We start from the raw sequence: 67,442 nt of genomic DNA, 5'->3' as shown, positions 1-67,442 counted from the left end.
TATATGTTCACCAGCACCTCAGCCATTCCCTCCAGCTCCCCACTAACCATAATAAATCTACCCCCCAGGTCTGCCTCTATCTTCCCCACCTCGAATGCCATCTTTTTCTTGACCAGAATTGTCACCCCCGCTTTTTAAAGTCCAATCCCGATGGAATACCTGGCCGACCCATCCCTTCCTCAGTCTAACCTGGTCTCCCAACTTCAAGTGCGTCTCCTGCAACATGGCCATGTCCGCCTTCAGTTGCTTCAAGTGTGCGAACACACTGGCTCTTTTGACCGGCCCATTCAGTCCACGAACGTTCCACGTGACCAACGTGGTCCGGGGGCACCCTACCCCCCTCCCTTGTCGATCAGCCATAGCCTCTCCGAGGCCAGCCCTTGGCCCATGCCCTGAGTCCGCCCTCCGGCTGCTACCGTCATTAACTCTTCTTCTCCACCACCTTAAAAATCCTGCCCCCCCCGCCCCCTCCCCCCTCCCACCTCCCTCTCCCCTCTCCCTTACGTTGGTCTTCAGCTCACCCCTCACTTTGTTTCCGTGAACTAGCCCTCCCAGCTAGCCTGGCAAGCCCTGCCCCTGGCGCCTAGCATCCTACCCACCACTGGTTCCCTTCCCCCTGCTCTTAATGCAAACTCTCAAAACAATGGCAAGCAGCAAGAACAAACAAACGATCCCTCCCAAGGTCCGAGCACAAAGGCCTACCTCTCCTCCCTTAACAAAGTATTATCTATTCAGCGAACCCCACACAGAACCGAATGAAAAACGGAAAAAGAAAATATATATACAAAGCCTCAAACGTCATTCCAAACATCACAAATTGAACGTTGAAAGTTTAAAGTTTTACAAAACGTAGCTCATAGCTCAGTTCCCCACAGTCAAAGCTCCAGGTCTTCATTCTCCCATCAACTTATTGTCTTTCATAAAGACTACCACATCCTCCGGCGAGCCAAAGTACAATTCCCGACCCTCATAGGCCACCAATAGACGGGCTGGGTAAAGCAGTATAAACTTTATTCATTTTGCATACTGGACTGACTTAAACTTGTTGAAACTCACCCTCCTCTTTGCAAGTTCTGCTCCCAAGTCCTGGTACACCCGGATCTCAGCATCTTCCCACATACACCACCCCATCTGCCTGGCTCATCTCATAATACATTCCTTGTCAAGGAACCGATGCAGCCAGACCACCATCGCCCTACGGGGCTAATGCCCCTGGGGCTTACGCATAAGTGCCCTGAAGGTCATGTCCACCTCCAACGGCTTGGCAAACGAACCTTTCCCCATCAGCTTCTCCAGCATCTTCCCCACATACGCACCAGCATCCGATCCTTCTTTCCCCTCCGGCAGACCCACGGTCTGGATGTTCTGCTTCCGAGAACGGTTCTCTACGTCCTCCACTTTCTCCAACAATCGGTTCTGCTGGCCCTGCAGCATCCCGATCTCCGCTGCCATCGAGGTGGACTGCTCCTCATGCACCCCCGTCTGCTCCTCCAACCTCTGGATCACCTGTCCCTGGGTCGTCAGTCTAGCCTCTATGCAGTCAACCACCCGCTAATTGAGTCCACCGCCCGGGCCAGGTCCTCCGCACACTCATTACGTTGTTGGCAGAACTTCTCATTCAAGAAGCTCACCAACTGGTCCATCGACCACTGAGCTGGCGGGGCCAAACCCTGCGCATCCGCCATTGCCACACTCGAATCTGGTCCACACTCGTCACCAACTTCTGATTCCTCCTTTTCCAATTTTTCCTGGGGTGCAGCTCCATAAACTAGGGGTCCCCTCCTTCTGTTCCTGCTTCTACACCCTTACTTCACAAAATTTCTACAACAATCCGGCGTAAAAGCCACAAAAAGACCACCATGAGGGGGAGATGCCAAATGTGCGACCTTTCACTCCATGGCCGCCACCAGAAGTCGGTTCCAGACTTTCTGACGCACTTCCGCAAGTTAGCCGAACATAAGAACTAGGAGCAGGAGTAGGCCATCTGGCCCTTCGAGCTTGCTCTGCCATTCAATGAGATCATGGCTAATCTTTTGTGGATTTAGCTCCACTTTCCCGCCCGAACACCATCACCCTTTATTCCTTTATTCTTCAAAAAACTATCTATCTTTACCTTGAAAACATTGAATGAAGAAGCCTCAACTGCTTCACTCGGCAGGGAATTCCTTTGGGTGAAGAAGTTCCTCCTAAACTCAGTCCAAATCTACTTCCCCTTATTTTGAAGCTATCCCCCCTAGTTCTGCTTTCACCCGCAAGTGGAAACAACCTGCCCACATCTATCCTATCTATTCCATTCATAATTTTATGTTTCTATAAGATACCCCTGCATCCTTCTAAATTCCAACGAGTACAGTCCCAGTCTACTCAACCTCTCCTCATAATCCAACCCCTCAACTCTGGGATTAACCTAGTGAATCTCCTCTGCACACCCTCCAGCGTAAGTACGTCCTTTCTCAGGTGTGGAGACCAATACTCCAGGTGTGGCCTCACTAACACCTTATACAGTTGCAGCATAACCTCCATAGTCTTAAACTCCATCCCTCTAGCAATGAAGGACAAAACTCCATTTGCCTTCTTTTAAAAAAAATAAATTGAGAGTACCCAATTCATTTTTTCCAATTAAGGGGCAATTTAGCGTGGCCAATCTACCTAGCCTGCACATCTTTGGGTTGTGGGGGCGAGAGAATTTGCAAACTCCACACGGACAGTGACCCAGAGCCGGGATCGAACCTGGGACCTCGGCGCCGTGAGGCAGCAGGGCTAATCCACTGCGCCACCGTGCTGCCCGTCCATTTGCCTTCTTAATCACCTAATCACCTGTTGCACCTGTAAACCAACATTTGCGACTCATGCACTAGAACACCCAGGTCCCTCTGCAAAGCAGCATGTTTTAATATTTTATCATTTAAATAATAATCCCTTTTGCTGTTATTCCTACCAAAATAGATAACCTCACATTTGTCACCATTGTATCCATCTGCCAGAGCCTAGCCTATTCCCTCAAACTATCCAAATCCCTCTGCAGACTTCCAGTATCTTCTACACTTTTTGCTTTACCACTCATCTTAATGTCGTCTGCAAACTTGGACACATTGCATTTGGAGCCCAACTCCAAATCATCTGTGTAAATTGTGAACAATTGTGGGCCCAACACTGATCCCTGAGGGACACCACTGATTGCCAGCCAGAGAAGCACCATTAATCCCCACTCTTTCTATTAATTAACCAATCCTCTATCCATGCTACTACTTTACCCTTAACGCCATGCATCTTTATCTTTTGCAACAACCTTTTGTGTCGTACCTTGTCAAAGGTTTTCTGGAAATCCAGATATACCACATCCATTGGCTCCCCATTGTCTACCACACTGGTAATGTCCTTAAAAAATTCCACAAAATTAGTTAGACACGACCTGCCCTTTATGAATCCATGCTGCGTCTGTCCAATGGGACAAGTTCCATCCAGATGCCTCGCTATTTCTTCCTTGATGATAGATTCCAGCATCTTCCCTACTATCGAAGTTAAGCTAACTGGCCTATAATTACCTGCTTTCTGCCTACCTGGTGTCATGTTTGCTAATTTCCAATCCGCCGGGACCACCCCAGAGTCTAGTGAATTTTGGTAAATTATCACTAGTGCATTTGCAATTTCCCTAGCCATCTCTTTTAGCACTCTGGGATGCATTTCATCAGGGCCAGGAGACTTGTCTACCTTTAGCCCCATGAGCTTGCCCATCACTACCTCCTTAGTGATAACAATCGTTTCAAGGGCCTCACCTGTCATAGCCTCATTTCCATCAGTCTTTCACTGTGATGACCGACCCAAAAAACCTGTTCAGTTCCTCAGCTACTTCCTCATCTTCCGTTATCTCCCTTCTCATCCTCTAAAGGACCAATATTTACCTTGGCCACTCTTTTTTCTTTTTCACGTTTTCTTCCACATTGACACCCATCAACAACAAGATATGTCAATCCCCATAATAACAACAATCTCATCCGCCCACCAACCCCCAAACCTCAACCCGCCTGTTTACATAAACAAATGACAAAAAGGAATCAGGGATTACCCGGAATCACCGTTAATCTACACGGCTCTCCACCCCCCCACCCCAACCAATGTCATCCAGCCTCTAAGAGAGTACCGCACATGATACCCCAAAGTTGTTACCCCCCCCCCCCCACCAAGTCTCCAGCTCCTCCCGTCCAATGCCTCTTGTAAAACTCCTCCTCCCAACCTCGGTTCCCTCCCCCCAACTTTCCACCCCGGCGAGACCACTCGGACCCTGTTCTGTCAGGCTCCGATGGCTGCAGCGCCTCCCCCCACCTCACTCCCGTTCACTGGCCGGCTTAAATCAGCCAGCGTGGAGGCCCCCGCCCAGGTCCCTTTCCCCCTTGCCCGGCCCTAGGAAAGCCCAAAGATCCCCTTTTAGCACACAAACCCCGCATATCCACCTACACCCCAAAGAGTGAAAGTCCCGTCCCTTCCCTTGTCCAAATATATGCAACATTGGCTCCTTTAGCCTCTACACCCGCGCGCAGTGATACAAAAAAAAGAAGAAAATACAGTCATTAGGTTACATCGGCACATGACCATTCCTCAATTAGAGAGTTCTGGCACAGTCCTTCTGCCTTAGCAAACTCCTCCGCTGCTTCCACCGTTCCAAAATAAAAGCCCCTGAGCCTGTAAGTCACCCTCAGCTTCGCTGGCTATACAATGCCGCACTGCACCTTGCTAATGTACAGTGCTCTCTTCACCCGGTTGAAGGCAGCCCGCCTCCTCGCCAGCTCCACCGTAAAGTCCTGGTATACAAGTATACCAGCTCCAGCCCACTGCACCAACCGCTTCTGCTTGGCCCAGCTCAGGACCTTCTTCGTCACACTGTACCTACGGAAGCACAGAGTCACTGCCCTTGGCGGCTCACTCACCTTTGGTACAGGCCTCCACGACTGATGAGCCCGATCCAGTTCATATCGGGAGGGGTCCTCCCCCTCCCCCAGTAGTTTTGCCAGCATCGCGGCAAAATACTCAGTCGGCTTCGGTCCTTCAACTCCTTCGGGCAGCCCCACGACCCTCAAATTCTGTCGCCTGGATCGTTTTTCAGATCTTCCATTTTTCCTCGCAGATTCTTGTTCGTGTCCATCACCTTCCGCATCTCCTTCCCCATCGAGGCAAGTTGATCACCGTGCTGCAATACCGTCTCCTCCACTTCCTCAGCGCCTCCCCTTGCTCTCGCACCTCCGCCACTCGCCACCGCCGTCTTCACCGGGGAAACCGCCTCCTCCACCAGCACATTCAAAACCTCCCTCATCTCCTTCCTCACCATCTCCATACATTTCTCAATCTGCGCCAACTGCTTTTGGAATTCCGCAGCCATCACCTTAGTTAGTTCTTCAGCCTCCATTTTCTTTGTTGACCCTGCGGTGACCTTTCCCCTCTCCAACGGACTTTCAGCCGCTTTTTTCCAGGCCGTTTTTTTGGTGATTTTCGACATCCTTCTTCTCCTTGCGCTATCTCCCGACTTTTACTGCCGTCGCTGGCCCTAGGACCGGGCGTTACTCCCCGAAAATGCCGTTCCCGAACGGGAGCCCTCCAATGTGCGGCTGCCTCCGCCCGCCGTCACCGGAAGTCCTTGGCCACTCTTTTTTGTAGTAACTTTTACTATGTTTTTATATTCCGAGCAAGTTTACTCTCATAATCCATCTTACTCTTCTTTATAGCTTTTTTAGTAGCTTTCTGTTGCCCTCTAAAGATTTCCCAATCCTCTAGTCTCCCATTAATCTTTGCCACTTTGTATGCTTTTTCCTTCAATTTGATACTCTCCCTTATTTCCTTACATATCCAAGGTTGAATTTCTGTCTTTCTACCGTCCTTCCTTTTTGTTGGTATAAACTTTTGCTGAGCCATGTGAAAAATCGCTTGGACCTTCTCCACTGTTTCACCATAAAGTCTTTACTCCCAGTCTACCTTGGCCAGCTCTTCTCTCATCCCATTGTAATCTCCTTTGTTGAAGCATAAAACACGAGTGCTTCACTTTACCTTCTCACCCTCCATCTGTATTTTAAATTCCACCATATTGTGATCACTCCTTCCGAGAGGATCCCTGACGATGAGATCATTAATCAATCCTGTACACAGTACCAGATTCAGGATCACTTGTTCCCTCGTAGATTCCATTACAGACTGTTTTGGGAAACTATCGCGGATACATTCTATAAACTCCACCTCAAGGCTGCCTTGACCGACCTGGTAAAACCAATCGGCATGAAGATTAAAATCCCCCATGATAACTGCTGTATCATTTCTACATGCATCAGTTATTTCTTTATTGCCCGCCCCACCGTAATGTTACTATTTGGTGGCCTGTAGACTGCTCCTATCAGTGACTTTTTTGCTTTACTATTCCTGATTTCCACCCAAATGGATTCAACCTTATCCTCCATAGCACCGATGTCATCCCTCACTACTGCCCGGATGTCATCCTTAAATAACAGAGCTACACCACCTCCCTTACCATTCTGACTTTGGCCCATCCCACCCTGAGATGTTCAGAGATCATTTGGTGGGTGGCATTCACAATATGTCAACTGAAAAGAAGATGTTAGTGGAGCTGGCCTTAGACCTAAAAAGGGCCATAGAGCTGTGACTCTCCTGTGAGAATATGTAAAAGGGGTCGAGGAGCTTCAGATTTCCACGGGTTATGGCGTACATAGCATTGTCTGGCCCCCATTTCGAAGGGCGGTGCCCCACAAGGATAGGGGTTACGTAACCTAATGACCACTGAAACAGCACCATGAGTAGATCCGATGGCTAAGGGCCACCACGATCTGATTTGATGGGATATCGCCTCGTCGGACGATGAGGAGCACCCACAACAGCGCTGCACTGGCAGGAACTGTGGTAGTTGAGGCTATCAGAATTGACAGCAAACGTGTTGCTCCGGCCAGGTGCGCTGAGCTAGGGATTTGCACGCTGCCCCACCCGAGAAAGAAGACCTAATACAGTTAAACGATATTGCGGCTCCCAAAGTAACCCCAATTAGAATACGGCTTAAAGTCAACCGTCACCCCTTGGACATGGAAAGCGATACGGGGCTATCATACAACAAACTTTCCATAGGTTCCGCCTGGGAATTCTGCACCTGGTCTTGAGGGATACCAAGGCACAACTGGCAACATAGACCAGGGAAAAATTGACTATCATCGGTACCATGGTGACCCCGGTTACCCATGGGCAAATAGGTTAGGAACTGCTAGTGGTGGTGCAAGGCCCCAGCGCAGCCTCTTAGGCTGTGATTGATTACAAATACTCTATCTGGACTGGCAACATAGTTTCTGGATGGATATTGTTTGTCTGTATGAAATCCTTGAAAAATATCTGGAGGTTTTCCAGGAGGGCCTGGGAAAAATAAAGGGGGCCAAAGCAAGATTTACGTTGACCCAGAGGTCAGGCCAATCCCAAACGCCCTGCTTGTGGAAGTGGTGATGAATTGAGCTGACTAGATAGTTTGGGAATCATCGCCCGGTCCAGTTTGCAGATTCTGGTGCTGAAGCGGGACAGGTCCGTTCGCCTGTGTAGCAATTATATGATGACAATAAACAGGATTTCAATCAGTACCCAATGCCACGAGTAGAATATTTGTAGGCAAAGTTGGCCGGTTTGGGGGGGGGGGTGGGGGGTCACACATTCACGAAACTTGACATAGCCATGCGTACCTCCAGTTGGAGTTAGACGCAAGGCACAGAAATATGTCAACATCAACACCCACAGAGGGTTGTATGAGGGCATCCGATTTCCATTCGGGGTGTCGTCAGAGTCTGTGATTTTTCAGGGTAATGGAAAACATTCTCCAAGGTTTTTGCAAGGTGGATGTCTATCTGGACCATGTGCTCATTACAGGAGAAGGAACACCTGGGGAACCAGGAAGAGGTCCTCTGACAGTTCTCTGATATGGGTGCTTGCCTGAAGAAGTGGAAGTGCATCTTTCAGACGAAAGAGGTCACATACCTTGACACAAGGCTGATAAGGATGGGTTGAACTCAGTGGAGGAAAAAGTCCAGGTTATCAAGGGAGCCCCGATACCTGATAATGCAACAGAGCTGAAGTTGTTTTTTGGCTTGTCAATAATTACAGGAAGTTCATCCCGAACCTCGCTACTTTGTTGACGCCCCTGCATGCACTGTTAAAGCAGAACCAGAATGGGCATGTAAAGCCCAGCAGGTGGAAGCATTCGCCAGAGTGAAGTGGCAATTGTTACCATCCAAACTATTGACGCACTATGATCCGTTTAAGCCACTTGTCATCCCATGACACCTCTTCAAATGGCATTGGGGCACTGGTGAGATGATGGGACAAAATGGCCATAGCTTACACGTCCAGAACCCTGGCTGACACAGAGCATCACGATTCAAAAATTGAGAAGGAAGGACTGTCCGTGATATTTGCAGTATAGGAATTCCACCAGGACATCTACGGGCATAATTTCCATGATAATCACGGACCACAAGCCCTTCCCTTGGCCATTTTAAGTAAGACATGATGATACCACCAGAATCGCCCAGAATCCAACGATGCGCTGTTGGCGACGCATGAGTAGACCTTTGAATATCATCCAGGAGCACAGATCTCCCATGCGGATGTCCCCATGCCTGTAAGCCCCCTGACCCCACCAGTGGCAGACAAAGTCATATTGACATTGAATTTTGTCCAAGATGGTCGCACAAATCTGCATGTGGACCCAAAGGGACCCTCCATTTGCAAAATTGGGCCACATCCTCCTACATGGCAGGTTACAAGGATAACCCCCAGAGGAACTGCATGCCTATCTTTCAAAATAGCAGGACCTCTGTGTGGAGGATGGCATTCTCCTGTGGGGAGCCTGTGTCATCATCCCACGCCAGGTCAGCGCATGGTCTTGCAAGATTTGCGTAGCAGACACCCGAGTGTTTCCAAGATGAAGATACTTAAAAGGAGTTACTTGTGGTCCCCAGGACTCAACAGCGACATTGCAAATGGTGCAGTAATATTCAGCTTGCTAAGAATGCCAGAAGCTCCCTCCGTCAGCGTATCTCCACCCCTGGGAGTGGCTGGGGTGCCCCCTGGATGCGCTTGCAGGCTGACTTCGCTGGGGTTAATATTAATGTTTCTGCTCCTTTAGATGCCCACTCCAAGTGGATGGTTGTGCACCGAATGTTTTCCACCACCTCATGAATCACCATAGAGAAGTTGCGCCAATCCTTCAGCACCGATGGGACCCCAGAAGTACTTGTCACAGACAATGGTACTCCCTTTTCCAGCAAGGAATTCCAGACATTTATGCATGCCAATGTGGTGAAACAAGTCCGAACCACCCCATACCAAACATTCTCCAACGGTCAGGCTGAGCGGGCAGTCCTAATGTTTAAAGAGGGCATGAGGAAACAGACTGCAGGTTCCATTGAAACAAAGCTGGTACGGGTTTTATTCAATTACCGAATGACACTGCACATCATAACCAGGGCAGCACCGACAGAATTAGTGATGGGCTGACACCTTTGGCCACTCTGTCTGCCTTCCTTTAGCCAGGAAGCACTTCCCACCAGTGACTGATGCCCAGGCCAGCAGAATGCGGATGACACCGCATTAGATATGGACATAGAATCCTCAGATATCTCGAAGGACGTTGCAATCAGCGACAGGTCCCGACAGGACCCCTTCGACCTTCTCCGTGAAAAAGGTGCTACTCGACATGATACATACCCCCGACCCGGCCCCTGAGCTGTTACAAGCACAGCCACAGGTGAACCAGTGAAGCACACCCTGTTGCAATCTGGTGCAGGGGAACATATGGACTTTGCGGGGGGGGGGGGGGGGGGTGATGTAATGCCCCTCATGAGACTCACGGGGCCACCTTAACTGATCCAACTGTGGAACTTCTGGAATACAAGCTCCTTCACTGGTGGACGGAGGCTCGTAAATCTGCCTTCTAAATCTGCCTAGACTGGGACTAGCGTGATCAGCAGTCCCGGTTAGGACCTATGGACTGTGAGCGTTGTGTCGGTTTACTAAATAGTGTTTAACTTACCTTCCCGGGCCTCCTGATCTTTTATAGGCACCTCATCCATTACTTCAAACATTCTCTCCTCCACCAGCCGCAGAGTGGCTGCAGCATGTACCATCTAAATGATACATTGTAATCACATTCTCAGACTTCACCAGCAACTCCTAAACCCGTGACCTATATCGCTGTTCCTCCATTGTCAGTGGGTCAAAATCCTGGAACTCCCAACCGAACAGCACTGTGGGAATTCCTACACAGAGACTGCAGCGGTTCAGGAAGGCAGCTTACCACTTTTATCAAGAGCAATTCGGGATGAGCAATAAATGCTGGCCTTGTCAGTGATGCCCAGAATGAAAAAGAACAAAAGTGCTCTAAATTATTCAGGAACTAGCAGTCTATGTGCGACTTACATCCCTACCAGGCAGAGGCTTCCAGAGATGGTATAAAGACATAAATAATTCCAATAATCCAAAAACAATCTGCTAAATATGGCCAGGAGCCAAGAGGGTTCCACAAAGGCTGAGCTCAGCCATGTGACAAGTGAATATGTGACACACCTGCTGAGAGAACTGGTAATGGAGAGGGATAGGTACGTGCAACAGGGCAAGGTTTACAATTGGGGGAAGGGTAAATACGATGTTGTCAGACAAGAATTGAAGTGCATAAGTTGGGAACATAGGCTGGCAGGGAAGGACACAAGTGAAATGTGGAACTTGTTCAAGGAACAGGTGCTACGTGTCCTTGATATGTATGTCCCTGTCAGGCAGGGAAGAGATGGTCGAGTGAGGGAACCATGGTTGACAAGAGAGGTTGAATGTCTTGTTAAGAGGAAAAAGGTGACTTATGTAAGGCTGAGGAAACAAGGTTCAGACAGGGCATTGGAGGGATACAAGATAGCCAGGAGGGAACTGAAGAAAGGGATTAGGAGAGCTAAGAGAGGGCATGAACAATCTTTGGCGGGTAGGATCAAGGAAAACCCCAAGGCCTTTTACACATATGTGAGAAATATGAGAATGACTAGAGCGAGGGTAGGTCCGATCAAGGACAGTAGCGGGAGATTGTGTATTGAGTCTGAAGAGATAGGCGAGGTCTTGAATGAGTACTTTTCTTCTGTATTTACAAATGAGAGGGGCGATATTGTTGGAGAGGACAGTGTGAAACAGATTGGTAAGCTCGAGGAAATACTTGTTAGGAAGGAAGATGTGTTGGGCATTTTGAAAAACTTGAGGATAGACAAGTCCCCCGGGCCTGACGGGTTATATCCAAGGATTCTATGGGAAGCAAGAGATGAAATTGCAGAGCCGTTGGCAATTATCTTTTCGTCCTCACTGTCAACAGGGGTGGTACCAGGGGATTGGAGAGTGGCGAATGTCGTGCCCCTGTTCAAAAAAGGAACTAGGGATAACCCTGGGAATTACAGGCCAGTTAGTCTTACTTCGGTGGTAGGCAAAGTAATGGAAAGGGTACTGAAGGATAGGATTTCTGAGCATCTGGAAAGACACTGCTTGATTAGGGATAGTCAGCACGGATTTGTGAGGGGTAGGTCTTGCCTTACAAATCTTATTGAATTCTTTGAGGAGGTGACCAAGCATGTGGATGAAGGTAAAGCAGTGGATGTAGTGTACATGGATTTTAGTAAGGCATTTGATAAAGTTCCCCATGGTAGGCTTCTGCACAAAGTAAGGAGGCATGGGATAGTGGGAAATTTGGCCAGTTGGATAACGAACTGGCTAACCGATAGAAGTCAGAGAGTGGTGGTGGATGGCAAATATTCAGCCTGGATCCCAGTTACCAGTGGTGTACCGCAGGGATCAGTTCTGGGTCCTCTGCTGTTTGTGATTTTCATTAATGACTTGGATGAGGGAGTTGAAGGGTGGGTCAGTAAATTTGCAGACGATACGAAGATTGGTGGAGTTGTGGATAGTAAGGAGGGCTGTTGTCGGCTGCAAAGAGACATAGATAGGATGCAGAGCTGGGCTGAGAAGTGACAGATGGAGTTTAACCCTGAAAAGTGTGAGGTTGTCCATTTTGGAAGGACAAATATGAATGCGGAATACAGGGTTAACGGTAGAGTTCTTGGCATTGTGGAGGAGCAGAGAGACCTTGGGGTCTATGTTCATACATCTTTGAAAGTTGCCACTCAAGTGGATAGAGCTGTGAAGAAGGCCTATGGTGTGCTCGCGTTCATTAACAGAGGGATTGAATTTAAGAGCAGTGAGGTGATGATGCAGCTGTACAAAACTTTGGTAAGGCCACATTTGGAGTACTGTGTACAGTTCTGGTCGCCTCATTTTAGGAAGGATGTGGAAGCTTTGGAAAAGGTGCAAAGAAGATTTACCAGGATGTTGCCTGGAATGGAGAGTAGGTCTTACGAGGAAAGGTTGAGGGTGCTAGGCCTTTTCTCATTAGAGCGGAGAAGGATGAGGGGCGACTTGATAGAGGTTTATAAGATGATCAGGGGAATAGATAGAGTAGACAGTCAGAGACTTTTTCCCCAGGTGGAACACACCATTACAAGGGGACATAAATTTAAGGTGAAAGGTGGAAGATATAGGAGGGATATCAGAGGTAGGTTCTTTACCCAGAGAGTAGTGGGGGCATGGAATGCACTGCCTGTGGAAGTAGTTGAGTCGGAAACATTAGTGACCTTCAAGCAGCTGTTGGATAGGTACATGGATTACGGGAAAATTATATAGTGTAGATTTATTTGTTCTTAAGGGCAGCACGGTAGCATTGTGGATAGCACAATTGCTTCACAGATCCATGGTCCCAGGTTCGATTTCGGCTTGGGTCATTGTCTGTGCGGAGTCTGCACGTCCTCCCCGTGTCTGCGTGGGTTTCCTCCGGGTGCTCCGGTTTCCTCCCACAGTCCAAAGATGTGCGGGTTAGGTGAATTGGCCAATGATAAATTGCCCTTAATGTCCAAATTGCCCTTGGTGTTGGGTGGAGGTGTTGAGTTTGGGTAGGGTGCTCTTTCCAAGAGCTGGTGCAGACTCAGGGGGCCGAATGGCCTCCTTCTGCACTGTAGATTCAATGATAATCTATGATTAATCTAGGACAAAGGTTCGGCACAACATCGTGGGCCGAAGGGCCTGTTCTGTGCTGTATTTTCTATGTTCTATGTTCTATAACTTGTTGGGTGAATCAGCATTCCTCTGTGAAGGTGGGTCCTGTCAAACCTGTTTAAAGTGGCTAATAACTTCCAGTAAAACAGTTCAAAACAACTCGTTGATCAGACCAAAAAGAAATGCAAGCAGAGCAAGGCCCAAGCAAACTTGTATCAAAGGTGAACTCAGGTGCCTTCATGGTAAGTTTTTTTCAAAGTTAAAGCAATTTATTTGTACTTTTACTTCAAGCAGTCAGCACTGAGAAAATGTTCAGATGAACATTTGCGATCAGGAGCAATAACAATGCAGTGCCGAATCACTGAAACATACATCAATATAGATCCCATTTTTCAACAAAAAGAAATTTGCTCAAAAAAAGACTTGGAAAGACTTGGGCTTGTCTATGATGCCTATTGTGGTTGAATTCTCTACCTATATTCACCAGAAGGACAATTGATGAACAATTGTCATTGTGTCTCGGGAGCCAACTCCGAGTATACATTAGCAAGTTCAGTAGAAAGAGGGCAACTGAATTGCAGATCCTCGAGGCCTGTTTGACTTCATATATACTTTGTCCCTCAAATGTCTAATGTTGCAGAATCATTATTTGTGACAGAAAATGGGTTAGATTAATGTTATAAACCCCACGAGCACCACAGGGAAACTATTATTGGTCTCCTAGGACTTGTAGAGTACAAGATACTCAGATAGGGGATGGAGGCCACTGTCAAGTGAGAGTACCTTTAGGAAATGGGTGTTTAAGAAATGTACCTTTAAGAAATGGGTGTTTATCAGTGATGTCAGAGTGTGGGTGGAGCTGGGCTGTCTGTCAGCTTTTTTACTTTTGTTTTAGGCTGTTTGTTGCACGGTGTGTTTTTGGTTTCGTTTTCAGTGTTGGAGCTGAAGCCAGACAGAGCAGGTGTACTGTGGATCTCTTTGCCATGAAAAGACTATCTCTTGATCATTTGGTGAATTCAGAATTATAAATGTTCTCAGTAGTGAATGTAAACCTAATGTGCTTCTGTTAAAAGGTTTTTCTTCTGTCTTGTGGATGTTGTTTGGGAAGTTATTAAGGATTACTTCGTGTTATATTCTTTGGGGGTTGTATTTGAATTAATGGTTGCTAAGATGTTCATTGTATGTTTTAAAAAAGGTTAACTTGAGTTCATAGAATAAACATTGTTTTGCTTTAAAAAATACTTTTCCATTTCTGCTGTATTACACCTGTAGAGTGGGCCGTGTCCTCCCCATACCACAATCTATTAAAAGTTGTGGGTCAGGTGAACTCCATGATACACTTTGGGGTTCTCTAAACTCTGGCCCATAACACCACCCAGCTGGAGTTTGTACATGAAAGCTGGCCCAAAGCAGGGCCTGGTGTAGTTAGTTCTCCCAGCAAGGACTGGAGTGGGAGCAAGTTACTGCCTTGAGCAGAATATTGTATATAGTTACATACATCTCTGTTCTACTATCACTGGCTTCCTCAAATTACTAAACCGACACAAAGACAAAAGGAAACTCTGGACTCGCTTGTGGAACCACCTAGCCGCCCGGTCGATTACTATCCCGGAACATGGGGACATACCAGTTCAGGGTGCCACTATCTGGGAAACTGAAAGCCTTTGATGCAAGCCTGGAAGACTGGAGCCTGTATTCTGAGTGCATGAGGTAGTTGTTTCAGGCTAATGGGATTTTGGGGGAAAACTGTCAATCGCAGGGGGGTGGAGGGAGGAGAGGAGGGGAAGGGTGAAAAGGGGGAAAAATCAGTACAGACTGTATAGTTGATTGTTGGGAAGCATGTTTCCCGGGGTGTTTATTTGCTTTGATGCATGTTTGCAATAAAATACATTGAAAAAAAAAGAAAGTCATCCTCCTGAATGCCTACAGGGCCCTGACTTTTGGGATCATAAAAAGTCTAACCTGGCTGCACTGGACTCCAAATCGTTTGATGAGCTGGTTGCTTTGGTTGCTAAACATTATGGCCCTAAGCCTTCTGTGATCATGCAGCAATACAGGTTTAATATATGGAAGTAGATGATGTCACTGATTTTACGACCTACCTAAGGTGTCTAGCTGAGCATTGCGAGTTCAGACCTTTTAGTCTTCTTTCTCTGAAATGTTGAGGGTAGGCTCTTTAACTTTCCAAATATGGGGGACTTTAACTTTCCAAATATTGACTGGAAACGCTATAGTTCGAGTACTTTAGATGGGTCCGTTTTTGTCCAATGTGTGCAGGGGGGTTTCCTGACACAGTATGTAGATAGGCCAACGAGAGGCGAGGTGGTAGTGGATTTGGTACTGGGTAATGAACCAGGACAGGTGTTAGATTTGGAGGTAGGTGAGCACTTTGGTGATAGTGACCACAATTCGATTATGTTTACTTTAGTGATGGAAAGGGATAGGTATATACCGCAGGGCAAGAGTTATATCTGGGGGAAAGGCCAATAAACTGGGGCTGTTTAGCACAGGGCTAAATCGCTGGCTTTGAAAGCAGACCGAGGCAGGCCAGCAGCACGGTTCGATTCCCGTAACAGCCTCCCCGAACAGGCGCCGGAATGTGGCGACTAGGGGCTTTTCACAGTAACTTCATTTGAAGCCTACTTGTGACAATAAGCAATTTTCATTCATTCATTTCATTCAATTATGATGCGATAAGGCAAGACTTAGGATGCATCGGATGGAGAGGAAAACTGCAGGGGATGGGCACAATGGAAATGTGGAGCTTGTTCAAGGAACAGCTACTGCGTGTCCTTGATAAGTATGTGCCTGTCAGGCAGGGAGGAAGTGGTCGAGCAAGGGAACCGTGGTTTACTAAGGCAGTCGAAACACTTGTCAAGAGGAAGAAGGAGGCTTATGTAAAGATGAGACATGAAGGATCAGAAAGGGAGCTCGAGAGTTACAAGTTAGCTAGGAAGGACCTAAAGAGAGATCTAAGAAGAGCCAGGATAGGACATGAGAAGTCTTTGGCAGGTAGGATCAAGGATAACCCTAAACTTTCTATAGATATGTCAGGAATAAAAGAATGACTAGGGTAAGAGTAGGGCCAGTCAAGGACAGTAGCGGGAAGTTGTGCTTGGAGTCCGAGGAGATAGGAGAGGTGCTAAATGAATATTTTTCGTCAGTATTCACACAGGAAAAAGACAATGTTGTCAAGGAGAATACTGAGATTCAGGCTACTAGACTAGAAGGGCTTGAGGTTCATAAGAAGGAGGTGTTAACAATTCTGGAAAGGGTAAAAATAGATAAGTCCCCTGGGCCGGATGGGATTTATCCTAGGATTCTTTGGGAAGCTAGGGAGGAGATTGCTGAGCCTTTGGCTTTAATCTTTCAGTCATCTTTGTCAACAGGAATAGTGTCAGAAGACTGGAGGATAGCAAATGTTGTCCCCTTGTTCAAGAAGGGGAATAGAGACAACCCTGGTAACTATAGACCAGTGAGCCTTACTTCTGTTGTGGGCAAAATCTTGGAAATGTTTATAAGAGATAGGATGTATAATCATCTGGAAAGGAATAATTTGATTAGACATAGTCAACACGGTTTCGTGAAGGGTAGGTTGTCCCTCACAAACCTTATTGAGTTCTTTGAGAAGGTGACCAAACAGGTGGATGAGGGTAAAGCAGTTGATGTGGTGTATGTGGATTTTAGTGAAGCGTTTGATAAGGTTCCCCACTGTCGGCTACTGCAGAAAATATGGAAGCATGGGATTCAGGGAGATTTAGAAGTTTGGATCAGAAATTGGCTAGCTGGAAGAAGACAAAGGGTGGTGGTTGATGGGAAGTGTTCAGACTGGAGTCCAGTTACTAGTGGTGTACCACAAGGATCTGTTTTGGGGCCACTGCTGTTTGTCATTTTTATAAATGACCTGGAGGAGGGCGTAGAAGGATGGGTGAGTAAATTTGCAGATGACACTGAAGTCAGTGGAGTTGTGGACAGTGCGGAAGGATGTTACAAGTTACAGAGGGACATAGATAAGCTGCAGCGCTGGGCTGAGAGGTGACAAATGGAGTTTAATGCAGAAAAGTGTGAGGTGATTTATTTTGGAAGGAATAACAGGAAGACAGAGTACTGGGCTAATGGTAAGATTCTTGGCAGTGTGGATGAGCAGAGAGATCATGGTGTCCATGTACATAGATCCCTGAAAGTTGCCACTCGGGTTGAGAGGGTTGTTAAGAAGGCATACGGTGTGATAGCTTTTATTGGTAGAGGGATTGAGTTTCGGAGCCATGAGGTCATGTTGCAGCTCTACAAAACTCTGGTGCGGCCGCATTTGGAGTATTGCGTGCAATTCTGGTCACCGCATTATAGGAAGGATGTGGAAGCATTGGAAAGGGTGGAGAGGAGATTTACCAGAATGTTGCCTGGTATGGAGGGAAGATCTTGTGAGGAAAGGCTGAGGGACTTGAGGTTGTTTTTGTTAGAGAGAAGAAGGTTAAGAGGTGACTTAATTGAGGCATACAAGATGATCAGAGGATTGGATAGGGTGGACAGTGAGAGCCTTTTTCCTCGGATGGTGATGTCTAGCACGAGGGGACATAGCTTTAAATTGAGGGGGGATAGATATAAGACAGACGTCAGAGAGTAGTACTCAGAGAGTAGTAAGGGTGTGGAATGCCCTGCCTGCAACAGGTGTTGTTCTATGTACTAGTGTGCGACAGCCACTCAGAGGAAACTGTTGCGAGAGCCCTCCTTGGATTTGAAATGGACCATCAAGCTTTCCTGGGGGCACACAGAGAAAGGAGTGCAGGAGCTGCAGAGTTCCATGGACGTCCACGTTTCTAATTCCCACTGCTTCAAAAGGCAATGCCGGTCTGGTCAGATCACCTCTGAAAGGGCAGCCTCAGAGGCAATTCTGCAGCCGGGTCAGGCTCTCGGGAGCTACCGCTGACTTGCGGGATAACTCTCCTGAGGATGATGGGGATAGCCGACCACATTGCCAAATATGTGGTCAGAGGACTCGTCATGGCCAGAACTGCCGATTTTGGCGCAGAGAATGCCAACCACAGCTGCTAACGAGATCATCACAAACCAGAGCCTTGCACTTGGGCCTCCGGATGAGGAGGACTGTTTGATGCAACAGTAGTGGACTCGCCAACACTAAGGGTATTTTAATGGTCATTGGATAGACATATGGCCGATAAGGGAATAGTGTAAATGGGCTTTCGAGTGGTTTCACAGGTCGGCGCAACATCGAGGGCTGAAGGGCCTGTACTACGCTGTAATGTTCTATGTTCTAGTGTACGACAGCCACTCAGAGGAAACTGTTGCGAGAGCCCTCCTTGGATTTGAAATGGACCATCAAGCTTTCCCGGGGGCACACAGAGAAAGGAGTGCAGGAGCTGCAGGGTTCCATGGACTTCCACGTTTCTAATTCCCACTGCTTCAAAAGGTAATGCCGGTCTGGCCAGATCACCTCTGAAAGGGCAGCCTCAGAGGCAATTCTGCAGCCGGGTCAGGCTCTCGGGAGCTACCGCTGACTTGCGGGATAACTCTCCTGAGGATGATGGGGATAGCCGACCACATTGCCAAATATGTGGTCAGAGGACTCATCATGGCCAGAACTGCCGATTTTGGCGCAGAGAATGCCAACCACAGCTGCTAACGAGATCATCACAAACCAGAGCCTTGCACTTGGGCCTCCGGATGAGGAGGACTGTTTGATGCAACAGTAGTGGACTCGCCAACACTAAGGGTATTCAAATGGTCATTGGATAGACATATGGCCGATAAGGGAATAGTGTAAATGGGCTTTCGAGTGGTTTCACAGGTCGGCGCAACATCGAGGGCTGAAGGGCCTGTACTATGCTGTAATGTTCTATGTTCTAGTGTACGACAGCCACTCAGAGGAAACTGTTGCGAGAGCCCTCCTTGGATTTGAAATGGACCATCAAGCTTTCCCGGGGGCACACAGAGAAAGGAGTGCAGGAGCTGCAGGGTTCCATGGACGTCCACGTTTCTAATTCCCACTGCTTCAAAAGGTAATGCCGGTCTGGCCAGATCACCTCTGAAAGGGCAGCCTCAGAGGCAATTCTGCAGCCGGGTCAGGCTCTCGGGAGCTATCGCTGACTTGCGGGATAACTCTCCTGAGGATGATGGGGATAGCCGACCACATTGCCAAATATGTGGTCAGAGGACTCATCTTGGCCAGAACTGCCGATTTTGGCGCAGAGAATGCCAACCACAGCAGCTAGCGAGATCATCACAAACCAGAGCCTTGCACTTGGGCCTCCCGGATGAGGAGGACTGTTTGATGCAGCTGAACTGCATCATGCCCTGAAGGTAGCACCTATCCGAGACACAATACAAGTCAATGGTCACCCCATGGCGATGGAAACGGACACTGCACCTGACATCTCCATCGTGGACTATCGGACATTTTGACGACTCCACGCAGGGATCATGGCGCTGGTATTGCATGACACCAAAACGACATTGGCGACCGATACCAACGAGCCTTTGAACATCATGGGGACCATCATGACTCTGGTAACGCACGGGCAGAAGTCGGTCTGTCTTCCCTTGGTTGCGGTTAAGCGACTTGCCCAATTTGCTGGAGCGTGACTGGTTGCAAATACCCTGATGTGTTCCAGGAAGGTCTGGAAATGGGGCCAAGGACGTTATCTACTTGGATCTTGAAGCTCATCCATGTATTTTATGGCGAGGCTTGTCAACAATGCATTGCTTGCCAAAGTTGATGCGGAGCGTTGATACCTGAAGGATCTGGGGGTCATATACCCTGTATAATTAGCGGGATGAGCCACACCCTTGGCACCAGTAATGAAGCCTGACAAATCTGCCCAATTCTGCGAGGATTTTAAGCTCATGATGAACAGAGCTTCACACCTGGACTGATACCCGATGCCTAGAGTGGAGGATATGTATACAAAACCTGCTGGAGGATGTTCTTTCACAAGCTTGACATGAGCTGCGCTTATTTACAGGTGGAGCTATGTCTTGAGCCCAGGAAATTTGCAACCATAAACACTCATAGGGGATTATTTGAATACACCTGCCTCCCGTTTGGAGTTTCCTTGGCCCCGATAACTTTCCAGCGGGAAATGGAGACTATCTTGCAGAGTCTGCCAAAGGTGGCCGCCTATCTGGAGGAAATGCTCATCAAGGGCATCATGGAGAAGGAGCACATCGGCAACCTGAAAGAAGTGCTCTGGCTGTTTTCCCAGGTAGGTGCCCAGCTAAAGTGGAGCAAGTGTGTGTTCCACACTAGAATGGTGACCTACTTAGGTTACAGGATGAACAGAAATGGAAGATAGGTTTCAGCCATGAAAGGGGCTCCAACCCCAAAGGACGCCACTGAACTTCAGTCATTCCTAGGCCTGATAAATTACTATGAGAGTTCACTGCAAACCTAGCCACTTTGATGACTCCACTCCACATATTGTTGATGAACGACCAGGAGTGGTTCTGGGGTGTCTCACAAGACAAAGCATTTGCCAGAGTAAAAAAAGCATCTGTCGTCCACACAGCTCCTCATGCACTATGATCCAACTTGCCTGCCACTCCTGACATGCAATGCCTCCCGCTACAGCACTAGAGTTGGCCTGGCCCACGGATAGGATGACAGCATGGAACACCACATTTGTTTTCACTTTGAGGACCCTGGCAGACGCTGGGTGGTGTTATGCTCAAATCGGTAATATTTGGAGTCAGAAAATTCCGCCAATATGTTTATAGGTGGCATTTCTCCATTGTGACTGAACATAAGCCACTGCTTGGCATTTTTCGGGAAGATAAGGGAACCCCACCCATCGCATCAGCTAGAATTCAGCATTGGCCGCTTCTATCCTGTATGAATATTTGTTTTGGTACACAGATAGTCCATGCTGATGATCTCAGTAATCTACCATTGCGTAAGTGCCCCATCCCCACCAGTGGTGGATAAAGTGTTTGCAACTTTCACCTTTATGGATACTTTGCCACTGATGGCTACTCTGGCGCGTGCCAGACGTAGCGGGATCCAGAACTGGGGAAACTTCACCTCATGCTTTTGAGTGGCGGAGTGCAGGGGACCCATACTGTAGCCCTCCAGACTTTTGCCCACAGGTTCTTGGAACCTGTTCTTGGAATCCGGTTCTTGGAGTTCTTGGAACTCAATATGGAGGACGGTGTCATATCGTGGGGAGCTCGCGTGGTAATCCCACTGCAGGGTCAGGAGTCTCTGGTGAAGGACTTGCACAGTGGCAGCAGGACACCACTAAAATTAAGATGTTGGCCCACAGTTATACCCAGTGGCCCAGCATTGATGGGGACATTGAGAGTCGTGCGCAGCAACCTGCAATGCCAGGAGCATCCCGGTGGCCTCCTTTCATTCATGGGAATGGTCAGCATGCCCGTGGGTGCAACTACATGCAAACTTTGCAGGGCCTTTCATGGGGTCCATGTTCCTCATCATCGTGGGTGCTCACCCGAAGTGGGGAGATGTGTGCAAGATGGCCTCGACAACTTCCAAGACCCCAGTAGAAAAGCTGCAGTGCTTGTTTAGCATCCATGGGATCCCTGCGGTCCGGTAAAGGATAATGGGATGCCCTTTACGAGTAAAGAGTTTGCCGCGTTTACAGAGCGAAACAGCATCCGACATATTACAAGTGCCCACATCATTGCTCCTCCAACAGCTGGTGGAAAGGACGGTCCAACTTTTCAAAAGGGGCATTAAAAAACAAACCACGGGTTCCATGGACACTCAACTGCAACGGTTCCTTGTTAACTACCGCACAAAGCCACATATGGCGACGGGAATTGCTCTTGCAGAACCGTTGATGGGCCAACAGCTTAGAACCCAGTTGAGTCTCACATTTCCATACCTCGGCAGGGCAGTGGAGGTGCAGCAAGAGACACAAAAGCGGCACCAGGATTTGAGGACACTAGGGTGGCAATTTCGCTCAGAATCATACAATTTATGGTGCAGAAGAAGGCCAATCGGCGTATAGAGTCTGCACCGGCCCTTGGAAAGAGCACCCTACCCAAGCCCATACCTCTACCCAAGCCCATACCTCCGCCGTAACCCCACCTAACCATTTTTGGATACTAAGGGCAATTTAGCATGGCCAATCCACCTAAACTGCACATCGTTGGACTGTGGGATGAAACCGGAGCACCCGGAGGAAACCCACGCAAACACTGGGAGAACGTGTAGACTCCGCACAGACAGTGACCCAAACCGGGAATCTAACCTGGGACCCTGGAGCTGTGAAACAACTGTGCTAACCACAATGTTACCATGCTCCGGGGACATGGTCTATGGAGATGGGGCACTTTGGCTCTCAGGCATCATGCTAGAGAGAATTAAACCGGTCTCGTACAAAATTTGGATGCAGTGGAAAGCTCAGCGTAAGCATTTGGACCACCTAAAGAAGCGGCAGCATGCCCTTCATGACCCCCAACCAACAGTGTTGACATCTCCTCCTTGTTATGAACTGCCTGTGGACCCAACGTAGGTCCCAGCGCCCTGTCCAGCAGGGAGAGAATGACTCCGGCTCGGAAATGGACACAGAACTTCCCATGCCCACAGACGACGTTGTATCCGTGACCGAGGCCCTGGCTTCAGAGGTTGGCCAGGAAATGGCGGTCGACAAACCAATACATAGCGCCTGATCCAGAGCTGCTGCAAGCGGAAGCACAGCCTCGGGCAAAGCGGCGCAGAAGGCCCCCACCGTTGGCGGCTGAAGGGGAACTTTTGGACTTTGGGGGGAGTGGTGTTAGAACCCCCTCGAGGACCACAAGGATACCATTGTTGATCTCTCTGTAGGACTTGTGGAGTACAAGTTTGCCAGATAGTGAGCGAAAGCCACCCAGCTGGAGCTCGTTACAGACTTACAAAAAGCCAGCCCAAAGCAGGGACTGGTGTGGTTAGCTCTCTCAGCAAGGACTGGTTGGGATTGAGTTATTGTCTTGAGCAGAATATTGTATGTAGTTAAATGAGTCTCTGTTCTACTCTTCTAGCTTTCTCAAGTGAGTAAAATTAATTTCATAAAACTGATGCAGTAAACTTAAGCAACCCTTATTTGGAACTGGATAGAATGCACAGTAAACAGCAGAGTGTTTTTCTTATTCTACATTGAGTATTGTGATTGGAAAACACAATTAAGTATGTGTGATTCTAACACCCGCCTTTCTCTGTTTCTGCTACACTTGTCCTCTCTAATTTTCAGATTTTAGTTTGCTTTTCTGCACCTTCCTTCTCTTGACAATAATTGGGGCTGTGTAGTTCTGTAACTGGATACAGTGGCAAAAGTTACAGACCCTTCTCCGGCTGAAAAAGTGCGAAGGGTCATATATTCCTGAAACAATTGCAAGGATGGGTGTGTAATTAGCAAACCAACATTAATATAGATCAGAATGAGGTGGTATAGTACAGTGGAGAGAATAAGAAGGAAACAAATGCCACAGAAAATAAACACATTTGAGTGTACAGCAAGACCAATCATAAAAAATAGCAACACAAATTATTAAGGCTACATTAATTAAAAAAGCACCGAGGTTCAATTCCACAAAGATATAATTCAAAAGGAGAGAAGTATGTTGAACTTATATTAAACTTTGATTAAACTACATTTGGAATACTGTGAACAGTTCTGGTGCCATATTATAAAAAGCATACAGAGATACTGGTGAAGATGCAAAAAAAACTTATTAGTATGGACCGGAACTACGAGATTACACATATCAGAATAGATTGGACAGGTTCCATCTCTTTCCTCTGATGACCTGATGGAGCTTTTTTAAGATTATCAAATGATCTAACAGAGTAGACCGAGTGAACATGTTCACAATTATGGTGGAGACCACTACTCAGAGCCATAAGTATAAGATAATCACTAATAAATCCATCAATAAGTTCCGAAGGAAGTTATTTATGCGGTTTGAAGTAGAATTCAATACCACAATATGTATTTGAGGCAACGAGCCTAGATGGATTTAAGGGGACTCTAGCTAAACACATGTGGGAGAAAAGAATAGAGAGATATGTTGATTGGGTTGGTTGAAAAAGGGTGGGAGATGGCCTGGTTGAAAAAGGGTGGGAGATGGCCTGGCCTATGTGGAGCACAATCACCAGCATAGACCTGTGGGCCAAATGGACTGTTTCTGTGCTGTAAATACTTGATAATGCTATCTAACACAACAGGCCTCAGATTCTCCATAAAAGGAACTGCACATTTAAGCTTGAATCTATGCTCACTTGACATCCACACAAATACATTTTCTGAAAGAAGTCCCCAGGCATTGGTCAACAGAACTATGGTGAAACTCTCATGGCTCAAATTTTCTGTAATCAAACGATGTCCTGCATCTCGCAACCACCAAATATATAAGGGAGTTAAACAAAGATATTGCTCACATGTTAGAAAGCTTCTGTGATTCTGTAAAATACTGATCATCCAGGCCATCAAATGTACAGAAGGAGGGTATATTCAATGAGAGGTAAACAACACAAATAGCTGAACAAAAATAAACCAGCAACATAGAAATAGAATGTGCTTGAGGATCCCAACCAAGACAATGGGTCACAATTTGGTTGATTCTTCCCTCTCCAACCCAGATGAACGGAGGTGAATTTTCACATCCCACTGCCACTTGACCTAAGATAAATAAAGTCAACACAGAATAGGAATCAAATCTGGGACTTTTCCTGTTTCTTGTGTCCCATTTATACACCATACAATTAATTAATTATTGCAGAAAATGAAACACCTGGCATCTCATATGTTGATATGAAGCTCTCTGGAAACAACTTTGTGATCATAATTTCAACTCTTAGCCCTTTGAAATTACTTTTTGCTTTCTTACATTTCTTTGCAATATTTGCAGTCTACCTGAGTTGTCATAACTTGTCCAGCCTTCTGGAGGCGGCCAACTTAGAAGGAACCAATCCCTTCTTTGGTTCTTTAGTGTCCTCCCACTGAAGCAGAATTGTTTTACAAGCAGAAGCTTGTCTGCAGCCAGCAGTGAGCAGGTTTGCACTGTAAACTTTAGAGGAATATCATTATTTAGTTGCTTCTTGCCTGGACTTATATCATATATCGTTGAAGGCAGCACAGTGTGACTGGCGGACATCAACAGGTGGTGGAGCTGTTTGTGGTGTCCTTATCCACACTGAGTGACTGATTCGGTTGGGAGACGATCAAACAATGATGGCTTTGAAATGGAATACAGTTTGGTTTCAAGTAAGGAATTTATTTGAAATATGCTTCTGGGGATGTCGGTTCCACCCATGTAACGTCACTATCAGGACAATAAGAGCTGTTCTGTTTCCTGTTTGAACAACTCCCAGCTGTGTTCTTCACTTTTCTTTGCCAGTTTTCTCCCATCCTTCTGAAGGCATCAAATATTTTCTAAGTAATAACAAACATTTGTTTGTTTAGCTGGTTTAGCACAGTGGGCGAAACAGCTGGCTTGTAATGTAGAACAATGCCAGCAGCACGGGTTCGATTCCCGTACCGGCCTCCCCGAACAGGCGCCGGAATGTGGCGGGTAGGGGCTTTTCACAGTAACTTCATTGAAGCCTACTTGTGACAATAAGCGATTATTATTATTATTTCCTTGTCCAGTAAGCCTAGGCCATGAATGTCAATGTTTAAACATTGAAACTCACATCAAATGCAATTTTGCTCTTGACCGATATATGAATGCCTGCATGTGCTTTGTAGTAGGCTCACTGCATAGCAATCAGGGGCAAGAATTTTCACCAATTTATTTTCCCCCACACCTAGATAAGAGGCACTGGGGGAAATTCTGCTGCAATGGTTGAGAGCAGATGACTATGTGTATTGGGAATTGAGCCTCACACTATCGGGTTTGCATCATACACAGACACTTTGCATTCTGGAGTGACTGGCTTACTCTAACGAACTTGATGGGTGGTCACAATCTCACGTTATATCAGGTCACAACTTGCTTAGATGTTAGGAGGTGTTTTACTCCTTCGAGGATAGTGGACTGTGGGACAGACAGTCGGCTTGTGGTGAATTCACTGATTCACAGGATTCCTTCCAATGAGAGCTAGACCTTATTCTGGCTGCGGCAGAGATTAGCCTGCACAAAAGGTTGGTACTCTGTGATCATGGCCAGACTGGTCTGCGGCACAAGTGCACCTAAAGAGGTCTGAGGCTTCTTTGCCAGATTTTTTCCCCCACTATTTGGCTTGGGTTTTTACCTTTTTTTCTTCACCTAGCAATTGCATGGCTTTTATGTGGGATGATGATTGTGCATATTATGATGTACAGAACATCACAGCTGTGTGGGACAGACTGGATTGACCAGTGGATTTTGGTGTGTCTGTTATTCTTTTGTGTTTTATTAGAGCCATTCTGTAACCACCATTGTGGAGGTTCCTGAGCTTGACTTGCCCTCGAACGAACCTGCTGTTCTTCTGGAAATCACCTTACTTTTTTCTTAAAACCATATTTTGCCCATTTGACCCTCCTTTTAAAAGAGTAACATTTGTACACATCTTTGTGACCAAGCACATTTGCAAACAACACTGGTTTGCTAAACCACATTTTTTTTAACACAGTAAACACAGTTTGATGGATTAAAAATACCTTGCTTATTGGAATAGTGAGCCACACAGATTAACAAAGGGTCAGGTTAGCTGATCTTGCCTGAGTGCCAGTTTAGGTTCTGCAGTTTGGTATCAGATGATGGAAAATTAAATAGCTTGGTAAACTGGAGGGGACAGGATAAGGTTTGGTTGTGACTGTGGTGGATCACCACGGCGATACTTGCTGTTTAAGCTTGCATCTCGGGAAATCACCACTTTGTTAAGATGGTGAAAAGCTGCTTGTACCATACCAGTGAATGAGTCCCATAGGAGGAATCTGTATTTTATTAAATAGGGCAGAAAACTGGAGGGAGAACAATTCTTCACGTTTGATATAAAGGAGAATGGAGCAATGTAATGCTGTGTAATTCTTAGTCTTTGCTGATCCCCATAGCTGAAAAGCCTCTCACTAGTGATGCAGTTTGTTCAGAATTACCAAGGACACGATGTACCGAGCTCAAAACGCCCAACTCAGAACGCGGTGAGGATTTTCTATGATCATTACGCCTCGTGAGATCTAACGAGATCTCGTGAGGTATTGCGATCTGGATCTGGCCCTCAGTGGGCGTGATCCAGATTTGCATATTCAAGTGAGTAGTTAATCACACTTGAATATGTCGACACCAAGGCGCAGGATCAAATGGCTTTGCCTCGAAGACCCTGCCATGATGCCATTTAGCGCTGGTCTCCACAAAGGTGGACCAGGGCAATGGCACTTGGGAGGGAGGGGGGGGGGTGTCCTAGGTAATTGGAGGCCACTGGGTGGTCAGGGACTGGGCTGAGTGGTACCCTGGCACTCCCAATGCCACCCGGGCACCCAGGTGTCACTGCCATAGAGCCCAGTGGCACTGCCAGGCTGGCAGAGCCAAGGTGCCTATGTGCTAGGTTGCCCATTCCAGGGATCGGGCCTGGAGTTACCCTGCCCTTATGAGGTTGGATGCGGAGTCTCAAGGACCCCCTAATTGGTAAGTTGGGGCATTGGGGGAGTCCGGAGGTTGTGTCGGGGGTCGAGAGATCAGGGTGCCACCTGCACTGGCGAGCTGAGTTCGTTACTGCAGGAAATGTGTCTAAATGCGACCACTCACCAAGTCCCGAAAAAGAAGCAGAGTCCCGTTTAATAGCGGTATGGTTCACGGTGCCACAATTGGTGCAGCATTGGGGTACTGCTGCCTCACAGCCCCAGGGACCCGGGTTCGATTCCGACCTCGGGTGACTGTCTGTGTGGAGTTTGCATATTCTCCCCGTGTCTGCAGGTGCCCCTGTTTTCTCCCACAGTCCAAAGAAAAGCAGGTTACATGGTTTGGTAATGCCAAATGGCCCCTTAGGGTGGAGTTGCAGAAATAGGTGGGGATTGGGTCCAGGTAGTGTGGTCCTTTGAAGGGTCGGTGTGGACTCGATGGGCCGAATGGCCTTCCTCTGCACTGTAAGGATTCTATGATTCTGTGGATTGCCAGGAAAAAGTCTGCTAAATGCGCCCAAAACGGGACTCTGTTCTTTTTCCATTAAATGCACCCAAAATGTCAGAAACCATCTGAGGAATCATGCTGCTTTTATTCTTTTCCTTTAAGTCTAACAAGCCATTTTTTCTTCTCACTGAAGGAGCTGTGCAGATTCATCCCCTTCCTGTTGAGCGTCTGTATTTATTTTGTATTGGCACCGCAGTCTTCCTGCCCCTTGTGGATGAAGGCCCTCCTCAAATGCTTGCCCATTTTGTTTCTGTGTACATACATTTTGACCCATGGAATAAACATGTGCACACATTCCAAAGCTCAAAAGCTCATTGCTGGCCTCCTATTTTCAGCAGCAGGAGATATCTTCCGCACGACTTCTACACAGCTGTATCCCTTTCAAGGTAAGTGCAAATGTGGAGAAATAGATGAAATGTTTGCAATTTACACAAATAATGATACTTATTTTCATTCAGAAATATGGGGCGAAATTCTCCCCCAACGGCGGGATGCCCGCCGACTGGCGTCAAAGCCGGCGCAAATCAGACGGGCATCGCGCCGGCAAAAAGATGCGTAAGTCTCCGCATCTTTGGCGGCCTAGCCCCAACATTGAGGGGCTAGGCCGACGCCGGAGGGATTTCCGCCCCGCCAGCTGGCGGAAATGGCGTTTGTTGCCCCGCCAGCTGGCGCGGAAATGCGGCGCATGCGCGGGAGCGACAGCGGCCGCTGTCAGTTTCCCAGCGCATGCGCGGGAGCGTCAGCGGCCGCTGTCAGTTTCCCACGCATGCGCAGTGGGGAGAGTCACTTCCGCCTCCGCCATGGTGGAGACCGTGGTGGAGGCGGAAGGGAAAGAGTGCCCCCATGGCACAGGCCCGCCCGCGGATCGGTGGGCCCCGATCGCGGGCCAGGCCACCGTGGGGGCACCCCCCGAGGTCAGATCGCCCCGCGCCCCCCCCTAGGACCCCGGAGCCCGCCCATGCCGCCTGGTCCCGCCGGTAAATACCAGGTTTGATTTACGTCGGCGGGACAGGCAATTCCTGGGCGGGACTTCGGCCCATCCGGGCCGGAGAATCCAGCGGGGGGTCCCGCCAACCGGCGCGGCCGGATTCCCGCCCCCGCCCAATCTCCGGGAGCGGAGACTTCGGCGGGGGCGGGATTCACGGCGGCCAACGGCCATTCTCCGACCCGGCGGGGGGTCGGAGAATGACGCCCATGATGTTCAAAATTTAGGAATGATATTGTTGGAGGGAGGGGTGCGGTGTCAGGGGTTGGAGGAAGAGGTTCCAGTTTCAATTTGACCTTCTTGATATTTGGTTGAAAGAATTAGCTATGATAAAAGACAAGATAGACCGAATTAATAGTCCCTACAGATAAATAGTAAAGGAGTAATTGTGATATTTAAAATAATGAAAGTAATTGAACAAATCTGGTAATTTTAAAACCTAAAACACAACCAGATAAAAGTAGCTTCAGAAAAAACATTTTCACAAAACATATTGTGGGATCATGGGCTTAATTATTGAGGCAAAGAAGAAAGCTGTTGTATCGCTACCACACATTCTCTGTCCTTGACGGCATCTTTTTTTCTTCTTCTTTTTAAAAATAAATTTAGAGTACCCAATTATTTTTTCCAATTAAGGGGCAATTTAGTGTGGCCAATCCACCTATCCTGCACATCTTTTGGGTTGTGGAGGCGAAACCCACGCAGACGCGGGGAGAATGTGCAAACTCCACACGGACAGTGACCCAGGGCAGGGATTCGAACCCGGGTCCTCAGCGCCGTAGACAGCAATGCTAACCACTGTGCCACTGTGCAGCCCCTTAAATGCCATCTTGATTATCCTCCATGACCACTGTTTGAGAGTAACACAGACAAAATTGATGTCATGTTTGACACCTCGATGAGATTCCAATGTTGTACTCTCTCCATCTCCTCGAGCTCCTCTTTTCACCACATAACTTTATCCACCTCCACACGTTTCAGACCATCTGCTGAAATCTGCATCTATGTTACTGTTATCTGCAGACTGACTATTCCAATACATTCCTTGCCACCTCCTACCCTTGAGCTTGCCCAAAGCTCTACTGCCTGTATCGTAACTAACACAAAATCCTGTTCATCCATTACCACTGCTTCCTGCTTTTATCCTTCAGTACAAAAACCTCCAATGGCCTTGCTCTACTTATCTCTGGAACCACCTACAATCTTTGAGATCTTTGCCAATTTTGGCATCTTCCTGACTCTCAGTTTTCATTGTTGCACCACTATCTGTCGTCCTTCATCTGCCTTAAGATGCTCCTCATTCACCAAGCTCTTAGTCACCAACCCGAATATCCGTAATATTAGGAGAAATAGGTCAGATAGCATCTGTAATCAGAACAGCCTTAAGTGCTTGCTGGCCCAAAGAAAGCCATGTTGGCCCAAAGAAAGCCAATCAGCAAAGCTTTCCAATCCTTTAAAAAATATATTTTTATTGGCATTTCTCATATTTATAAACAGCAGTATATATACATTACATTTATCTTGCCTGCTCTAATTTACTTTATTGTACAGAGAGGTTTATTTTGTCCTTCATTTAACTGACCCTATGTACATTTCGCTGCCCTCTGGATCGGTCAATAGTTTCACCCCCCCCCTCCCTTTGGCAAAACTTTTCCAATCCTGATACAAACATCTCTTTAGGTGGCTCCGTGTCAAACCTTATCTGATAGTGCTCCAGTGAAGTAGATTGTATTGGGCAGCTACTGGTAGCGGATATGCATTTCAAAGTCAATTACAGTATTTTCCTGATGCATAAAGACATCAGGCTGGTTTAACCTTGAGGTTTTTTTAAAAATCCAGAATACCCAATTAATTTTTTTCTAATTAAGGGGCAATTTAGTGTGGCCAATCCACCTAACCTGCACATCTTTGGGTTGAGAATGTGCAAGCTCCACAGACAGTGACCAACATTTAAGTTTTATAAACCAGAAAGCTTGAAGTTTGCTAACTTGGCTTTGTTGAGGTGGCCGATCTAAGTTGAGGAAGCAGTTGGGATGGAACAAGTAGCCTCAGCATTCTTTGACCCAAAGAGAGAAAGATAGGCTTCTAAATCCTGGGAAGACCATCATCCAATAGAACCAGGTGGAAACTATACGATGTGTGAATGTCAAATGAGGACTGCATCATACTCTGTGTGATAGCATATATTGTCCCTATTCGGTTGAAGAACAGCCAACTAGCCACATACCAGAGGTGCTTCAAAATAAATCCTTAGTTTCAGGAAAAGAAGCAAAATAATCAAAACCAAATGGAAAATGCAAAGTTTTAGGTAAACTGTATTTCTCTGGAAGTCAAAGATATCTAGGAGTTTTAGAGAAAGATGGTGTGCAAAGGCATCACACATGTAGAACATGTACAGAAAGTGAAGGGAATGGAATGAATTAATGTATAAGTTGTTTATTTTATTGTTTCAGGAGACGCCATGTTTGGGATAGCACATGTTTTCTACATCGGGATGTTTGGTGCAAAACCTTTAAACCTGCTGGCAGGCTTTTTCTTGGTGATTATTGGCACCATATACTTGCTTTTCCTCAACAGATGTCTCTGGGATCAAAAGCCCTTCCAGTGGACAGCTTACATCTACATCAGTTTAATTGGAACTATGGCCTGGCGTGCTAGTGCTGGCACACTCTTCAATCAGCATTGGTCTTGGATGAAATTGTTTGGTACTATTGGTGGAATGCTTTTTATAGTGTCTGATTTCACCTATGCTGTCAGCATGTATTGCTTTCCTGTGTACAACTCAGGGTTGATTGTCGCTACCTATTATATAGCACAAATGCTTATCACACTTTCCACTGTAAATACTGAGAATAAGGTTATCAGAAAGTGAAAAGAAAGTATCGTGCCATTGTCTTAGATGATGAAGGGTTGGTTTGTTGTGTGTATGTCATTCTGCACCTGAATAAGATATTGAGGCTTATTGATAATAAAAGGTCAATCCAGACGTAAGCCTTATTCGCTTCCCCTTCTTTTAGCTCAAATCTGCACAATAATAAAAAATAAATATTTTCCAATATAAGTTTGATTCCACTTGAGTGCACAACAGTCACATCGCATTAGCTTTGACTGGAATTTTTGCAGGATTTTCCACCAAGAACATTTTCAGAATTACATGGAATTTATGGCATTTTCTCCGCCCGCTTCTCACCCTTTTACATATCTGCATCTATTCCTTCCTCCATCATATACATGATACTCCATCATATGTCAGCATAGCTCATGTCAGCATCAACGCATCTATGTTATTCACCTCAACCACTCCATGCAATAACAAGTTCCACATTAAAATCTACTCTCTCCCCCATGTAATTAACTAAGTTCACCTTTAATGCACCTATGTGAGTCACCCTGTGATAAGAAGTTCCACATTTACAGCACTGTCTGGGTAAAGAAGATTCTCCTGAATTACTTATTCGAAACTATTTTATATTGATAGTTTCGAGTTCTCTATAAAGGATCTTTAACTGGATAGACACGGGGCGGGATTCTCCGATGCTTCGTGATCAGCCGGAGAATCCTCGTTTACACCGGAATCGGGGTCGGCGCCTTTTTTGCAATGCTCTGCCCCCTCAAAAAAGGGGTTCTCGGGGAGTACTCTACACGTCGTGTGGTCGGCCTCAGGACGTCACCTGAAACCCTCCAAAATGCTCCGCCCCCATTGTACCGAGTTCCCGACGGTGTGGGAAACGTGTGCTCACCCCGTTCGGGGACCTTGCGTGGCGGCCGCGGACTGAGTCAGGCGCCGCCATTGTCGGGGGGGGGTGAGCCATTCCGCTGGCAGGGGGGGTATTCGTCGGGGGCTGGGGGACTGGTAGGAGGTGGTCCGGGGTGGCGACGCTGGTTATAGGGGGCCAGCTTTTGGCAGGCCAGGTCCAGTTGCTGCTAGACCTGCTGAGAATTTCCAGCACTTCCTGTTTTTATTTTATATATGAACCATGGCCTTCTTGTTTGGATAGGTCACCCTGTTTTTTTGGTGTCGCAGTACTAATGATGATTTAAATATTTAATGGGAAGAAGTTAAACGAAACAAAGGAAAGAACTGTTGCAGATTATAGTCTGCTGCACAAATAACTAACAGAGCTTAATTATCTGCCCTGCATTTAAATATCTATATTCTGGGTGATAGATACAAATATCTAAATTTTAATGTTTTTAAAAAATCAAAATCCTTTACAAATGACATGGTCAGTGACCCAGAGCCGGGATCGAACCTGGGACCTCAGCGCCGTGAGGCAGCAGTGCTAACCACTGTGCCACCGTGCTGCCCTTGCATATATAATTTTAACCACTGAAGGAAACCTGCTTGGTTCTGAAAGCATTGAATTTTGGGATGGGTTTACTGCAGAGATTCTTGTGAACCAGTGACACCATGCTGGGGAGCAGCTCCTCATCTGCAGTCGACATGTAACAGAATTTAATTAAAGAAAATTACCCAATAGCAAGATATATAAAGTGTGTTTTAAATAATAAGGGAAATAGTATTTAAGAAATATATTTATAAGGGGTACAGTATCACAGTGGTCACATTACTGGACTGGAATGAAAAAGCTAGTACCAGTAATGGCAAACATGAGACTTCCCTGATTATTTTAACAATTTATTTGTTAAGGCGTTGGAATGTGGCTACTTGGGGCTTTTCACAGTAACTTCATTTGAAGCCTACCTGTGACAATAAGCAATTTTAATTTTCATTTCATATTTGGGTCATTCAGGAAAGAAATCTGTGATCCTTATCTTGTCTAACCTATATGTTACTGTGGTTAGTTCTTAACTGGCCCTGAAAGGGCCTAACTTGCCATTCAGTTGCATTTCAGTAGCTTCTCAAGGGGCGTTATAGATGGGCAGTAAATGTTAGCATTCCCAGCCACCCCAATATTCCATGAATTAATCATAAAATAAAGACAATCATTTTACCAAGGTGAATGAAAAGGGTTAATGCGTGTTTTAACATATCCCACCTTGTAAAATGAAACTACATTATTGAGGAATCAGCAACTTGTATTCAAATGATTATGAAGTTTGTTTGTTACTTCTAAGCTTGCTGAACTGGAACTTGACAACAGGAGGCACTCTATTGCTAACGTTTCCTGTCCCTGTCCAGAGTCCTGACAGCCAAGTTACTCTGAACAGCCAGATGACATTTCAGCTCCTGTGGATTTAATTACATATTTTTCTAATGTTCCTTTGTGCACTTCTTTAATACAGATGTGAATTAATTTGAAATAATTGGCTGGGTTAGAAACAGGACAAAAATTTGCTTTAAACCCGTTCCACGATATGCAATTGAAAATACATCCCAGATTACTAATGCCCAATTTCCAACTGTTAAATAGATACCTGTACACCTTCAGATGATTTGATACATAGTTGCTTGTTGTGCAAAATAAGTGCTATTTTTTGGTAAATATAGAAACAGGCAAAGCTGCCTCCACAGAAACAAAAATCAAGTCCCTCCCTTTAAGAAATAACACAATTAATCTTTCCAAAGAGGAGATAGTAGCACAGTGCTAATGTCAATAGATTGGTAATCCAGAGGTCCAAGCGAATGCTGTAGGGTTGTAGGTTCCAATTCCATTGTAGAAGTTGGTGGGGTTGTGCCAGAATTGGAAGAGCTTTCCTACAGACTAGTTAAGCAGCAGCCCGACAGTCATATTCGATGAATCATACCTGATGGACAGAATCTCAGAAACCACCCTCACCCATCCCTAGGTATGGAGGTGAGGTGAGAGTGACTGCTCAGAACATCAAGGCAGCATTTGACCGAGTATGGCATCAAGGAGCCCGAGCTAAACGGGAGTCAATGGGAATCAGGGGGAAAACTCTCCGCTGGTTGGAGTCATACCTGGCACAAAGGAAGATGGTTGTGGTGGTTGGAGGTCAATCATCTCAGCTCCAGGACATCACTGCAGGAGTTCCTCAGGGGAGTGTCCTCGGCCCAACCGTCTTCAGCTGCTTCATCAACCACAGTACAATGCTCAGCACTGTTCGCGACTCCTCAGATAATGAAGCAGTTCATGTCCAAATGCAGCAAGACCTGCACAATATCCAGGCTTGGGCTGACAAGTGGCAAATTACATTCGCGCCACACAAGTGCCAGGCAATGACCATTTCCTACAAGAGAGGATTTAACCATCGCCCCTTGACATTCAATGGCATTACCATTGCTGAATTCCCCACAATCAACATCCTGGTTACCATTGATCAAACACTGAACTGGACTAGCCATATTGATACTGTGGCTACCAGGGCGGGTCAAAGCCTAGGAATCCTACGGCGAATAACTCATTTCCTGACCCCCTTCGCCCCCCCAAAGCCTGTCCACCATCTGTAAGGCACAAGTCAGGAATGTAGTGGAATACTCTCCACTTGCCTGGATAAGTGCAGCTCCAACAACACTCAAGAAGCTTGACACCATCCAGGACAAAGCAGCCTGCTTGATTGCTCCTCCTTCCACAAACATTCAAACCCTCCACCACCTAAAGGTTCAAGAAGGCAGCTCATTACCATAAGGGCAATAAATGCTGGCCTAACCAGTGACGCCCACGTCCCGTAAATGAATAAAACAAATATTCCACCAGTCGGACAGACCCATCAGACGTGGCAACACAGTTGCACACAGTTGGGAGGGGGTTGCCCTGGGAGTTCTCAACATTGACTTTAGACCCCATAACGTCTCATGGAATTGGCCCAAACATGGGCAAGAAAACCATTCTCACCCACAGCACCAATCTCCACATCCACGTCCCAAACTCAGCTGACAGATCTACAGCAATTGGAGGAAGCACCAAGGCTGGCAAGGTTACAAAATGTACTCTGGCAGGGGGGGGACTTCAATGTCCATCACCAATAGCCTGTGGCACTAGTGCTGACAATGCTGGCCAAGTCCTGAAGGTCTTGGCAGATCTCAGCAATCTCACAGCCAACAGATCAGATTCAAGCTCTGCAGTTCAGTCATGAATAGTGGTGAACAATTGAGAGGAGGAGGGTCTACAAACATCCCCATCCTCAATGATGGAGAAGCCCTGCACATCACTGCAAGAGAAAAGGCTGAAGCATTTGCAGCCACCTTCAGGCTGCACCCAGCCTGCTCCAATGTCACCAGCATCACAGATGCCAGTCTTCAGGCAATCTGATTCACTCCATTTGATATCAAGAAATGGTTGAAGTCATTGGATACTGCATAGTCTATGGGCCCTGACAGCATTTCGGTAATAGTGCTGAAGACTTGTGCTCCAGAACTAGCCGAGCCCCTAGTCAAGCTGTTCTATACAGCTACAACACTGGCATTGACCCGGCAATATTGAAGATTGTCCAAGTGTGTCCTGTCCACAAAGTGCAGAACAAATCCAACCTGGTCAATTACCGCCCCATCAGCCTATTCTCAATCATCAGCAAAGTGATGGAAAGTGTCATCGACAGGGTTATCAAGCAACAATTATTCCGTAATAAGACCATAAGACATAGGAGCGGAAGTAAGGCCATTCGGCCCATCGAGTCCACTCCACCATTCAATCATGGCTGATTTCAACTCCATTTACCCGCTCTCTCTCCACAGCCCTTAATTCCTTGAGAAATCAAGAATTTATCAACTTCTGTCTTAAAGACACTCAACGTCCCGGCCTCCACCGCCCTCTGTGGCAATGAATTCTACAGACCCACCACTCTCTGGCTGAAGAAATTTCTCCTCATCTCTGTTCTAAAGTGACTCCCTTTTATTCTAAGGCTGTGCCCCCGGGTCCTAGTCTCCCCTGCTAATGGAAACAACTTCCCTATGTCCACCCTATCTAGGCCTGCTAAGCCTGCAGTAATAACCTGCTCACTTGGATCCCACCAGTGCCATGAGCTCCCTGACCTTTTTACAGCCTTGGTGCAAACAAGGTCCAAAAAAAAGAGCTGAGCTCCAGAGGTGAGTTGATAGTGACTGCCCTTGACATCAAGGCTGCATTTGACTGAATGCGGCATAAGGAGTACAAACAAAAATGAAGTCAATGGGAATCAGGGGTAAAACTCAACACTGTTTGGAGTCATATCTGGCACAAAGGAAGATGGTTGTGGTTATTGGATGTCAATCATCTCAGTCCCAGATGATCGCTGAAGGACCTCTTCAGGATAGTGTTCTAGAAAAGGGGACAATTTTGACAAACTGTGTGACGTGTTTATTTTGAGGTGTTATTTGTTTTTTATATTTGGAATTTAAAAAAAAAATTTTAAACAGATAGTGTCTTAGACCCAATCTCCTTTATCTGTTTCATCAATGCCCTTCTCTCCATCATAAGGTCAGAAGTGGGGGTGTTTGCAGATGATTGCACAATGATCAACACCATTCTCAATTTATAATTTATTTTAAATGAATTTACGGGATATGGCATCGCTGGCTCGGCCAGCATTTATTGCCCATCCCTAGTCGCCCTTCAGCTGGTGATGGTGAGTTGCCTTCATAGAAAATAGGTGTAGGAGTAGGAAATTCGGCCCTTCGAACCTGTACCACCATTCAATATGATCATAGCTGATCATGCAAATTCAGTATACCACTCCTGCATTATCGCCATACCCCTTGATCCCTTTAGCCACGAGGGCCACGCCCAGCTCCCTCTTGAATATATCCAATGAACTGGCCTCAGCAGCTTTCTAGTAGAGAATTCCAGGTGTTCACGGCACTCTGAGCGAAGATGTTATCCCTCACTTCAGTCCTGAATGGCTTACCCCTTATTATTCGGCTCTGACCGCTAGTTCTGGACATCCCCAAAATCGAGAACATTCTTCCCTAGCCTGTCCAGTCCCATCAGGATTTTATATGTTTCTATGAGATCACATCCCATTCTTCTAAACTCCAGTGAGTACAAGCCCAGTCTATCCAGTCTTTTTTTATATGTTAGTCCTGCCATCGCGGAAATTGGTCTGGTGATCACTGGACACCCTCAATAGCAAGAATGTCCTTCCTCAAACTAGGAGACCAAAATTGCACACAAGACTCAAGGTGTGCCTCACTAAGGCCCTGTATAACTGCAGCAAGATAATCTTGAACCGCTGCAGCCCTTGAGGTCTAGGTACACCCACTGTGTTGTTAGGGAGGGAGTTCCAGGATGCTTCCCCAGCGACAGTGAAGGAACGACAATATATTTCCAAGTCAGGATGGTGAGTGACTTGGAAGAAACCTCCAGGTGGTGGGGTTCCCAGGTATCTGCTGCTCTTGTCCTTCTAGATGGTAGTAGTCGTGAATTTGGAAAGTGCTGTCGAAGAAACCTTGGTGAGTTACTGCAGTGCATCTTGTAGATGGTACCCACAGCTGCCATCGTTCGTCGGTGGTGGAGGGTTTGAATGTTTGTGGAATGAGGAACAATCAAGTGGGCTGCTTTGTCCTGGGTGGTGTCGAGCTTCTTGGGTGTTGTTGGAGTTACACTCATCCAGGAAAGTGGAAAGTATTCCATTACACTCCTGACTTGTGCCTTGTGGATGGTGGACAGGCTTTTGGGGAGGGGAGAGGGGGGGCGTGGATCAGGAGGTGAGTTTCTCGCTGTAGGATTCCTATCCTTTGACCTGCTCTGGTAGCCGCAGTATTAATATGGCTGGTCGAGTTCAGTTTCTGATCAAGGATAACGCCCAGGATTGTGATTGTCAAGGGGCCATGGTTAGATCCTCTCTTGTAGGGGATGGTTATTGCCTGACACTTGTGTGGCGCGAATGTAACTTGCCACTTGTCAGCCCAAGCCTGAACATGAACCAGGTCTTGCTGCATTGGACAGGGACTGCTTCATTATCTGAGGAGTCACGAATGGTGGTGAACATTGTGCAGTCATCTACAAACATCCCACTTCTGACCTAATGATGGAAGGGAAGTCATTGATGAAGCAACTGAAGAAGGTTGGGCCTTGAACACTACCCCGAGGAACTCCTGCAGTGATGTCCTGGAGCTGAGATGATTGACCTCCAACCATCACAACCATCTTCCTCTGTGCTAAGTGGAGAGTTTCCCCCCTGATTCTCATTGACTCAAGTTTAGCTGGGTCTCCTTGATGCCATACTTGGTCAAATGCTACTTGATATCAAAGGCAGTCACTTTCACCTCAGCTCTGGCATTTAGCTCTTTTGTCCATGGTTGAACCAAGACTGTAATGATGTCAAGAGCTGTGTGACCCTGGCGGAACCCAAACTGAGCAACCATGAGCAGGTTATTGCCGAGTAAGTGCAGCTTGATAGCACTGTTGATGACTCCTTCTATGTTCCATCACTTTGCTGATGATGGAGAGTAGACTTATAGGGCGGTAATTGGCTTGGTTGGATTTGTCCTGTTTCTGTGTACAGGATACGCCTGGGCAATTTCCCTCATTGACGGGAAGATGCCAGTGCGTCATGTGAGAGTACCTTTAAGAAATGGGTGTTTATAAATGGGGGTGTATATAAATATCTGTAGTGAGAGTACCTTTAAGAAATGTGTGTTTATTACTGCAGTGATGTCAGAGAGTGGGTAGAGCTGGGCTGTCTGTCAGCTTTTTACTTTCGTTTTAGGCTGTTTGCTGCAGGATGTGTTTTAGTTTCTTTTCAGAGCTGGATAGCTGCAGTCACAGCCAGAAGGTGTATTAGAGTCTCCCTCTGTAATCTAAAGACTGTAAATCGATCCTGGTGATTTAAAACTAATAACAGTAGTGACTTTAACCTGATGTGCTTCTGGTAAAAGGTGTTTTAAGTCTTATGGATGTTAAAAGGAAAGCTTAAAGGATTACTTAGTGTTGTATTCTTTGGGGGTTGTATTTGAAGTAATGGTTGCTAAGATGTTCACTGTATGTTTTAAAAAGGTTAACTTGAGTTCATAGAATAAACATTCTTTTGCTTTAAAAAATACTTTTCCATTTCTGCTCTACCTGTAGAGTGGGGCGTGTGTTCCCCATACCACAATCTAGTAAAAGTTGTGGGTCAGGAGAACTCCATGATACACTTTGGGGTTCTCTAAACCCTGGCCCATAACAGGTGTTGTAGCCTCAGATACTGAAGCCGTCCAAGTCTATGTGCAGCAAAACTTGGACAACATTTAGGCTTGGGCTGATAAAGGGCAAGTAACATTCATGCCACACAATTGCCAGGCAATGACCATCTCCAACAACAGATAAACAGATAATCTAACCGTAGCCCCTTGACATTCAATGGCAGTACCATCACTCAGTTCTCCTGGAACTTACCATTGACCAGAAATCAAACTGGACCAGTCATATAAATACTATAGTTACAAAAGCAGGTCAGATACTGGGAACGAAATGAAAATCGCTTATTGTCACAAGTAGGCTTCAAATGAAGTTACTGTGAAAGGCCCCTAGTCGCCACATTCCAGCGCCTGTTCAGGGAGGCTGTTACGGGAATTGAACCGTGCTGCTGGCCTGCCTTGGTCTGTTTTCAAAGCCAGCGATTTAGCCCTGTGCTAAACAGGGTGGTGAGTAACTTATCTCCTACTCCCCAAAACCTATCCCCTGTCGTTTGGAGTGTGATGGAATATTTTCCACTTACCATCAGCTTGAAACCATTCAGGACAAAGCAGTCCATTTTATTGGCACCCCACATAGCGCCTTAAAGATTCTCCCCCACCACCAATTCACAGTGGCAACAATATGTACCATCTACAAAATGTACTCACCAACTCAACAAGCCTCTCAACAGCACCTAGAGGCCCAAGGGAAGCACAGAACATGACCAGCTGCAAGTTCTCCTCCAAGCTGCACACTATCCTGACTTGGAACTATATCGCCGTTTCTTCACTGCCATGGGTCAAAATCTTGGAACTCCCTTACTAAATGCACTTTGGATGCACTTACACAATATGGGGGCAGAAGCTCAAGAAAGCAGCTCAGCATTATCTTCTCAAGGACAATTAGGAATGGGCAATAAATGCTGTCAGCTAGCAAGCCCATATCCATGAGAGAATAAGAATAATCCTATTTTGCAAAGGCATACACTGATGTAACAGGAGGTGAAATTCACTGACACGAGGAAACTATCATGTGCCTCTTTGATAGTGTGCCATCACTAATTGTACAATGAAAATGGTTGTGTGGATATCTTACAAGTAACATATATAAATACTCAAACTCACAAGGAGAATAATCACGTGCATTCACTATTCACTGGTTTGTATATATTCAGGCATTTCAAGTACTTACAGAAGGTATTGGAGGGAAAGGTGAAGGAGGGGGTGATGGGGTGAAGGAGGGGAAAGTTGGGGAAATGTGGATAAAGGAGCAGGAGATGGGGTTGTAAGAGGGGCAGTAGGCGGCTGAAGAAAGGGGAGGTGGAGTGAAGGATGGGGAGATGGGATGAAGGAAGGGAGATGGGGGTTGAAGGAAGAAGATGGGGGTTGAAGGAGGGGAAATGGGGTGATGGAAGGGGAGATGTGGTGGAGGAGAGCACGAAGGAGTGGGTGATGCTCCCCCTCCTTCCCACTTTGAACAATTCCTCATTCTGTCCAGTTTCACTCCAGTCTCCCAGAAAGTCTGACATTAAAATGCAATCACATCGGGAAATAGTTTGGAAAGCACTGTTCCAGATTCATAAACTGAAATTGAAGATAAGGTTCAGGAAACATGTATGTTTTATGTTTATTTTTGACTATTTGTTCGACTTAATTGAAAACTCAGATTAAATTTATTACTTAAATTACTTGTTAGTGAAAACAGTTCGTCTCGACAGCCACTGCTCTTTCATGTCGTCCCATGCAAGTAATCACCCATTCGCACACCACCTAGAATTGTTATTAAGAATGTTGGTTATGCTCACCAAAAATACCATCTATTTATTTCTTACATACCCACCAGCAGCTTAATATTGTCTACAGTGTAGGCATAATGTGGAGTTATTAACATTATGATGGGACTGTGGTACTGTGGTTAGCACTGGTGCTTCACAGTGCCAGGGTTCCGGGCTCCATTCCCGGCTTGGATCACTGTCTGTGCGGCATCTGCCCGTTCTCTCCATATCTATGTGGATTTCCTCCGGGTGCTCCGGTTTCCTCCTACAAGACCCAAAAGATGAGCTTGTTAGGTGAATTGGACATCCTGAATTCTCCCTCAGTGTACCCGAACAGGTGCTGGAGTGTGGCAACTAGGGGGTTTTAACAGTAACTTCATTGCAATGTTAATGTAAGCCTACTTGTGACACAAATGAAGATTATTATTATTATGCCCGTCGATTATCGGCTTCGATTCCTGCTGCTAAACCATGTCCCCATGCAACCGAAATGTGACAAAAGGACATTACGTCAAACTGGACAGTATCTTTTGTTGTACGAGAATCTAATGTTAATGACTTCATCTTGTGTGTTGATTTGAATATGTTTTCAAGCAGTTGATAGTTCTGCTTCCAATCGAGAAAGCATCACAACGTGACGGCGCAGACTGTATTTGTGTTGATGCTGCTTAAGGATGTCGGTTTTGGAGGCACCCAAAAGTAGTGGGGAAGCGAAGACGAAGTAACGTGATCTCTTACGTCTGTGTTCAGAGCTGTGTATGGTGCGATGCTTCCTTTTAAATGCAGCTGACCGAGGCTGTGTGGGAACAGTTGGAGAGTGAACCAAATGCAACAAATGCGGCGGGACGTTTGTCATAGTCGAAGCGCACGGCAGATAACGTCCAACAGCAAAATATTCAGAGCATTTTAATAGAAACAGCAGCTGACTGCAGCACTGCCGTTGCCTCCAAGTGCTTTCCAATTCTATAGTTTTGCAGAATAGATATGTCAGAATATTTATACCGACCGAAAAGCACAGGAATACATTTATTTCAGGATGAGAACTTTATTATTTCATTCGGGTGATGATCGTGTTTCAGAGAAACCGCAGTCGGATTCATTTGAACTACAAGGCGAACGCTGACTGACCAGAAGTTAAAAGGGAGGGCGATGGCATCGGTGGACTGCTCAACGTTTCGCAGCAACGGCACCTTCTCCTGCAACTCGAGCCATCAGAACGTGTTGGGGGAACGCCTCTTCTCACTCCCCTACACCCCTCGAACAACGGCAGGTATCGCCACTGCGATCAGCTTCATCATAGTATTCACAATCATTGGGAATGTACTGGTCATCATCGCTGTGCTGACCAGCAAGTCACTGCAAGCCCCTCAGAATCTCTTCCTCGTCTCTTTGGCTGCCGCAGATATTTTGGTGGCCACTTTGGTGATGCCCTTTTCTCTGGCCAACGAATTGATGGGCTATTGGTACTTTAAGAAGATTTGGTGCGAGATTTATTTGGCGATAGATGTCTTGTTTTGTACTTCTTCTATTGTCCACCTGTGTGCGATAAGTCTGGACAGATACTGGTCAGTAACCCAAGCCATCCAGTACAACTCCAAACGAACACCTAAAAGAATCCGGTGTGTTATTCTGACCGTCTGGCTTATTGCTGGAGTCATTTCCTTCCCGCCACTCATCTCCATGAACAAAAATCTTGCCGAAGATGAGATTCCCGTGTGTCGCCTGAATGACGAGAAATGGTACATCTTATCTTCGTGCATTGGGTCGTTCTTCGCTCCTTGTGTCATCATGATTCTGGTTTATCTTAGGATTTACCTGGTGGCCAAGCAGAGGACGAGGCAACCACCCGGTAACAGGAAGCCGGAGGGGCTCAGCGCCACCATCTCCACGAAACAACAAGGATTAGCCTCCAGTCCCAATTGGCAGGAGAAGGAGACCAAGTCCAAGGACAAAGAGGGAGCAGGTAATTCTTCGGCTCAAGGAGAATGTTCAAGCAAACAGAAATCGCAGAAACAGAATGATCATCCGCTCGGCTCCACCAAACTCGTGCAGGATGAGAGCAACTCTAACTGTGCAAGAGAAGAGCACTTTGTGGGGCGAGAGAAACCTCGGACGCCAAGTGCAATCAGGAGGAAGGCGATCCAGAACAGGGAAAAACGTTTCACGTTTGTTTTATCTGTGGTTATTGGCGTTTTTGTGCTATGTTGGTTCCCTTTTTTCTTCTCTTACAGTCTGACTGCCATCTGTCCAGCGACATGTTCAGTCCCACCTGTCATCTTCAAATTCTTCTTCTGGATCGGGTATTGCAATAGTTCCCTTAACCCCGTCATCTATACCATTTTCAACCTGGACTTCAGAAGAGCTTTCAAAAAGATCCTTTGCCGAGAACAGAAAAGATCTCTATACAGAGTCTAGTTAGCAGGTTTCAAGACGCGTCCGTTATATCGGGAGTCATTGCCCGGAGAGCGAGAAGTTCATTTCAAACCAAAATTAAGTTTTCCAAACAATGTCTTACAAAAACTGATGTTCTTTCGAAGTAACAAAATATATGAGCTATTGTTAAAAGGAAACGCCACAAAGTGATATGTCTGTTGGTTGATTATAAACATATATTAACAAAGGGGAGCAAAATGTGTCGATTCTAGTGAAGAAACCCTTGTAAAATTGGGATACACATCGTTTTGGACCCCGACCATACCAACGCTCGCCTTTTTGTACAGTTTTTTTTTTCAAATTTAGAGTATCCAATCTTTTTCCAATTAAGGGGCGATTTAGCATGACCAATCCACCTAGCCTGCACATCTTTGGGTTGTGGGGGCGAAACCCACGCAAACACGGGGAAAATGTGCAAGCTCCACACGGACAGTGACCCAGAGCCGGGATGGAACCTGGGACCACGGCGCCGTGAGGCAACAGGGCTAACGGTGCTGCCCCTTTTTGTTCAGGTTTAAGGACAAATGCTCTTTCGCCTTAGCCATTTTAAGACGGCTGAAAATTGATTCTCACTGTAAGGGAATGCAGAATATTATTAGCGCCTTCCCCTCCTTCTGTATTCCTGAATAATTGCTTCCCATATTGACTCAACCACAAAGACCAACGCCACTCAGGTATTTTTCAATTGCACCAGTTGTACCAGACTAATTTCGAATAGTTTTAAATAAGCAATCTATACACAATACTGGATAGTGTGGGATGAAGATAGGAGTGACAGAGGCTGCATAACTCACATGGATAAAGGCGTAAACAACCTTGCACACATCATCACTTTAACAAGGAACGTATTTAAAACGGGGGCTATTTGGACTTGAAGCTGTTTTGAGATTGAATAAATGTGCAATGACATTACCTACTCTCAGCCCTTTAAGCATGCTGGAGAAAATCTATTGCACAAGCCTTTTTGTTGGTTAAACAGATCTAAATGTTAACTATGATTGTAGGTACTCAAAATGATTTCTAAACGCAAGGAGTAGGAGCGGGAGAAGACCATTTCAGCCCTAAACTTAGTTTAGGTTATAACTAGAGAAAGGGCAATGTCAGACCAGGTACCAGGAAAACATTGCTTGAAAGAGGATAGTCACCAGTGGAATCTGATACCAGCGACTGTTATTGGGCTCGTTTCGAGTTCACCCACACTGCGTGTGAAATGTTTTTGCTTTGCGGGAAGTGTAAATCTGGAGTTATGACCTATTACTGCCGGGATGAAACGTCGAGACTCTCCAGAGATCAGTCACACGCTGTTTTATTTCAGACTCGGACACAGTCTTAACACAAAATCTGCACCCCAGAAGTTCAGCATTCCTTCAAAGTTGAAACAGCTCCATATTGGTCCTAAACTGATCGTTGAATGCATAGTTAGAAACATATAAACTTGCAGCATAGTGGGAGGCCATTTGATCCACTCGCCAGAAGGAAGAGTTTTTCTCAATCTACTCCATCAAAAAACCTCAATCTTGCAAAATCTCTATGAGGCGCCAGACATTCTGCAATGGAAGGCGGTTAGGTTCCTTTTGTCAAATATACACGTGGAATCGAACTTGGTACGATGCTCTTTCCATCCCTTCCTCTGCAAAGAACAACCTTCCGACACTCACTGTGGAGTCATCCATGTGAGGGACATCCGTCAGGGCTGTCAACGCTTGTGGAAATGTCACCCGAGGCCAAGAATTTTTAGAACAGGAAAGAAGGGACACAATGACAATTTAAAGTAGAAATTCCTTGCATACCATGAGTTCTGATGTCTGCGCTGTTCTGCTGATGAGTCATACATTGTAAACGTATGGCTGTTATTTTTACAGTACGGCAATAACACTGTACTTTACTACAGTTCATGATGCAGCTATGATTTATTTTGGTTCAAATTCCCAATCATATCTTTCTCAGGCGTAATCAGCAACAACTCCATTTGCTGGCAGCATTGTTAGATGGTGAATTTGATGCTTCGTGTTCAATCTGTAATTTAACACTCGTGAATCCAGAATCAGTGCACATAAAGCATGGCGAGTGAGAATTCTCCAAACAGAATCTGATGCCACAGTGAGGTTGCAAGTGGATTAGCGCCCAGAAACCAATGGTTGATGTAAATCTGTACAATGAAACTTTCATTCGCCTCAGGCAAATTCAGCACTCACAGACAGTAAAATTCAGATTCTGCAGCCAGGTGAAGTGAGCACTTACATTGGATTAACATCCTCTGAAACTTGCAGCATTGTTGTAAATGTGTATATTGCATGAAGTAATTTTGAGCTTTAATGGGTGTCATCGCCGAGGGTAACTTTATGAGGCAGAGTAATTGTAGCATTATAGGGCACAGGAGGGTACATGTGGAGAAGACATTCCTGAAAGGGGTTTCTGCTGCATCCCTCTATTCGGTCAGGTTAGGTTAAAAACCTCAGAACAGGAAGAATGGCAAACTCTGGCATTCCTTCGAAAATTCTTAGATTTGAGACCATCATCTACATACATGTACAACATGATATGATGCCAACACATGAAACTCCGTTTGCAAGTTATCTCTCAGAATTTTTGCGAGCCATAATAGACAATTATTGTACTGAAGCACAGGTACTTAAATATTAGGATTTATATTTGTCTCCAGTACCACTCCATTGCCAAGTGCCACTCACCAGTATATAAATTTGAACCCCAGCTCTGTATCCAATAACAACATCCTATATTTACGTAACACCTTTAATGTAATAAAAAACCAAAGGCGCTTCACAGGAGCATTATAAAACAAAATATGACAATGAATGAAATGAAAATTGCTCATTGTCACAAGTAGGCTTCAATGAAGTTACTGTGAAAAGCCCCCAGTCGCCACATTCCAGTGCCCGTTCGGGAGGCTGGTACAGGAATTGAACCGTGCTGCTGGCCTGCCTTGGTCTGCTTTAAAAAGCCAGCGATTTAGTCCAGTGAGCTAAACCAGCCACCAAGTCACAAGAAAATATTAAGTCAATGACCTAAACCTTGCTCAGAGAGGTAGATTTGAAGGAGTGTCTTCAAGGAGCAGCAGATGAGCTGACACAGGGGTGAAGTCAGGTGATGTTACAGAGATAGAAACAGGTGGTCTTCATGATAGCTTGAATACAGTCAGGAGTCAACTCAGAATCAAATATGACACCAAGATTTCAAACAGACTGGCTTAATTTCAGACTGCTTATCCAGTCCTGGATGTTAGATAAGCAGTCAGAGTAATTTAGCATCACTGGGGGAAATCAAAAAAGGTGGTGGTGAGGTATAATTTAATGTCAACAGTGTACATGTGAAACCTATCACTGATTTTCAGATGAGGCTGTTGAGGATGGCTGAGAAACAGGAGGCCCATTCATTCACAGAGAATACCCAAGGTAACTGTATGGGAGCTGGAATGAAGCTGTTGCAAGTGATTCTCTGACTATGATTAGTTAAGAATAGAAACAGTTGAGAGAATTCCACCCAGCTGGGCAACAGTATTGGAAGAGGATGGTGTGGTTAGTTGTGTCAAATACTGCAAACAGGTCAAGGAGAGAAGTTTACCTTTGTCACAGTCATATAGAATGTCATGAACGACATGGCTATCCATCAATGCAATGTTAGCTTTTAGAATGCACTGGAGAAACTGAAGCTCTTTTCAGTAAACAAAGTTTAAGAGATCTCATAGAAGTGTGAAAATTATGAGGAGCTTTGATAAGATGAAGAGGAAAACAAAAATCTGGCACACAATGTGCTTCACAGGGATAGAATTGGAAATAAAAAATGTCCAAGAGCAAAAGGACAAGAGATCAGGAGCTAGTCAAAGAGGTAGGCTTTGAAGAGCATCTTAAAGGAGGAGAGAAATAGCTACATAGATATCAGAAGCTGAATGAGGTAATTCAGCACTTCCAGTTTGCTCCACTATTCAATCAAATCATATTTGATTATTCTACGTCTCAAATCCACCTACCTAATCGAAATGGTAAGTAATTCCTCTGATGAGAGCCTCTGCTTCATATCGTGAAATGCCTTCTGGTGCAGGGGGCCTCAGTTCCACTTCTGACCCTTCTTCAGTAGTTGGTGGAGAGGACGGAGCAACGTGGCCATCCAGGGTATGAACATCCCGTAATAATTCACCAGGCCGAGGAAAGAGCGGAGTTCCGTTTGGTCAAAAGGGATGGGGGCCTGGCGAGTCGCCCACACCATTTCCTCCACTGGATGGAGTACTCTGCTATCCACCCAGTAGCCAAGATAAGTGACCTCCAGCGCGTGGAAAACGCACTTCTCTCTTTGGAGGTGGACCACGGCCCGAGCAAACGTTTGAGAACCTCGGTTAGGTTCTCCACATGATCCTGATGAGAGGTCCTGGTGATGAGAAAATCGTCCAGGTAGATGGCCACCCTTGGCAACTCTCGCAAGATGTTCTCCATACCCTCTGGAATATCGCACAAGCTGAGGAGACTCCCAACGGCAACTGTGTATATTCGTACAATCCCAGATGGGTATTGATCGTCACATATTTCCAGGAACTTGGCTCGAGCACCAGCTGCAAGTACGCGTGACTCATGTCCAGCTTAGTGAACGTTTTTCCACCACTGGGCCAAGCATAAAGATCCTTGATCCGAGGGACCGGGTAATGGTCAATGCTAGATACCTGGTTCACGGCCATTTTATAGACCCAACAGAGCCACACTGACCTATCCGGCTTCAACACTGGGACCACGGGCATAGCCCAATTGGCATAGTGGACAAGGCGAATAATCCCCAGCTGCTCCAAATGATCCAATTCCTGGTCTACCTTGGCACAAAGTGCATACGGCACTGGGCGGGTGCGGAAATACCGGAGCTGGGCATTTTCCTCCACATTTATCGTGGCCACAGCTCCATTAATCGTCCCGAGGCCTTCAGCGAAAACCGATGATAATTTGGACAGCACTCCATCCGGTCCACGGGGGTACATTTGGCACACTCATTGCCAATCCAAGCATAGGTGATGCTGCCAATCGTGCCCCAATAGGCTGGCCCTGTTGCCTCTGGCACTACCAATGGTAGGCATGCTGACTGGTCTCCGTATGCCACAGGCACATGGGCGATGTCCCCGATGTCTAAGGGCTCCCGTGTTGCGAAACTCTAGTGGCTGAAACCTGTTCAGATGGCGGCAAACGTACGTAGACTGACGACCATAACTGCCACTCTCGTGTCCAGTTCTATCTCGGTGGGATATCTGTTTAACAGCAGTGTCACCTGGCTAGGTGCTATTCTGCGGCCAATCATACAGGGTTGGCTCCTCAGCATCCAAGTCCTCCAGGAAATGCGTGCAGCCTGTTGGGGGGGAAATAGAGACTTGTTTGTTGCCGGGTTACGGCGTCCTCACACGTTTGTCCGGAGCCTCATTCCTGGCCTTGGTTTCCCACTCGATACTGGCATCTGGCATCCGTGAACGCTAAGTCGGAGGAAGCTCCATGGTCGCTCCGGGGCCAGTCACGGCGGCGTTGGCAGGACCTGCGGTTGTTGCCTACCTGGGAAGTCCCTATCACCTCGCTTCCGGTATCTGTCGGCCGTGGTCTCGGTGACGCCCAGTGTTCAGTATTGCCAGGCCCTGGAGTTCCTGGAGCCCGCGGTCAGCACTTTCCTAAGCGAGCACCATGTCAACGGCCTTGTCAAGGGGGTTTCCATTAACAGCTTCTGTTGCGTCTCTGGTCCTGAAGTCCACAAACGAAGCGGTCCCGCAGCGATTCAGCCAGGCGGCCCCAAAGTCGCAGGGGGCAGCGAGTTCCCGTAAACGTACTAAGTATTCTCCTGTGGACTCCGCCGGCATCTGCAATGCGGTATGGAGCTGGTATCATCAGACCATAATCGGTGGCTGTGGATTTAGGTGACGGCCCACCTGGTCAATCAGCATGGCGAATGGCAACCCGTCCAGATAAGTCAAGTTTCTGATTAGCGCTTAAGTCGGTTCACTAACGGCAGTCAACAAGGTGATGGTCTGTTGCTCATCACTGTGATGGCGTTCGCATAAAAAGAGTTGAATTCTTTTTACGTACTGGGCCCAATCGTCCAAGTCAGCATCAAAAGGCTTACCTATGTGTGCCATGCCTGCCGGTCGGAGAGCGACCTCCACAGGTGGTTGAAAAACAATTTGAGGTTCCTCTGTCACTGGCGGGTCGGGTACAGGCGGTTAGAATGAACGTGTTGCCGCGATTTCTGATTATTTTTCAATGCCTGACGATTTTCCTGCCAAAGGCTTTTTTCAGAGAGATTGAGGGAAGGATTACTTCTTTCATATGGGGAGGGAAGGTGGCCAGAGTTAGAAAAGTGCTGCTACAGAGAAGAAGGCAGGCAGGGGGTTTGGGTCTTCCGAACCTGATGTATTACTTCTGGGCGGCGAATGTGGAGAAGGTGCGGAGCTGGGTCAGAGGGGTTGATTCCCAGTGGGTCAGGATGGAGGAGAGTTTGAGCAGGGGGTCGGGTTTGAAAGCACTAGCAACAGCGCCGCTCCCGATAGCCATGGGGAAATACTCAGGGAGTCCGGTAATAATAGCTTTATTGAGAATTTGGAGGCAGTTTCGCCAACACTTTGGGTTGGGGGGCAGGGTCAAGGGAAATGGCGATTCGGGGGAACCACAGATTTGAGCCAGGGAGATGGGATTGAAATTTTCGGAAATGGGAGGAGAAGGGGATTAAGGCACTAAAATATTTGTTTCTTAGGGGTCGGTTTGCAGGTCTGAGGGAGCTGGAAGCGAAGTATGGGCTGGAGCAGGGGGAAATGTTTAGATACATACAGGTTCGGGATTATGCCAGAAAGGAGATACAGAACTTCCCAGTGGAGCCGGCCTCCACATTGCTGGAAAAGTTGCTGACGACAGGGGGACTGGAGAAGGGGGGTAGTGTCAGCGGTTTACGGAGCTATTTTGGGAGGAGAAGGCACCACTGGAAGGAATCAAAGAAAAGTTGGAGGAAGAGTTGGGAGAGGATATGGAGGAGGGGTTCTGGTGTGAGGTGCTCCGGAGTGAATGCCTCCACCTCGTGCGCGAGGTTGGGGCTGATACAGCTGAAGGTGGTATACAGAGCACACCTCACGAGGGCAAGGATGAACTGATTCTTTGAAGGAGTAGAAGAGGTGTGTGAACATTGCGCCGGAGGGGCGAGGAGGGGGGTGGGGGTGGGGGGGGAACCAATCACGTTCATATGTTTTGGTCCTGTCCAAAGCTAGAGGATTACTGGAAGGTTTCTAAAGTGGTGCACGTGAAACTGGACCCGGGCCCCCGGGAGGCCATATTCGGGGTGTCAGACCAGCCAGGGTTGGAAACGGGTACGGAGGCAGATGTTGTAGCCTTCGCCTCGTTGATCGCCCGAAGGCGGATCCTGATGGGTTGGAGAGCAACCTCCCCACCCTGTGTCCTGGCGTGGCGGGGGGGGGGCCTGTTGGAATTCTTGACTCTTGAGAAGGTTAAGTTTGAACTGAGGGGTTCTACAATTCATGGGCATTATTCATCATGCACTTTCAAGAACTGGATAACATCGAACATTAGTTTGGGGGGGGGGGGGGGGTGTTGATGGTGACTATGGGTGATTCCTGATTCCTTTTTGTCATTTGTTTCTGTGAACATGCGGGCTAATGTTTGGGGTTTGGTGGGAGGATGGGATCATTGTTATTGATATGGGGATTGACATATTTGTTACTGATTATTGTTTATTGTTGGTGGGTGTAAATTTGGGAGAAAATGTGAAAAAGGAGGAGAATAAAAAATATTTAAAAAAAAAACAATTCGAGGTCGAGCACTTGCCTTTTACAACAGATCAACTTGATCCTCATCGACATGTTTGTAAATGGAGGCAAAGACTCCACGAGAGGCCAGGCTGTCAGGCTACAACTCACTTTATTCCACACTAGTTACAATAGAACATAGATCATAGAATAGTACAGCACAGAACAGGCCCTTCGGCCCTCGATGTTGTGCCGAGCATTGTCCGAAACCAAGATCAAGCTATCCCACTCCCTGTCATTCTGGTGTGCCTATTCAATAACCAATAATCCTCCTCTCCACTGCCCACAGGGTATCCTTCCCCGAATTGCTTCCAGGTCACGTTTTTTATTCTGTGGGGAGTTTCTCCAATTAGCAGGGAGCTCCATCCCCTAGTCACCTGAGTAGCTCACACTGGTGAACCTCAGGCTTGTCACATGCAGGCTGTTCTTCTCTGAGCTCCTGCTGCTTCTGGCTGTAACCCTGCTTCCGGACCTTGTGTGTTAGTCTGTATGCTGGCTGCCTTTTTCAGGCTTTGAAATCTGGACAACGGCAAGGGGAAACAGAGCTCCGACTGGTTGGATGGAGGGCAAGATGATTTTGCGGTATGGAGGAATTTTCAGAGGTTAGTGTCGTGGTCCTGCTGATCGTGGCCGCAAACGTGGCCCGTGAACCATACCGGTCAACCATTCGGTCCATCTCCCGTTGGAAGACCGAGACTCCATTTGTGACACGGAAGGGAACTCTTAGGAAGTGGTAGATCCGCTCATCTGCTTCGAATGCAGTGTATTTGCGGTCGCTAGGGTGGATGGGGAGATGGTGGTAGGCGGGTTTTAGATCCACCGTGGAAAAGACCTTGTATTGTGCAATCTGATTGACCAAATCAGACATGCGGGGGAGGGGGTACGCGTCGAGCTGCTAAAACCTGTTGGTGGTCTGGCTATAATCGATGACCATCCTATGCTTCTCCCTGGTCTTTACAACCACTACTTGAGCTCTCCAGGGACTGTTGCTAGCCTCAATAATACCTTCCTTCAGTAACCGCTGGACTTCCGACCTAATGAAAGTCCGGTCCTGGGCACTGTACCGTCTGGCCTGGTGGCGACGGGTTTGCAATCCGAGGTGAGGTTCGCAAAAAGGGAAGGCGGATCGATCTTGAGGATCGTGAGGCTGCAGACAGTGAGGGGGGTATAGGGCAGCCAAATTTAAAAGTTAAACTCTGGAGGTTACATTGGAAGTCTAACCCTAGGAGCGTGGCAGTGCAGAGGTGAGGGAGGATGTAGAGGCGGAAATGTTTAAAATTCCCTTCCCTGGACCGTGAGGTTTGCTACGCAGAACCCTTTGATCTCTTCAGAGTGAGACCCGGAGGCCAGGGAGATTTTTTGGTTAACTGGGTGGATGGGAAGAGAACAGCACCTTACCGTGTTGGGGTGTATGAAGCTCTCTGTGCTCCGGGAGTCGATCAGGCAGGATGTTTTGTGCTATTGATGAGCACAATCTTCGTTGCGGTCGAGAGCGTTCGGGCCCGAGACTGGTCCAGGGTCACCGAGGCAAGTCGTGGCAAAAGTTGGAGGTTTTCCTCAGACGGTGTGTGGTCATCCGAATCGGGGTCCTGAGACTCCAGCCAAGATGGCGGCACCCATTGTTAGCACATGGCTGGGGGTGTGCAAGATGGCGGCGCCCATCCGTTGCACGTGGTCCCTGGGGAACAAGATGGCGGCGCCCGGGGCCCACAGGTGGCTCTGGAAAGGGAAGATGGTGGCGCCCGCTGGCCGCATGTAGCTCGTGGAGAGAATTGGGGTGGCGGTCCCGGTTCGCCCCCGGAGACCGCGCGCGACTGCCCGGGCCTGGCATACTGCCACGAAATGGCCCTTTTTGCCGCACCCTTTGCAGGTGGAGGAGCAGGCCGGGCAGCATTGCCGGGGATTCTTGGCTTGCCCGCAAAAATAGCAGTGGGGCCCCCCGGGGGGTTGCCTGGTAGTCACGCAGCACAAGCTTGTGGGTGGATGGGGGATGCATCGGAGTCAGCCGCAGGGGGGTTCCACGCTGCCCAAGGGGCTGCCGCGCGGTCGGGGACGTATGCAGGGGCGTTTTGGGAGGCCACATCCAGGGAGCTAGCAAGGGCCCGTGCCTCCTTGAGGCCTAGTGTCTCTTTTTCTAGCAGCCACTGACGGATTTGGGAGGACAGCATACCTGCAACAAATGCGACCTGGATCAAAAGTTCTGGATGAGGGTGTAGATCTCTGGGCTCAACCTCGAGTACACAACTTGCAGTTTCTGGTCCTCCGTAGGTGCAGTCGTGGCTGTCCTGAGGTACCCTTTGAAGCACGCCAGCCAGTATTTGAAGGTTGCCGCTGGAGTTTGCCGCGTGGGGGCTGAGTTGCAGACATTCTGGCTTGATTCAGAGCTCCATTCTTTGTAATCTAGTCCAATAAATTGATGCTCGATCAATAACTCCAGAAGCGAGATTCCTGTCCCTATCCATTTTTCCACGATTTGATCCAGAATTTCTCTCTTTTCTTTACTTTGTACAATCGTTGATTGACTAAATCTGGTTGCTAAATCTACAAAATAAATATATTATTTGCTTTTCCCAGATCTTAAGGTCCATGGCCACAATGTCGTTAAAATCCCTGGCCAAAGGTAGGGTTACTATCGGTAGTGCTGATGTCCTTCTGTACTTCCTACAAACTTCACAGCGGTCACTAACCTGTTTTATCAGTTTAGCATAGTCGTCATCCCTTACCCCTGCATCCTTTAATACATTTTTCAGCCTCCGAGGAGGCAGATGTGCAAATCGCCTATGCAGTTTTAATACCACAAGCTTTTTATCAGCTAAAGTCCCATTTTCAACTGCCATTAACACATCCTTAACCACGCTACTTGAAAAATTATTTGTCAGTAATGGAATACAATAGTGTCCCGACTGTGTAAATTGTAAGTCCACAGTCTTTCCAAAAACTGTTGCCTTGTCCTGTTCCATATCCAGTTTCATGTGTGCTTTCTTCATCGATGGTCTGCTCAGAAGCAAAGGTATCTCACTTGATACAGCATCCGTGCTAATGAAATGATTCACTCCGGCAATATTGCAAGGGATCGCCACTCTATTCAGCGACTTCAGAGTATTATCATCCCTAAACCTGAAACTTGTGGAACTTTCAAATTCCTTAACCTTGTTACGATTTTCAGCATTCAAAGAGTCCAGGTAACATTTTAACCAGTCAATTCCACACACAGTAGATGTGCAGCCACTGTCTAATACAGCACAGTTGAAGGATTCTGCAACCAACACCCTCATTACCGACGTAAAACTGCTTGTCAATAGGACAATGCCTTCTTTCTGGTCACTATCTTTTTCCTCTTCTGACTCTTCCGTGTCATGTGTCGCTTCAAACACTCTATCATAACGAGTTGGACAGTTGAAAGCATAATGGTATTGAGAGTCACGTCAAAAACATCGATTTATCATGCACTTTGTTTTGGATTTTACTGCCATATGGTAGAGAAAGAGCCAATACCTTGTTTTCTCTTTCCCAAAGCAGTTACTTTAGTCCACATAACTACTGCACTTCTCCATTGGTCATACGATTCCCTTTCAGAAAATAAGGGAGGATAGTCATATCCAGCCATCTTTATCCTGGGTTCAGCCATGTATCTTTTTTTTTTCCTTCTCACTCACTCCTTGGTTTGATCAGGAAAAGTTGTATCTTTCAAACCTTCACATTTGCACAGCAACCATCCTCTGCTACCATTGTTATTTGTTTTAGTTGCTGTGAAATGAAGAGTCTAAAGTTCTTGTTCCTTTTCACAAAACACCATTTATTTCACTTCCACAGCCTCTTCACAAAACTCTTCACAACACACCACCTCACAGAGGCGGCCTGAAGCCCCTTTACATATCAGTGTCAATTAATGGATACTTAACATAAATGAGATAACTAATTGCAATGTCTCTTAACCCATTACTTAACAATCAATCGGTACACGCAGCTCGACGCGTATCCCCTCCCACGCATATCTGATATGGTCAATCATATTGCACAGTATCGGGTCTTCTCGACAGTGGACCTGAAATCTGCCTACCACCAGCTCCCCAACCGTAAGGCGGACCGCTCATACACTGCGTTTGAAGCAGATGGCTGCCGTTATAATTTCCTGAGGGTTCCCTTCGGCGTCACCAACGGGGTCCTCCAACGGAGATGGACCGAATGGTTGACCGGTACGGGCTGCGGGCCACTTTCCCATACTTGGACAACGTCACCATCTGCGGCCACGACCAGCAGGACCACGACGCTAACCTTTCCAAATTTCTCCACACCGCCACACTCCTCAACCTAACTTACAACAAGGAGAAGTGTGTGTTCAGCACAAACCGATTAGCCATCCTCGGCTATGTGGTTCAGAACGGAATTCTAGGGCCCGAACACGATCACATGCGCCCCTCATGGATCTCCCCCTTCCCCACTGCCCCATGGCTCTCAAACGATGCCTGGGGTTCTTTTCGTACTACGCCCAGTGGGTCCCAAACTATGCGGACAAGGCCCGCCCTCTCATTCAATTCACCGCTTGCCCACTGACGGCCGAGGCTCACCAGGCCTTCAACCATATCAAGGCCGACATCGCTCAGACCGCGATGCACGTGGTCAACGAGACACTCCCCTTCCAAGTCGAGAGCGATGCATCAGACGTCGCTCTGGCCGCCACCTTCAACCAGGCAGGCAGGCCCATGGCATTCGTTTCCCGCACCCTCCATGCCTCCGAAGTTCAGCACTCCTCCGTCGAAAAGGAGGCCCAAGCGATATGTCAAGCTGTGCGACATTGGAGGCATTACCTGGCCGGCAGGAGATTCACTCTCCTCACTGACCAACGGTCGGTTGCCTTCATGTTTAACAACACACATCGGGGTAAGATCAAAAAGGATCGAGCTGTCCACCTACAATTACGGGATTTTGTATTGCCCCGGTAAGATCAACGAGCTCCCCGATGCCCTGTCCCGAGGTACATGTGCCAGCGCACAAGTGGACCGACTCCGGACCCTGCACGACAATCTCTGTCACCCAGGAGTCACCCGCTTTTATCACTTCATTAAGGCCTGCAATCAGCCCTACTCAATCGAGGAAGTCAGGGCTATCACCAGAGACTGCCAGGTCTGCACGGAGTGTAAACCGCACTTCTACCGGCCAGACCGTGCGCGCCTGGTGAAGGCCTCCCGCTCCTTTGAGCCTCAGCATGGACTTCAAAGGGCCCCTCCCCTCCACCGACTGCAACACGTACTTTCTTAATGTGGTCGACGAGTGTTCCCAATTCCCCTTCGCCGTCCCATGCCCCGATATGACGTCTGCCACCATCATCAAAGCCCTCAACACCATCTTTGCTCTGTTCGGTTTCCCCGCCTACCTCCACAGCGACCGGGGATCTTCATTTATGAGCGAGGAGCTGCGCCAGTACCTGCTCAACAGGGGCATTGCCTCGAGCAGGACGACCAGCTACAACCCCAGGGGAAGCGGGCAGGTGGAGCGGGAGAATGGGACGGTCTGGAGGGCCGTCCAGCTGGCCCTACGGTCCAGAAATCTCCCGGCCTCCCGTTGGCAGGAGGTCCTCCCCGACGCACTTCACTCCATTCAGTCGCTTCTGTGCACCGCGACCAACGAAAACCCCCATGAAAGTCTCTTTGCCTTCCCCAGGAAGTCCACCTCCGGGGTTTCGCTCCCAACGTGGCTGGCAGCACCATGACCCATTCTCCTCCGCAAGCACGTGCGGCTCCACAAGGCGGACCCGTTGGTTGAGAGAGTACAGCTACTCCATGCAAACCCACAGTACGCCTACGTAGCGTACCCCGACGGCCGCCAAGACACAGTCTCCCTCAGGGATCTGGCACCAGCTGGGTCCCCACACACCACACACACCCCTGCCCCAGCGCCACCCTCCCCTCCCCCGGCGCACCCCATCGCAGCCCCCGCTCCAGGACAATCCATCCTCTCCTTGCTCCCACCCGGGGATGAAGAAGATTTCGACACGCTCCCGGAGTCATCGAAGACCAAGCCGACACCCGAGTCACCACCAGCACTACAGCGCTCTCAACGACAGATCAAGGCGCCCGATCATCTAAATTTGTAACCTTCTCTGTAATTTTTAAACCAATCTGTATGTATATAGTTTTCCACCACCCCCGCTGGACTCATTCGTAACAGGGGGCGAATGTGGTAGTCACCACTGTTGTATTATATTGTAGAAATGGGTATTACGGTGAGGCCTTTGTACTACAGGTACAGGGATAGATCCGCCCAGGAGGCGGAGTATAAATGTGTTTGCTCTCTAAACAGCAGCCATTTCGTAAGCTACTGTAGGAGGCCACACATCTGTGTAATAAAGCCTCGATTACATTCTACTCGTCTCGTCGTAATTGATAGTGCATCAAGTAAGCAGTTAGGCTCACTTAAAAATGTCAGTACCCGATGTTCCTGAGGCCCAGGGCCGAAAGTCCGCGTCTGGGAGACATCACCATGGCGCTGTTTCGCACTGATCCAGACAAACGTGGACCAGGCGTAATGGCACCTGGGGGAGGGGGGGGGTCTACCAGGCTATTGGAGGCCCCCAGGTAGTCGGGCTCTGGGAAGAGTGGTACCCTGGCATTCCTTCTGCCAACCAGGCACCTTGGTCCTGCCAACCTAGCACCTTGACAATGGCACTGCTAGGGTGCCAGTGGCAAGGTGCCCGGGTGCCAGGTTGCCTTAGTCATGGATAGGGTCCGGGGATTCCCTGCCCTTTTGAGGTGAGGTGAGGGAGGGGGCTCGAGGACTCCATAACAGGTAAATTGGGAGAGGCTGCGGTGGGAATGCTGAAGGGGGTGAAGAGATTGGGCAGCATTTAAAAATGTTGCCCTGATCTCTTCCTGCACTGATGAGCTGAGCTTGTCACTGCAGGAAATGAGGTAAGTGCGGCCTTGGTGGTGTGTTCCTTGCTGAAGCCAAAAAAAAGAGTCCCGTTTGATAGCGGGAACCTTCCCAGCACTGCAGGTGCCGAGAAACACCATGATAAACGTGTCCAAAACAGGACTCTTTGTTTTGGGTGTTAAATCGCGACCAACATTCCAGTGTGGAGCAGCTGCATCTAATATTTGGTTAAGTGTCATTTTTGATGTCATTTTGACGACTTGATAAATTGGTGAATCTTGTCTGAACACACTTGTACCCGGCGTGGTCTCAAACCGAGGCATACCCTGAGTCTTACAATTAAAGTTAAATTAGGTTTCAGAATCCTGCACTACTGTTATGGACAGCAGGAGGTTTAATTTAAATATCCCTGATATCTCCTCTCACCACCTCCATCAAAGATGTTTTGATTTTAATTTCTCCTTTTATAAGCAGTGGTGTATTTCCCAACCCATCAGTTATGGTGTGATCTAATTTTCTGTTCATAACCTCACAGCAAACTTGAGATAGGGTGAACTCAGAGGGTTAGTTTATTTGTACACACTCGAACAGGAGGAACGTCGTAATGTAGTCTGCTTCTCACTCAGACAATAATAGAGGGGGGTAGAGAAGGAAGGATGGACACGGCAAAGACCAAAGAGTAAGGAATTATTGTTTCATGTGGGTCCAGACTCCAGAATCAAAAGTCCAATGGTGAATTCTTTCAGAGTCTGCAGGTTGAATTGATGCTCCAGCAGAATTGACTATCATGCAGAGATGGACTAGTCTTGAGGCGATGGTCCAGAAATTCAAGTAGTAAATGGGGACGGGGGGGGGGGGGGGGGAGACAAAGCCCTTTTCCTGAGCCGTTGCTTGACAGATGGAAAATGGCAGCCTGCCTTGCAGACCAGCAAGACAGTATTTGGTTCCCCCAGCTAGGAGGGTCATGTCACATGACTCTTACCTCTCCACTTTGGCTTTGACAAAGGGTGTATATTTTTTTGTCTGGATTTCCCGAGTTTGTTAATGTTCCAATCATTAAGAATTTGAAAGGAAATGTTTGGAGTCCTTTATTCTGGCAGACTCGTAGACTCCAGTGGCCAGGTCTGGCTTCTGGAATGTAAATGGCCTTTGTAAAATTCCCTTTGAATTTAGTCTCTGAAGCCTACTGGTTCATTTCTTCAGAGATAACGGGGTGTCAGCTGCTCTGATACTGCCAGAAAGTTTTGGTTGACATCCAGACACAGTTTCTTTTTTAAAGTCTTTGTCCAGTTCAGATGTTTTTTTGTTAGAATATCTTTATTCATATCATAAAAATACAGTTTGAGGTCTTGGCTTGTTACACCACCTTTCTTGCAGAACAAGTCCATCAGACTACTCAACACGTGGACCCACAAATCTAGTTCCCTGCATCGATGGTTGGACACCCATGTAGTAAAAAGTTCATTACCAAACTGTTCCTGTATGTATACTTTGCCACCATTTAGCAAATTGGATTTCTAATGTAGCATTTTGCAGATAAGACTGCAAATGAGAGGAAGTCGCAGTTGAATGAAGAATGTAAAACAGCAGGTTTCAAGGCACTACTAAGGGTCAGTTACCAAACCTTGTATTTATACTTTGCCACCATTTAGCAAATTGATTTCTAATGTAGCATTTTGCAGATGAGACTGCAAATGGGAGGAAGTTGCAGTTGAAAGAAGAATGTAAAACAGCAGGTTTCAAGGTACTACTGAGGGTCACTCAGCAAGACAGGATGGTATTTATACTATCATTTCTTTTTTTTTTAAATAAACATTTTATTGAGGTATTTTTGTAACAACAACAAAATAAACAATGTACATGAAACTATAAACATAGTGCAAAAGCTGTCTCCCTTCCTTACAGGTCCCACGTTTATTAACCCCATACTCTAAGCTAAACTAAACCACCCCGGCCTTCTACTGACTCAGCGCCACCCTTGTTTTTAACACCGTGGACATGACATCTGCAAACCCCTGCCAAAATGCCCTAAGCTTCGGACATGTCCAGAACATGTGGACATGGTTCGTTGGTCCTCCCGCACATTTTGCACACCTGTCTTCCACCCCAAAGAATCTGCTCATCCTGGCCACTGTCACGTGAACAAAGAACAGAGAACAAAGAAAATTACAGCACAGGAACAGGCCCTTCGGCCCTCCCCAATGAGCCCAATGTTCGTCCTTGAATTGTATCAGGATGAGCCTGGCACATGTTGCGGACGCATTGACTCTACTCAATGCGTCCGCCCATAGATCATCCTCTATCTCACCTCCCAGCTTCTCCTCCCACTTGCTCTTCAGCTCCTCGGTCTGCGTCTCCTCTGATCTCACAAGTTCCTTGGAAATGTCAGAGACGCTCCCTTCTCCTACCCACCCTCTGGAAACTACCCTGTCCTGAATCCCCCTTAGCGGAGGAGCGGGAAAGTTGACACCTGTTTACGTCGGAAGTCCCGCACCTGCAGATACCTGAATTTGTTTCTCCTCGCCAACCCAAACTTCTCCTCGAGCGCCCTCATACTCGGAAAGCTCCCCTCTATAAACATATCCCCCATCCTCTCAATCACTGCTCTCCGCCATATCCGGAACCCCCCATCCATACTTCCCGGGGCAAACAGGTGATTATTACAGATTGGGGACCAGACCGATGCTCCCTCTGCTCCCACATGTCTCCTACATTGCCCAGACTCTCAGGGTCGCCACCACCACGGGGCTGGTGGAGTACCGTGCCGGCGGGAACGACAGAGGCGCAGTTACCAACTGGTGCCCTTGCATGAAGCCGCCTCCATACGCTCCCATGCCGACCCCTCCCCCCCCACCACCCACTTCCTGATCATGGCTATATTCGCCAGTAATAGTTACTAAAATTTGGCAGCGCCAGCCCGCCCTCTCCCCGACTCTGCTCAAGCATTACCTTCCTTACTCGCGGGGTGTTGCCCGCCCAAACGAAGCCAGTGATCACTTTGTTGACCTGTTTAAAAAAGGACTGCGGAATAAAGATGGGGAGACGCTGAAATACAAACAGGAATCTCGGGAGGACCGTCATCTTCACCGTCTGCACCCTCCCAGCCAGTGACAACGGAAGCTCGTCCCATCTCCGAAAATCGTCCTTCATTTGGTCCACTAGTCGGGCCAGATTTAATTTATGCAGCCGATCCCAATCCCCTGCCACATGAATGCCTAAGTACCTAAAGCATCCCCTGACTAATCTAAATGGCAGCTCCCCCAATCACCTCTCCTGTCCCCTCACCTGGACCGCAAGCATCTCACTTTCCCCCATATTTAGCTTATACCCCAAAAACCGGCCAAGTTCCCCTAGAATCCTCATGATTTTTTCCATCCCCTCTATTGGGTCCGTACAGAAGCAGTTTGTCTGAAGAGCGAGACTCTGTGCTCAACGCCCCCCCCCCCCCACCCCCCCGGGACAGCCCCTTGAGGCTCTCAGAGCAATTGCCAACGGCTCTATAGCTAGCGGGAACAACAGTGGGGAGAGGGGCATCCCTGTCTCGTCCCCCGGTGCAGTCTAAAATAGTCCAATGTTGTCCTATTCGTCCGTACGCTTGCCACAGGAGCCTGATACAGCAACCTGACCCAGTCAATTAAGCCCTGCCCAAATCCGAACCGTCCCAGTACCTCCCACAGATAATCCCATTCTACCCAATCAAAAGCCTTTTCTGCATCCATTGCGATCATTCCCTCCACCTCCCTACCTTCCGGGGGCATCATGGTCACGTTTAACAACCTTCTTACATTGGCCACCAACTGCCTCACCCTTAACAAACCCCGTCTGGTCCTCCCCAATAACGTCCAGAACACAATCCTCAAGCCTGGAGGACACAATTTGGGCCAGCAATTTAGCATCCACATTCAACAGGGATTAAGGCCTCTAGGACCCACAAAGCTCCGGTTTCTTGTCCTGCTTCAAAATCAGCGAAATCGTGGCCTGTGATACCGTCGAGGGCAGCGCTCCTCTTTCTCTTGCCTCATTGAACATCCTCATCGACACCGGCCCCAATATCCCAGAGAACATTTTATAAAACTCCACTGGGTACCTGTCCGGCCCTGGGGCTTTACCCGACTGCATGGCCTTCAGACCCTCCACTATCTCTTCCAACCCGATCGGGGCCCCCAGCCCTTCTACCAGCTCCCTGTCCACTTTGGGAAATTCAGCCCCTCCAAGAAGTGCCTCATTTCCTCCGACCCTGTAGGGGGTTCCGACCTGTACAGCCTACTGTAGAAATCCCTAAACGCCTTATCCACCCCTGCTGAATCTCCAACCAGGTTCCCATCTCGGTCATTTACTTTCCCTATCTCCCTGGCTGCCTCCGTCTTTCTAAGCTGCTGTGCAAGCATTCTGCTGGCCTTCTCTCCATGCTCACAGATCGCCCCCCTCGCCTTCTCAGCTGCTCCACTGCCCTCCCTGTGGTTAACAAGCCAAACTCCTCCTGTATCCTCCGCCGTTCCCTTAAAAGCCCTGCCACGGGGGTCTTCGCGTTCCTCCTATCGATCTGTAGTATATCCTTTACCAGTCGGTCCGTCTGCCCTGTCCACCTTCTCCCTATGGGCCCGTATCGAGATCAGCTCCACTCTGACCACCACCTTCAGTGGTGACCCAGACCACCGCTGCTGAAATTTCCCTCGTGACCTGCAGGTAGTGCTGAATACATTTCCTCAGCCACTCGCACACCCCTTCGTCAGCCAAAAGTCCCACATCTAACCTCCATTGCAGGCGCTGGTTACTATCTTTACTAACCTGCAGGTTAACCCAGAGCGGAGCATGGTCCGAGATTGTTTTGTTTTTTTTAAATATGTTTATTCAAGGTTTTCAATAAATTTTTACAAAACACTCCAAAAAGGAAAGAAAATATACATAAGAAAAATAAAAAGGAGGGCCTTCTGCCATCCCCTCCAACAATTTAAACCACTAAACATTAAACTATCTAACAAACTAAGAACAAAAATGGGGCAAACGTTCCTTACAATAATAAAAACAAGCCAAACCATCCCCCCCCTTTCTCCCCTCTGGGTTGCTGCTGCTCTTGACCTCCACCTAGCGTTCCGCGAGAAAGTCTAGGAACGGTTGCCACCGCCTGGAGAACCTCTGCACAGACCCTCGCAAGGCAAACTTTATCCTCTCCAACTTGATGAACCCTGCCATGTCATTAATCCAAGCCTCCACGCTTGGGGGTTTTGCATCCCTCCACATCAGTAGGATCCTCTTCCAGGCTAGCAAGGACGCAAAGGCCAGAACTCCGGCCTCTTTCGGCTCCTGTACTCCCGGCTCATCTGATACCCCGAATATTGCTATCCCCCAGCTCGGTTTTACCCGAGTGTCCAAGACTTTGGACATAACCTTTGCGAAGCCCCTCCAGAACCCCTCTGGTGCTGGGCACGCCCAGAACATATGGGCGTGATTTGCTGGGCTCCCCGAGCACCTCACGCAACTGTCCTCCACCCCAAAAAACTTGCACATCCTCGCCCCTGTCATATGTGCCCTGTGAACCACTTTGAACTGGATCAGGCTAAGTCTGGCACAAGACGAGGAGGAGTTAACCTTGCCCAGGGCCTCCGCACACAAGCCCTCATCCAGTTCCTCGCCCAGCTCCTCCTCCCACTTGCCCTTCAGCTCCTCCACCGAGGCTTCCTCCGCCTCCTGCAACTCCTGATAGATCGCCGAGACCTTGCCCTCTCCCACCCATACACCCGAGGTCACCCTGTCCTGAATCCTCCGTGCGGGAAGCAGCGGAAATTCCCTTACCTGCCTTCTCACAAACGCCCTCACCTGCATGTACCTAAAAGCGTTTCCGGGGGTTAACCCAAATTTCTCCTCCAGCACCCCCAGGCTAGCAAAAGCCCCGTCGATAAATAGGTCCCCCATCCTTTTAATCCTGGGCCAATGCCAGCTTAGGAATCCGCCATCTATACTGCCCGGTGCAAACCTCTATAGTCTTTCCAAGCATTTTTTGCTTCTTAGCATCTCAATGCAACCAAAACGTGTTCTGAAATGGCATCTCCACTCATATTCACACAATTCCATCCTTGATTCCCTCTTATTGTTTATCCATCAGTTACTCTATAGTGATATTAGTGAAAGATTCAATTTTTATGCCAATGATACTGGTATTTAACTTTGCTACTACATCCTCCATTGCACAGATGTCCTTTTCTGACAATCCAACATCATGGCTTTGACAAGCTAGAATTTTTCAAAGTTTAACATTGGTAAGACTGAAGCCTCTCTTTTTGCTTTGCCAAAAGTTCTGCACTTTAGCCACTGATCCCAGTCGTTTAATTGCTAAAAACTAAGTCTAATGTTGTAATTTTGGTGTTCTGCTTGACCTTTCACAGAGCTTCAAACAAAATCAAACTGTTATAACCCGCAAGGGTCTTCCGGGGTGGGAACAATTAAATTCCCTGTGAACCTTGTAGAATATGAGCTCCTCTGTTAAGGGGGTTGGGGACCTCTAAACTATGTAAAGTTGTATTGTATTTAAAGCTGGCCAGTTTGGCACCGACAGGCCAGTTGGGATCCACTGTGTGGTGTATATAAAAGTTATTGTAAATAACCTAAGTTTCTATGAACTACTTGGTGTGGACTCCTTCATGACTTTATAAAGCAAACCCAGCATCAAAGCCATATAGGTTGGCCTCCAAGATATCACTGTTACCATTGCTAACTTACCATACTGCTGCTGTAATCTAATCATGTCTTTTTGTGTCCAGATTCAACTTAACATTGGTTCCACCCTAGATAAACTCGACAATGGCAAGTGTTTGGGTGGGAGCTGGGAGGTGGTTTATTTTGACATCTCCTCCTGCATCTAGCTCAGTACTACATCATAAGATGCATAGACTGAGCTATTGCAGAGCATAACCAAAATTGCAAGACAATAACCAAAGGAAAAATTGTGCATGGAAGTATGCTAATAGCTGTATTGCTTTTAGGTTTTACAGTAAATTATGTTATTTAAAACTCAGGACCAAATTCCAGCTGTGCTTATATGTTGTCAGCTATCATTTGTCATCAGACGAATGGTCTCAGTCAATGCCAAGTCACAGGACAGAATAACTACCCTGAATAGAACAACAACAAAATTTGTACTTGGAAAGATAAGAGAGGAGAATATAATCTGGCGCACATATGCATGCCACATGAAAAGCGGTACAGCTCCAAAATTAGAAAGGTTGTCACACATGATGCAAAACAGCAAAGGGGCGGAAAAGAACCCCTTGGCTTTGTTGAATAACAGTGTTTGATCGTGAAATGACAAGCCAATTCTGCAGGTCTAACGATCCAATCCCAAGTTCAGTTACTTTCACAGGAAATAAACATTCTGAAGGGTTAGTTCAGTTAATAAGCTTCATAAGCAGTTTGTGGGAGTTTTAATATATCAGTGTTTACTGCAGAGGCGGCTGTCACGTATAATCCCAGTTACAAAGTACAGTGTCACTTCCATTGCCTCAGCATCTCATTCCCCTTGTTTAGTTCTGTCCTGTGCCAAAACATTGAAGCAATTCTGTGTGGGTGATGGTGATCCTCTGCTTAGAAGGTCAAGGTTCAGGTCCCACATCCCATGTGAACGTGCAGATAGCAGTTCTCTCAGCTTTGTATGAGTAGGCACAACAGCTCATGATATTATCACTGGAAGATTAAACATAGCTCAGGCTGAATCCCTTTAACATGGAAACTTATAAATATTGATTCTGAATCGATCTGTGTTCAACCTTATTATGCTGAATATGCACAATTTTCAGTTACACAGCAAAACATTGCTGAACAGCCAAGAGCCTTAAAATAATATATACAAAGAGTTCGGGACATAGCATAGCACAATAAGAAAAATGGAGGCATTCCCATTCCCCCAGTTCATTACCGATTGTATATTCACCTACTACATTTCAGAAACCATTTATATTGCCAGAGAATGGACAAATGACCATCATCGGGGATGTCAAAAGACAATATCAGATGAAGCTAGAGTCACAGACTATTGATACACACTCTTGTTGGTTTACCAAGGCTTAAACAATATAATGGGCTATAAAGCAAATCCGAATAGAATGTCCGGCAACAGCGCACCCCACCCTGATGATCTCAATGCATTCTATGCTAGTTTCGAGCAGGAAACCAATAAACCATTGTCAACTGTGCCAACAGCCTCGGACACACCCATACCTACCGTCACAGCCTCCTTCTAAGTTGTGGCTGGATTCTCCGATTGTGAGGCTATGTCCTCACGCTGGTGTGGGAACGGTGACATCTTACGCCCGAAAATTCGGCACAAAACAGCCACCGATCCTCCGTGTAGCTGAGGGCTAGCAAGCGGGCAGCGTAGAGCACCCGGGTCCAGCTGCCGATACGGCCCGGAAAATTGCCAGGTCCATGGCCATGCATGCGTAC

The 67,442-nt window shown here is 47.2% G+C and overlaps 2 protein-coding genes across 3 annotated transcripts; both read left to right on the top strand.

The window, feature by feature from the left end:
* The first annotated feature begins 13,208 nt into the window (after nucleotides 1-13,208).
* Nucleotides 13,209-32,132, top strand: LOC140396902 (lysoplasmalogenase TMEM86A-like). Of its 2 annotated transcripts, none has more exons than XM_072485755.1 (3): nucleotides 13,209-13,343; nucleotides 28,295-28,547; nucleotides 31,600-32,132. In XM_072485755.1, exons 1-3 carry the CDS (start codon nucleotides 13,284-13,286, stop codon nucleotides 32,016-32,018), a joined length of 732 nt encoding a protein of 243 aa, XP_072341856.1. In that variant the 5' UTR covers nucleotides 13,209-13,283; the 3' UTR covers nucleotides 32,019-32,132. The 2 variants fall into 2 exon arrangements, with proteins under 2 accessions (XP_072341856.1, XP_072341857.1); XM_072485756.1 differs by lacking the exon at nucleotides 13,209-13,343 and adding an exon at nucleotides 25,070-25,319.
* A 10,612-nt stretch (nucleotides 32,133-42,744) lies between these two features.
* Nucleotides 42,745-44,487, top strand: LOC140396901 (alpha-2C adrenergic receptor-like). Its single transcript, XM_072485754.1, has one exon. It carries the CDS (start codon nucleotides 43,067-43,069, stop codon nucleotides 44,330-44,332), a length of 1,266 nt encoding a protein of 421 aa, XP_072341855.1. The 5' UTR covers nucleotides 42,745-43,066; the 3' UTR covers nucleotides 44,333-44,487.
* Nucleotides 44,488-67,442: the final 22,955 nt, after the last annotated feature.

This window comes from Scyliorhinus torazame, chromosome 20 (assembly GCF_047496885.1).
Source record: "Scyliorhinus torazame isolate Kashiwa2021f chromosome 20, sScyTor2.1, whole genome shotgun sequence".
NCBI classification, from domain to species: domain Eukaryota; kingdom Metazoa; phylum Chordata; class Chondrichthyes; order Carcharhiniformes; family Scyliorhinidae; genus Scyliorhinus; species Scyliorhinus torazame.
Note: the sequence above shows the minus strand (reverse complement) of the source record. Positions and strands in the feature narration are given on the sequence as shown.

What these genes read in the sequence shown, in the direction of transcription:
- LOC140396901 (XM_072485754.1), top strand. Translation starts at nt 43,067, where the DNA reads ATGGCATCGGTGGACTGCTCAACGTTTCGCAGCAACGGCACCTTCTCC.
- LOC140396902 (XM_072485755.1), top strand. Translation starts at nt 13,284, where the DNA reads ATGCAAGCAGAGCAAGGCCCAAGCAAACTTGTATCAAAGGTGAACTCA. An exon ending in TGAACTCAGGTGCCTTCATG is followed by an intron (nt 13,344 to 28,294) that starts GTAAGTTTTTTT and finishes TTCTCACTGAAG; the next exon opens with GAGCTGTGCAGATTCATCCC. An exon ending in ACAGCTGTATCCCTTTCAAG is followed by an intron (nt 28,548 to 31,599) that starts GTAAGTGCAAAT and finishes TTATTGTTTCAG; the next exon opens with GAGACGCCATGTTTGGGATA.